Here is a 72089-nt window from a genome sequence, read left to right as displayed (position 1 = left end):
TGCTCCGCAGTCTCTGTGCCTCATAGATCTGATCCTGTGCTTGAGACCTTCTAGCTACTCACCATGCCTTATTTTTCACTGATATTCTAAATAAGTTAAAAGTATGTAAAGTACAAGTTTGTAAAGTGTTTTCTGTAGCTTCTGAAGAGCAGTACTAAACACACACGCACGCACGCACGCAAAATGCTATTTTTTTGAGATAGGAATTTTGGGTTTTCATGAGCTGTATGCCAAAATCATCAATATTAAAACAATAAAAGGCTTGAACTACTTCAGTTGTGTGTAATGAATCTAAAATATATGAAAGTCTAATGTTTATCAGTACATTACAGAAAATAATGAACTTTATCACAATATGCTAATTTTTTGAGAAGGACCTGTATGTCTGTGAGCTGCTGAATCTGTCATGTGTGAATGTTCAGGTCAGAGGTGAAAAATGTGGCCTATTCCAGCAATGCCTTGAGCACTATGTGTTTAGTTACAAGTAATGTTATTCCAGCTAGAATATATTGGTTTACATAATGTCATTTGTAATTGTGCTTGGCCAGGCATGACAGAGTGATTTTTACGAGGATATACATTCTTCATACCCGGCTGCAAATGGCTCTGTGTATTGGCCCCAGGGCCCCTGTACTGCTTAGGTAATAAAATGTAAAAGCCCCCATGATGCCTGGAAGGAACATTCATGTTCTGCCAACATTAGCGTAAGGGGATTGTCTTTTCCGCAGTGCAAACCAGCTATGAAACATGGCCAACATTGTAATTTCAGTAGCTAGCACCTTTCACCTGTTCTTGTGTTCTTCACTGTACAGTAAATGATTAATCAAGGTGCCTAAATTATGTGACCCTTTTTTCAGACATCAGCCTGCAACTGGCAATAGAGTGGGAATTAATAATTGAAGGATTCTTGCAGAAAGGGATTTGTGGTGGCATCTGACGTGGCCTCTTGTTCTCCAGGCACTGAGCCACTGAACTGATAGCTGCGCTGGGGTGAGCAAAGGTTAGAAAGACTGAAGGGTCATCCACAATATGATGTCTTTTTAGAACTGCATGAAACGGGGAGGAAATGAATACTTACAAAATAGTTAAAATACAACAATCAATTTTACATTTCTTTAAAGCAGTGATAGTTAGTGGTACCTGCTAAGGCACTAAGTATTTTACTTCTGTATGTATGTAATGTCTTAAATGTTTTTTTTGCTGTGGACATAAACAATATTTCATGTGCCTTGTTGAGGAGAAATGTTATTAGGGGCCAAGCACCACAGATGTGTAGGCACCTATTGTATCAGTTACTTTTTCTGTTAAGCCAATAGAACGTGAAAGTAATGAAATTTGGCGCACTGATAGAGGACAGTCTGAACATGAACCACAATTTTGAGTCTTTAATTCAAACCCTGTAATGCCACCGACAGCTTAAATTATAACAACCATAACCTGAGGGTGCCTGCACAGTGGTAGGAGATGAAAAAAAAATTTTTTGGCCAAAAATCACAAGACTAAGGGAAAAGACCTTACAGGTTTCAGTTTTACACACAGCATCAGAGGTGATCACCTTAAGGTTGTGACCACCAAACTGACATCAAAGAACTAGCAGTGAAAGCCAACTGCTGTTGCAAAACTACGCAAAAACTACATGGAGCCAACGAATAGCACAGATGTTTTGTGCCTGTGTGAGAGACTGCCTATTGAGAGGGTGGCAGAATTAGGCCTAGCTGATGATGACACCACTGTTTTCCCCAGACCTGCTTATAGATGAATTAAACTTGAAGCATAATTGATGAACTTTACTGAGCCAAACTAAATCAAGAATGAACTAATTTCAGCTGAATAAAGACTTCTGTTTGCATCACTGAAACATTATTTTCCTGTTTCTCACCGTTAAGCTACTTTTAAACAGTCTGTATTGTCTAAAGCACTATATAATTAAGGTGACTTGACTTGTCAAAATGGGGAACTATGAAACTATGTAACTGAAACTATGAATTTGAATATAAAAACAAAGCAGCATTTGCCAGCATGCTATCATTTTGAATATGAATCAGTGAGTAATTCACTTCATTCCAGATGGCCATGTTATTATATAAAATAAAAAAAATAAAAGAAAGTTGTAAGATTGTGCTCAACACTGGGTGTTCTCTCTAGATTATGTTGTTTGCTCACTTTTGTCACTTTGACTTTTGTTTACTAGACTAGGGCTGATGAGGCAGTCAGAGTGATCTGTTTCACTGACTGCTCGATGCCAATTCAACATGCTCTGTTGGCCAAAAAGCCACCGATCGGGTCTGACTATTGCAGAGGATGAGGATTTTTTCTTTGTAATAATTTACTCACACTCAAGTTGTTTTAAAGCTTTGTGAAGTGAATTCTTCTTACACAAAAGATTTTTTGAAAAATATGAGTAACCAAACTTTTTTTTTTTTGTTCCAATTGGATAAAGTATTTTTTTTAACGATATTAAAAAAGACCATTAATCCTTACCAATACAACACCAGAGGAAATTGAAAAAAGCAATAAAAGATGTAATAAATGGGAAACAATCTAAGGAGTGAACATGGCGCCATCTCGTGGTGAAAAAAAGAGACTCACATAAACATGACACAATCTTCTTTTCTTTTCTTTTCTTTATCCTCTATCAGTATGCCAAATTTCATTACTTTCACGCGAGCAGTTCTATTGAACAGTAGCTACTGTTAAATATTTTAGGCGTTTGTGTAAAAATGCTGTAAAATGAGGATGGTGTTAAAACTAATGTCATAAATAGATTTTCTTCAACAATTAACTTCTATTAACTAAATTAAATTAACATTTGGTGTGACCATCCTTTACATTTGAAGCATCTTTTGCCTATATGTGCACTTGTTCATAGTTTTTCAGGTAGTTTTGCAGGTAGGTCTCTTGAAGCATCTTGGAGACGTTGCCACAGTTCTTCTGGATTTAGTCTGTCCCAGTTTCCTCTGTTTCTTCATGTCATTCCAGACAGACCGAATGATGATGAGATCAGATCTCTGTGTGGAGCACTGGCTGTTGTCAGACTCCTTGTGCAAACAAAATCTCATGTGATTATTACAATTAATGGCAAAATGAATGTTTGGAAATGTAAACTGATATTTCCTACTGAAACACTACAGTAAAAGTTAGAAATAACTGATTAAAAACCATTTTTTTTAGCTGCTGAAAATACTAGTGTTCTAATCATTTTGGCCACCAATGTGTGTAATCATGTTATCCATAAAAAAGTACCTGTAGTCCGATTATGAGTATTTTATTAATATGTAAAAGGTATGAAAGGTTATTTTCATGGAAATTATGATCATTAGGCCTAATTGATGATGTGAATGTTTAAACAAATGTTTCAGCTACCCTTTTTTGTAAATGCAGGTTGGGTCTTAAAAAAAAAAAACATTCTGTTTGTTTCTACAGTGAAAAGAGTTGTACATTGGACGGTGAGCCACGCAGTTTGCTTTCTTGGATTTCCAATTTGACTGCAACTCAAAGCTCTAAGAAACACCATATGGTAGGATTGTTGCTTACAATGGATTTAACCAGACATCAGATGACTTTATTTACTTATTTATTTAAAAAGTCATATTTTGTGAATATGAATTGGGTAATAAATCTTCCAAATTGGTTAGCTTGTACACATACACATACACTGATAAATATTCACAACGACATTCATTTAAAAGAGGGTTTTATTTAATTTAAATTCTATTGTTTCTCTGTGCAATTTTATTGTTTTTAATATTATACTGAAAACTTGTCAAGGGAGGTCTGTCTTTTTAAAGTGTTGCATGGTCTTCTCTTAACCTCTTATGAACCTAATGATTGTAGATTACATTATTTTATAAGACAATTCACAGACAATTTTGCAGCAAGTAGGGTTCAGTTTACAGCACTTCTCACTCATTTCTATGGTATCCAGAGAAACTGACCGTTGTATTTAAAGGCGTCACATGATGCGATTTCAAGTTTTCCTTTCTCTTTGGAGCGCTACAAGCTGATTGTGCATAGACAATATCCCTGAAGTTGCGAAGACTAAAGTCTCAAAACCAAAGAGATATTCTTTATCAAAGTTAAGACTCTGACGCTGTGTGTTTCTGTGCGAAAGCAAAAGCACTTTATTTGGCCTTCCGAAAGTAGATGTATTTAGGAATCATTAAAGGTGCCATAGAATGCATTGATACAGCATTTTAAATTGTTCTCTGATATCTACATAGAATGTTTATGGCTTGGGTAAGGGCAAAAAATCTCCAGAAACGATTTTACATGTCCATTTACAACCCTAGGATTTCTCCCTAGAATGAAATCAGGGGTAGACAATAAGGGAAATTTGCCACTGGCCCTCTGGGCCAGTGTCTTTTGAAGTTCACTGGCCCAGGTCAACGCGTTGGGTATTGATCCCAATAATCACGAAAAAGAACAGTTTGCTTGAACAACATGAATAACATTTTTTTTTTTTTAAGGTAGGTTTAGTGCAAAGTGCAGCAAAACTGTGCAAAAACATGAAACAAGTGCAAATAAACCTATTGCATAGGATTCATTCTCCGTATTCACACAGCAATTCATTATATTATGTTCATACCATAGGTTTCATACACGTTAACTTTTCTCTAACTTACTTGTCTGCATATGTGGGCATTGATCTGCAGAGCTCACAGTAAACCTCTTTTTTTTCTTGATCGTAGCCCAGCTAGGGGTGGGCGATATGGGAAAAATATCATATCACAATTTTTTTTAGAAATATCACGATTCACGATTTTATCACGATTCTTTGTCATGTTGGTTTTACAAGTTGTCTGAGCATTACAGCCAAACTAGAAAGACAAAGCCTTTCAAGGTAACAAAAAAAAAAGACATGGCAGATATTTAGGCCAAAGTGGGCGAAGATAAAAATCTTTGTCATCATTCTATCTTTCTTATTAAAAAATAAGAACAAAGATACAAATTACAAATACACATAATATACAAATAAAACAAACAGTGCTTTATTTTCAGGTACAATAGGTGTATTTAGCAGAGCATTCAATGAAATTGAATGAACAAATATAAAAATAAAACACTACATAGACTGATTCCTAAAGCAACTGTATTAAAGTTTTTCAGTCAAGAATGAGTGATTTTTCTCTTTGCGTTTTGTTGTTTTGTTAACGTTAAATTAATAGTTCCCTCAAAAATAAATATTCTGTCATCTGTCAATTGTCATAATGTTTCATTTTTATACCATCATTTACTCAAAAGTTGTTTTAAACCTGAATGAGTTTCTTTCTTCTGCTGAACATAAATGCTATTTTGAAGAAGGTGGAAAACCAAACAGTTGCTGGTTCTCAGTGACTTCCATAGGATTTTTCTTTCCTGCTATCAAAGTCAATGTGGACCAGCAACTGTTTGGTTACCCTCATTCTTCAAAATATCTTATTTTGGGTTCAGCACAAGAAATTAATAGAGGTTTGGGACAACATGTGAGTGAGTAAATAATGACAGAAATGAAATTTTAGGGTGAACTATCCCTTTAATGACAGTCGACAGCATGTTTAGTGTCCTGTCCCTTTAAGAGCTGCACGCATCTAATATACAGGCACGCATCCGTTTCTCTCTTAACTATTTACTTTCATTTTAGAGATAACCAACTGAGTCTGTATGTAAACCTTGTGTGTTTTGACAGTATTAGCGCAAAAAATAAGTTAGTTGAGTAATCAGGCGCTCGCACTGTTAGACAGGCGTTTTAGTGCGCGTGCTTCAGGTGTATGCACTCAGAAAAAGCGCACGACAGACCAGCGCGCAAATTAAACATTTAACCAGCAAGGCTTGTGTGCAAATAATGTACTTTTGCGATCGCGAATAAGTGCAGTGTCCTGTCAGAGTAACTCTACTGCTGTATGTCGTGTTGTACAGTACATAGAGACGGAGGCGCCAGAACTGTATTTGACAATGTGTGCTGTAGCACGATACTACGATATTTCTTCAAAAGCAGATCGTGGAGACATTTTTATCGTCCACGATCAAAAATCGTCATATCGCACACCCCTAAGCCCAGCCAATTCCAGCGGTCTCGCCACTGGGGCTGAAACTTTCTCTGCCTTTTCTTTTTGTATTCCCTTTCGCTTTCCCTCAATTCCTCTGGTGATTTTCTCTTCCTTGCCTTCTCTTTTTTACCCGGCGTTTGGCCGGGTGATGTGGGTTTCAGAAACATGTAGCCTAGCTTAATAGTAGCTATAGGTAGGTGCTGAGCAGCAGTGTGCAGTTTGCGCGCGTAACCGCGGGAGCGAGCAAGGCGGTGGCGGTGCAGACGGAGCGTGAAAGGCTGTCGGGATCACGTAACGTGTTAGCGGTGGTTACCGAGACGATTTAACAGAAATCAAAACACAGAACCACAGGTAATTAATGTGAAATTAGACTTTTTTTAATCGAGGCATTATTTTTACTGGCCCCACCGGGCTAGTGGTTGGAGCGATCTGGTGGCCCTGACGGTTTTAAAAGGTTTTAAAAGTACGTCCGGGCCACCGGGCCAATTATATTGTCGACCCCAGGAAATGGTCTGTTATTGGCTTATTTGGCAGGGTCATGAATAATAATGAGCTCTGCTCTGATTGGCTGTTTCACAGTAAGGCTCATCAGCAAGAAGGAAACACAGGGAGGAAAATATATATTTAAATACTTTTGCAGTTATATCGTTGGGTAATTATACTGTATATAAAATGTGGGCATCAGGGAGCCGTTATTAATATGCGAGGCATTGAAACTGCTTTTGAACGATCAGTCGATCGTGTTAGTTTCACTTTCAAGATACGCGATCGCACAAACTATGTTTGTATTATGGAGCGACAGTACTTACCACACATTTCAAAAGAGCAGATGCTTGTCAGTGGTGCTCAGGATCTGTAAATCATTTGTCATCATCCTCAGTCATCTCTCCTTACTCTGTTTATGTGGTAAGGGAAATCTTATATACTGCCGTGTAACAGGCTACCGCTAGCAAGAAGCTAACCATGTCCCTTTAGTGGCTCACGTTAATTTAGTAGAAGACGTTATTTGCTTTCCAGGCCTTTCTGAATACAGACACCAACCCATCCCTGCACTTCACATCCCCTGCACAGCCTGGAACATAACATTTATTTCCATGGCCTGCCATTTTCGCTGTTGTCCTCGCTTGTTTCTTCACAATACCTGCAGAACTTCTGATGGTTTGGCTGGTGGCTGGCCTCGAACAAGGGCGGGTTTATGCAAATGTTGGGGGCGTAGTGATCCCGAATGTTACGTCACAGTCTGTGTTATGTTCTGATTCGCCTGTTTTTCAGTGGTCTTTTTTATTCACGGATTTACATATGAAGGAGGAAACTATGGTGTTTGAGGCTCACTGTATGTCATTTCCATGCACAGAACTGTTATTATTTAACTATGCCAAGGTAAAGACAGTTTTTCATTCTATGGCACCTTTAAGATTACTTACAACAGAACAGATGTTATCGCAACACATTTTATGGACGACCGTTTCATAAACCTTGGCATAAGAGGTAATTCCGACTTTGCTATGACCATCTGGCGCTTATGAATCAGTGACTTGTTATTAGTTTAAATATTTGCCATTGACTGCTCAAATGCGGAGTTTTGCACGTTGTGTGTGTGCTCGCATGTGTGAGAGAGGGAGACACGGTCACCCAACCGCAGCTTGTGTACATTATTAACGGTCTTTACATTTATTTTGAAAGCTAAAGCTTGCGATTATGGGAAGGGGCGTTACATTTCCGATAAGTGCTTGCGGTGTTCGGCCAATCACAATGCACTGTGTCAGCTGGCCAATCAGAGCAGACTGCGCTTGTCGGAAGGAGGGGCTTTGTAGAAAAAGAAGTGTTTAAGAGAGGCGGGGCATAGAGGACCTACAATAATGTACAGTATTTTAAAAATAATGTGTTTTTTGAACAATAAAGCATGTCAACATATTCTGTTACACCAAATGCACAAAATAATGATCTTTAAAAAAGCATCATATGACCCCTTTAAGAAAATCCTTGATTTTAAAGATTGACTGGGTTAAAACAATCTGATTGGCTTAAAACCCAGCAGGCACAGGACGGCAATATAACGTCAGGTTGATGTTGGACATGATGTCGGACAGACGTTGCATTTTGCTTGAAAATGAAAATCGGGTTGATGAATCGGTTGTAAATTGGTGCCTAGCAGGAAAGTCTCAAAATATGCCCAAACAAATCCATATACAATGATTTAAATGAAGATTCAACAATCAGTTCATACACAGAAATATTCATAAACATGCAAACATACAAACGTATTTATGTAATATTTACATAATTGTTTTGCATTTGTGAATTTTTCGTCAATGATAATTTGTTGGTGGTGTTGGTATTTTGTGAATATGAATTGGTAATACATTTGTGACTCTTATTTTGTAAATAAAACCATTTTGAAACTAATTTAGCTCCATATTTCTTCAGAATAGTAATAGTAAGTCCATATTAGTGCTTTTGTTTGCGGGTCTGGGCCCATTTTCGCCAGACCATTCCTGACTTACTATAAAGAGCCATTGGGATTCCTCAACCTGCACAACTTTATCAATAATCAGAACTGTTAATCAATGGCATTCTAAATAAGCATTGATTGGAGATGCAAGGCTAGCCAGGTTTACATGGTTTACATTGAGCAAAACAACATAATGGAAGAAGCTCCCTGACCTGTCTACACTGAGAGATCATCTCTAGCTTTTCATGCTCATACAATCTGCTTTACTAAGCAATACTACTAGATCTTTTTTTAAACATACATGCCTCACTCCTCTTGTAGACAGTAGACTAAACCTCACAGATATTCTGTCCTCTTTTGGGTTTTTCATTAGTATCCTATATACCAAGCTCTTACACACTCTTGCATGCAATGTAGTACCTGCTACATCTATTACATGAGCTTCTTTAATTTTGTCATCGGTTAGTGCTCCATCTAAACATGTTTCATAAAACAAAAAGGAAGTCAATGACCTGGCAAGTTATTTTTTACCTGTCAAGACCACAACAAGTTTTATGTCTTAAATAACCACAAATAAGTAGCAATTTGTCTGTATTGCTGGGCTTATGTTGTTAATGTGAACCAGCTAATTCTTAGAATGTAAAGAAACTTGTTCGGCCTAATAGTAAGTTTACCATTGTCAATACTAAAATCCAAGAAAATGCAATCCATTAGTTATTTCCCTTATGATAAGTCATCAAACAAGTCTGTCTGCAACATTGAAGGTTGTGGTACAGAAATAACTGGGAATCATAGCAGGAACCTGCAGAGGCACATTCAGAATAAACATCCAGTATGCTGAGACAGCCAGCAAGAAGAGAATCTGTACACAATCAGAAAAAGCCAAAGAATACAGGTATACGTTTCATTTGTCAATGTGTGACTTTTTAATGACTACTTGACAGAGAATAGGAAATGAATGGGAAAAACCTTAATGCAGAGCAATTTGTCAATGTGTTGAATACAATCTATATAGCACACACACACGCACAGAGAGAAATGAGTAATTTAGGCACTACTGCAAAAATTATGATTCAAAATGATCTAAAAAAATATAAGACATGTTTTACTAAATAAATATATACTATCGACAAATAATAGTTGGATAATGCCTAAACAATTATCCAAATGTATATTTTCTAAGTGTTCAATCTAGAATTCTTGCACAGTGGATGAATACATAGATCACTTCAGCCATCTGTTATCTTTCACCAGATGACAATCTGGTCCAAATACATGATAAATTACCATATTTTGTTTATGTTTCACATAACACATAAATAACATAATATCTAAATACTAAATTACCCTATAGAAAATGCATAATTTTGCAAAAATGACTGCAAACAGCCAGTGTGTGGCCCTTTACTTTATGCCATGAATGTCCACACCAGTACAGTGACTGAGAATTTTTTTTTTGGTGCACTTGGGCTATAAGGGAGCTAACTCAACGACATGCATCTAAGTGCATTATCAGCTTTGAAAGATGTCTTTCACAAATATAATTTTGAATTAAGGCAGTGCCTTTACTTACCAATATGCAAAATGACACCCAGTGTAATCGAGAGAATTAAACTGATCATGGTGTGGAAGGGTTGAGGATGAAGTAACTGAGGTCCAAGGCATATTTGGTAATTCACCTCTAAATTGGTGAGTGTCTCATATTGTCCATACCTTGCATTTAGCAGTTGACAATGCATTAATTAAATAAATAATACATTTACATTTATATAAAACTCACATTAATGTACTATTGTCACGGTGCACACACAAGGATGATACAATTATATACACATGCTTAAATAAATTATAAATTATAGTTTAGTAAATTATATTATTATTATATATTATTATTGTCAGGGTTCTGTCACTTCAGTCTAGTTTATTCATGGTTTTGTGACGGAGCCCTGACACTCCCTCCATGTCCTGTTTTGCACATGGCTAGTGATTTTGTTTTGCTGGCCATGTGCTTGTGTTTTTGTTTTTGTTTTGTGTGAGCACATGGCTTGTCTTTTTTGGTTCTATGTGCCATGTGCTCTCATGTCAATTGTCTTGACCCCAGCCACCTTGTTTCCTGATTATTGGTTAATTTGCCCCACCTGTGTTATCTCGTTACCCTCCTCATTTGCTCCCTTTATAATTTCCTTGTGTTTGCAGTCCTGTGCTGGTTCATCGTCGATGTTACCAGATTTGAAGTCCTGCGTTGCCTGTTTTCCCCTACGGGGTAGCTTTTGTTGTTTGTTTAATTTATTTGTATTAATAAAGCCCTTTTGCCTCCTGCAATTGAGTCCTCGCTCTATCCCTTCACCCACATCTGACAATTATATATTTATTTTCCGTTTCCTTTGAGAGTACGCAGTGTGCAATTTGGCAGCTGCTTCTCTTCGCTCTCGCTCTTTGCCTGTTTTGTCGTGAAATCGTCTACTTTTTGTTCGTCTACTTTTGTTTTTTGTAAACACCTCCATCTTCACTAATCGCTCTCCTGACTGGATTTATCAAAGTTTTTAACTGTTTTGAACTGTCCTCGGTTGGATGTCACACTCCTGCGAGCCCTCTCCCCGGATCGATGGTGTGTTTGTACTGCTGACAGTGTCGGTGAGTGAGTCTCCAAGACTATCTCATTGTTTCGTCATGCTTGGTATTGTCTATCATTTGTCTCGGGTTTGGCTAACGTGGTGCCACGCGGCCACATTTCACGGCGCTTCACGAGCCCTCGGCCCGGATCTAACTTTGTGGGTTCGTTCTGGGCACTACCGGTGAGTGGGTTCCCACCTTCTCGTCGTGCTGTGCTCTGTGTACCACTGTCTGGCCTGGCTAACGTGAACCAGTGTTGTGTGTTCTGTGTATCGTTGTGGTGAGTGTTGTTCTTTGAGTTATGTATGGAAAAAAAAAATTATTAAATCCGGTTTGGCCGTGAGACTGATGGCCTCTTTTTTTCTGCTATCTTTGCTGTTTTCCATTCAAATGAATGGAAAACAGACCAAGATGGCGGCGCGAACACATCGCGAGGCTCAGCGTCTCTCCAGTTTTTGCAATTTTGCAGTATTTTTCCTGCTCATCTCAGGTCTGTTCGCACTGAACAGCTTTGCCTTAACATCATACACCCGACAGGAGCTTTTGGATATCGGTCTGCACTTTTCCAACAGTTTTATAACCAATCATCGACTCATCCCTGAGATCTCCAGAACACCCGAGGCTACGCACTCTGCTCGGCCGGGGCGGAAGTGCTCACAGGCGGCGCCGAGATCGTAAACAAAGGCGGGGGAAGCGCGGAGGACTAAGAGCTAAGCTAAAGCTAACACCGCACCGGCTCTCTTTACCCAGCATTTTCCTCGCTAATGTGTGGTCATTGGTGAACAAAATGGATGAGATACGACTTAGCATCATCCATAGTAAGAAACTTTTGGACTGCAATGTCATGGTTTTCACTGAAACATGGCTACATAGCGACATACCCAATAATGCTATTGATCTAACCGGACGCAACACGCTCCGAGCAGATAGAACGGCAGATGACTCCGGCAAGACCAGAGGCGGAGGATTGTGCATTTATGTAAACAAAGCTTGGTGTACGAACTCTGACATTGTTGGAAAACACTGCTCACCTAACCTAGAGTTTCTCATGGTTAAGTGTAGACCTTTCTATCTGCCGTGGGAGTTCACTTCCACCATCATTACTGCAGCCTATATTCCCCCGGATGCTAATGCCAAGCTTGCTATGAACGAACTGCATGCGGCCATTAGTAAACAACAGACTGTACACCCGGAAGCTGCATTTATTGTTGTGGGTGATTTTAATCACTCCAACTTAAAGACAGTGCTCCCCAAATTCCATCAGCATGTCTCCTGCCACACTAGAGGAGAAAAAACTTTGGATCATGTTTACACAAACATCGCAGGAGCTTACATTGCGACTCCCCTCCCCCTCCTGGGACAGTCTGATCACCTTTCTTTGTTTCTCACCCCCAAGTATCCACCCCTCATCAACCGTGTGAAGCCATCAGTGAAGACCATCAAAGTGTGGCCAATGGGAGCAGAGTCTGTACTTCAGGACAAGTTTCAACACACGGACTGGAGTAGGTTTGCTTCTCAGGCTGCCAGTGGCTCTCACACGGACATTGATATCTATACCACCTCTGTACTGGATTACATCAATACATCCATTGACAGTGTTACAACAGAGAAACAGATCACAACGTACCCTAATCAGAAGCCATGGATGAACAAGGAAGTGCGGCTCTTGCTGAAAGCCCGCAACACTGCTTTCAGATCAGATGACGCTCAGGCCATACAGCATCAAGAAGGCCAAGCACTGCAACAAGCAAAAGGTAGAGGAGCATTTTTCCAAATCTGACCCCCGGCGCATGTGGCAGGGCATCCAGGTCATCAGTGACTAAAAGCCATGCAACTCCACTCCGACAGTCACAGACGTCTCCTTCCTTAACAAGCTAAATTACTTTTATGCTCGCTTTGATAACAACAACAACGAGACAGCCCCAAGATCACACTCTCAGGAGACCATCAGACCCTCAAACTCACCTCCACAGATGTCTGCACAGCATTGAGCCAGATCAATGCATGCAAGGCTGCTGGCTGGATTATGGACTTTCTGACCAACAGACCTCAGCATGTTCGGTCAGGCCACACCTGCTCCACCACCATCACACTCAACACCAGCGTACCACAGGGCTGTGTGCTGAGCCCATTTCTCTACTCCATCTACACCCATGACTGCAGGCCTGTGCATGGATCCAACTCCATCAAGTTTGCTGACGACACCACAGTGATTGCCCTCATCAGAGACAACGATGAGACTGCCTACAGGGAGGAGGTACAGCACCTGGCTGCATGGTATGCTGACAATAGCCTGCTCCTCAACACCAGCAAGACAAAGGAGCTTATTGTGGACTTCAGGAAGAAGAAAAGTGGAACGCATGACCCCATCCACATTAACAGGATGGTTGTTGAACGTGTCTCTAGCTTCAAGTTCCTGGGAACCCACATCTCGGAGGACCTGATCTGGACCACCAACACATCCAGCCTAGTCAAGAAGGCTTACCAACGCCTCTTCTTCCTTAGTACACTGAAGAATAACCACCTGTCTCCAGGCATCCTGGTGAACTTCTACCGGTGTGCGATTGAAAGCATCCTGACCAACTGTATCACAGTCTGGTATGGGAACTGCTCAGTTGCTGACCGCAAGGCACTGCAGAGGGTGGTGAAAACCGCCCAACGCATCACAGGGACACCACTTCCTGCCATTGAGGATGTCCAGAGAAAACGCTGTTTACGTCGAGCTCGCGGCATTCTTAAGGACTCCTCTCACCCTGACCATAGACTGTTTAACTTACTGCCCTCTGGGAGGCGCTTCAGGAGCCTCCGAACAAGGACAAGCAGACTCAGGAACAGCTTTTTCCCTACAGCTGTTTCCCTACTAAACTCTGCCCAATGATACCCCCCTCACACACCACTACAAACTCTTCCACACTCCCCATCATTAAATCGGTAAAAAAAAAAAAAAAAACTCTACACACTGAGTACTATGTACTGGAAATTTTTATTTCTATGCACTTTCAATGTTCATTGCACTAGTGTTTATATATCTTAATGTATAGCTTATTCATATCCATTTGTAATTATATTCATAGTTTTTGCTCAGTGTACATACATTTACTGCACAATCCATCTGTATAGTATGTTCATATCACCCATCTGTATATCATACTGATAGTATTTAAAAAAAATTGTAAATTATGTCCATAGTACTACTGCCTTATCTGTATATTCTGTACATATGTAACATATTGTAGGCACTGTATATCCTGTACCTCTGCTTATTGCACTTCTGGTTAATTGCTCTTCATCTGCTTCAATCTCCTCTATCTGGTCTCATAGATTAAGCACATGGACGTCGTCCTCTAGGTATATACATTGCGGAGTTTGTCTATCGTCACTTAGGCCACTAGAAAAGACCAGAGATGACACTGTGCTTAACAAGAATGTACAGCAATGTGGTAATTTTGCCTTACTCAACACTTTAACCGGGTCTTTAACCGGGAAAGGAACGTTTCTACGGGACTTCATCTCTGACAATAACTGTGATATGCTGATGCTCACAGAAACCTGGCAAGCATCTAATGACTTTGTTGAACTTAATCTGCTTTCTCCTCTTGGTTTCAGTGCTGTGACTAAGCCCCGAATTGGAGGCAGGGTGGGGGCCTGGCGGTGGTCTATCGCCAGAGTCTTCATATCGAGCTATCTCCCTTCCATGAGGTGACATCGTGTGAATATTTGGCATTTAAAATCACTAGTCACCCATCACTGCTCATAATACTGGTGTATCGTCCTCCTAAAACGAACATGCAATTTCTATCAGATTTGTGTGAATTGCTGACAATGGCTTCTGCCCAAGCTACAGCTATGCTAGGGGATTTCAATATTGATTGATACTATTGTTGATACTGATACTGATACTCAGAATCAGAATCAGAATGAGCTTTATTCGCCAAGTATGTTTACACATACGAGGAATTTGTTTTGAAGTGAGGAAATATACAGCATGACATGAGGAGAGGGGAGAGAAAAAAAATAATTCACAGACTATATTCTTATGAGAGTACAGTGTGAGAACAGAAAAAACACCCCAGCAACAAAAAGCACATAGTCAATCAACAACATAGTCACACGACTGCAACAGGGTAGTAATCCAGTTCTGACAAGCAGCCATCTGGGTCCTGCAGCCATTTGCGGCGCCGGTCGGACCTGCATTGTCAGGCTGGCGGAACAAAGCGGCGAGGGATCGGGGGTAGGAGGTGAATGCAGATCTGTGTATGTGTGTGAGTGTGTGCCTGTGGAGCTGCTACGCTGGCTTACTAATAAAATTGACTCAGTCCGCAGAATGTGATAGCGACACAGCACGTTGCTATGGAGACAACCTTGATCAGAACCCAGACAGAGTCAACAATCCGCAGGTGTCTGTGGAAGGAAGGAATGTGAGAGCGTCACAACTGCAGTGCTCTTCCCGGGTTGTTTCCTAACACGACCTTGTCTGAAGCCGTGCTGTTTTGAGAGCTGAAAGAAGATAAGATTTAGTCTTGGTGCGAGTGGCCGTATTCCATTTTTCACGGCACCTCTCTTTGTCCATTCTGGTCTCCAAATCCATCAATTTTTCTTTTCAAATCCGAAAGCTTCTCTGTGATAGACTCCATATTGCGGTTAATAATCTGTCTCAGAGCTGACCGCTCTGCCCACTGCTTCAATCATAACGGGCAGCCTAGTGAGGCTTTTGACAGCTGTACCCGTTTCCTGAATTTTACGTTAACCCAGGGCAAAGCCTAATCCAATCAGCAGAAGACCTGTTATCATGGTTCCGAATAGGTAGATCTCTTCAATGTCCTCCACCGAAAGAGCCGCCAGACACACGACCCGCCCCCTTTCCCATGCGTCCATCGTATATCCAGCTGCGAACGTCCCGCTGGGACAATGAGGTTCCCTCGAACCTAAACTTCTCGTAGAGAAAATTGTGTCAATTGCATTGAGAGACCACTTGATCAAATCCATGACTTTTCAGTTTGGAGAGCAGTGCAGAGAGAGTCTCTCAGGTATTAGACAATAGACTAGACGAGACGAGACGAGAGAGCAAAGCAGGGAAGGGAAGCGAAGGGAAGGGAGGGGAGGAGGGGAGAGAAAAAATGCGACCGCCTTCGCAGAGAGCCAAACGAGAAGCCTTCAAATGTAACTGCAGTACAGTTTAGTCAAAGTTCTCAGACCAACACAGACGTGCTATGCTGTCCTAGATGCGTGTTCCATCTACGCAACAATAACAGATAGCTAACAGTCAGAATTCAGAAAAGGGGCAGACGCAGGAGTAAAGTTGAACGTTTTACTGTTAGGTTCTTTCCTCTTCCGTTTCTTATTCTTTTATTTTTTGTAAAACTGAAACATATACAGATTACAAATGTCTTGTTACAGAGTTCACAAATAAATGTGATTGAATTTACATTATTTACAATGAACACACATAACAAGGGGCTACATTCGTACTCTGCTTAGTATTATCATCAAAGAGTAATAGTTATAAACTCTAACTTATGAATTTCACACTTATACGTGCATATACATTCTTCCAAACACTGAAGATAAGTAATAGACTTACAGGCAAAGCCTTTCCAACGCACACAATGCAAAGGAAACAGAGCAAAGAACCTCTTGGACAACCGCATGGAGAGAATCTGGAACACTGCGATTATTTCCTGGTTAACCTCTAACCCAAGAGTCACATGGTCTAAGTCAACCACTAAGAAAATAGCTCACAATTATCAATGTTATTTGTTGTTACACCAAACTGCCACAAGATGGTGCTAAAAATAACAAACAAATGCATGACAAGACACTCCCTGCCTGGTATGGTTCAGATACCACTATATAATCAGCTGAGATACAGGGAATGTCCATACAAAAATTCCATACAAAGTTTCAGTCCTCTGCTGGCATGAGGATAATTGTTTCTGATATACTGTAGGTCTAAGGAATGTCTTGATTGTCCGATTTCTTGCAACTCGTAGTTCAACTGTTCTCACCTTTTTGTCACTGCTGAAGAAAATCTTGGTTACAAGAGCCATAGGCCATTCATTACGCTTGGCTTGAGCGTCCTTAAGAAGGACTACATCATCCTCTTAAGTTTTGCCGTTCCTTTTGCCATTTGCTTTGACTTTGGAGTGTTGTGAGGTATTCACGCCTCCCTCTGTTCTAGAAAGTGTTGGCGAGATGTTGTACTCGTCTCCACTGCTGTCTGTGGAGATTGGTTTCCTTAAATTCACCAGGAGGCGAGAGGGGTGTATGACCCTTTTGAGTTAGAAGCATAGCTGGCGTCAACAAGAAAGGTGAGTCTGGTTCTGTAGAAATAGGAGCAAGAGGTCTTGAGTTAACAATTCCTGTAACTTCTGCCATCAGAGTAGACAATACTTCATGTGTCAAGCAGAAAGGACAAATCTGTTGAAGCATGGAATCCAGTATGCGCCTGGAGACTCCAATCATCCGCTCACAGGCGCCTCCCATGTGGGATGCGTGGGGAGGATTGAAGACCCATGTACAACCTTCTCCACTAAGGTACCTCTTCACATTAGGCTCTCAAGAGTCAGCTAGCACCATTTCCAGCTCCTTACAGGCTCCTACAAAATTGGTCCCACAGTCGGAACGGATTTGTTTTGCAGGTCCTCGCAAAGCAAAAAACCTTCTCATGGCGTTTATAAAGGTGGACGAATCCATGCAGTCAATCAGCTCGATGTGTATCATACAACGCACGAGTGGTAATACAAGTGAAAAGAACAGCCCATGTTTTGCTTTGAGCTTGTCCTCCTCGCGTGCGCCTTGCAACAACTGTCCACGGTCCAAAAACATCAAGACCAACGAACGTGAATGGTGGTTCAGTGCTCGGGCGATCGATGGGTAGATCAGCCATCTTCTGCTCAGTTACTTTCCCACAAAGCTTGTTCCATATGACACACTTGTGTAGGATGCTAAGCTTCCTGACAGCCACAATCTAATACCCTGCGGTGCGGATAGCGGATTCAGTAAACACACGACCCTGATGTTTGACTCGATCATGGTAATGCTCCACAAGTAATTTTGCGACATGACTGCGGCCTGGAATAATCAAAGGAAACTTATCATTAAGATCCAGTGTTGCATTTCTAAGCCAACCTCCTATCCCTCCATTATCCAGGTAAGGATCCAGCTTTTTCAGAGGACTGTTCCTTGGAATGTCATTTCTCTCAACAATGAAGTTAAGCTCTTCTTTGTAGGCTTCTCTCTGCACACTCTTTATTATGGCTGCTTCTGCTTGTAACAATTCTTCCACTGAGTGAGTAAGCCTGGAAGATGTGTATGAGGGAAGCTATGGCTTTGACTAGACCTCCAAGAAGAGAATCGCTCAAAGCGTTGACATCTGAGGTAAAAACCATCAGTGGACAGAGTGGAGACGAGAACGAACCTCTGTGTCCGAGTCTGGCTCGATGAGATCAAACCTCTCTTCCTCCGATGATGAACTTTGTTTTGCTTGTAACAGGAAAGCAGGGCCTGTAAGCCAAGTGGTGGTGCTCAACATATCTGCTGGTACAGAACGAGTGGCGTGATCTGTAGGTTTATGCTTCGTAGAGATATAATGCCACTGTGCTTGGCTTGACACCTTCCTGATACGATGCACTCTGTTGGCAACGTATACATAAAATGTCTTGTCTGGTTATAGATATATTCCAGGACAACTCTGCTATCCGTGTAAAACTCCACTGCATCTAAAGAGAAGTCCAGCTCATCCATTATTGTCTCTGCTAACTCTGCAGCTAAAACCGCAGCTCCCAATTCCAATCTGGGAATCGTATGAGCAGCTTGTGGAGCTAACTTCACCTTCCCTAGGACAAACCCAGTGTGACATGCACTTTCTTCACTGATGACACGAAGATATGCTACTGCTGCTATAGCTCTGACAGAAGCATCTGAGAAAACACGTAGTTCCTTTCTCAGGGCTGTAGAGAGGGTACTATCAACGTATGGTCTTGGAATCTCCAGCTCTTTGAGGCCTTGTAAAGATTTCCTCCATGCCTCCCATGCTGCTTCTTTATCTTCAGGGAGAGGAGAGTCCCAGTCAAGAGCTTCACTTGAGAGTTCTCTTAACAGGAATTTTCCTTCAATGATGATAGGGGCAAAGAACCCAAGAGGGTCGAAGAGACTGTTCACAGTAGCAAGTATCCCTCTGCGAGTAAACGGTTTCTTTTTTTTTTTTTTGATTCTTTATTTATTACAGATTTTTGATTTACAACTTTTTACAGCAGTGCCCTAGATCTGCCCATATATAAAAAATAAAAATAAAAAAAAGGTGATAAATAAAATTACATAAATATATGTCATCTCAGGATTTCGAGAGGTCTGATAAATTGTCAGTAAGGTCTAACCAAAATTGTATTGTCTTTCTGGTGGCACCATGTATTTTGGCCGTGGTACACTCCAACCGGGCAATGTCCAGCAAGTATGACATCCACGTCAATCTAACTGGGATAGATGGATCCAGCCACAGTTTTAAAATAACCTTTTTAGCAGCAGTAAGAGCAGCAGACAGAATCCTTTTTTGATTGACAGACAACGATAGTGATGAATCATCCAGCAAAAGAAAAAGCAGTGGGTCCTTTTGGATCTGAGTCTTCAGAAGATCCGACAATAAGTCCTGTACCAAGGCCCAGACCGAGGCAATTCGGGGACAGTCCCAGAACATATGTATATATGTACCTTGACTAGAGCTATTACACAGGTGACAGAAGGGGTCAGACTTTCTTTTCATTTTATATAATAAACAAGGAGTGGCATATGCCTTATAGATTAACTTATAATGGATCATTTGGTGAGCTGGGTTTTTAGAGGTAGCAAAACAATTTCCCCAGACGTTGTCCCAATCAATCACAGTGTCAAGTTCTCTTGCCCAGAAACCTTCAATCGGAATGTTTGAATACTGTCGTACTACAAGTGATGTATAAATTATATTCACAATACCTCTGGAAGCCATACTAGAATCTATCCAATTTACCATAGGATGAGGAGATATTTTAATCGACCAGGGTACTCCGTAAGCTTTCAGTGCAGATCTTAATCTTAAATACAGAAAAAAGGAAAATCCTGGGAGCGAGAACTCATCCTTTAGCATCTGAAAGGACTTAAGCCCATAATCGTTGTACAGGTCTTTTAAAGTGTAGATACCACATTCAGTCCAGCATTTGGAAACGAACGGTTTGTTGCCAGTACAAAGATTATTATTATGCCAAATGGGGGTAGAGTCACTGTAAGAATCTGAAGCTCCCATAATCTTCTCTGCTGCTTTCCAGGTTTTGATAGAATGGCATATAATTGGACCAAACTTTTCCAAAACTTTCTTCAATATTCCCGTAAAGGGTAAATCCTGTAGACGCAATGGGTAAATAATATTAGTTTCTAAAGCCCGCCATGGGACAGGGGAGTCAACATCTAGCCAAGTCCTAAGTGGTCTCATCTGGTAAGATAAATAATAGGACCAAAAATCTGGTAGGGATAAGCCACCATGAGGTTTTAGCCGGTGCATCGATTTAAAACGAATTCTAGGCCGTTTATTATTCCACAAGAATTTGGATACTACTTTATTGATCTCATTAAAATAGCCAATAGGTGGTGTCAGAGGTAACACTGAAAATAAAAAGCTTAGCCTCAGAAGTATATTCATCTTAACGGTGGCTATCCTTCCATGAAGAGCCAGACAGAGTGGAGACCAACACAGAAGATCGCTCTTAATCTTATCCAGAAGAGACTGATAGTTCCACTTGGAAATGCGAGATAATGAAGGAAAAACTCTGATTCCAAGATAATTAAATTGGTCGCTGACAGGAATTGTAGTGGGTAAATTCTGAATCTCTGATTTAGCAGCTAAATTAAGGGGCATAAGTATGGATTTGCTCCAATTAATCTTGTAACCAGACAGTTTACCGAATGTATCAAATAATTTTAAGCATTCCTTAACCGAGTCTGTGATGTTTGATATATACAACAAAACATCATCAGTGTAGAGTGATATTTTATGGGATGTATTCATACAACTTATTGGAACTATTGCAGAACATTGTCTGATTGCTTGGGCCAAAGGCTCTAATGACAAATTAAAAAGCAAGGGTGACAGGGGACAGCCTTGACGAGTGCCCCTGCCAAGATAAAAGGAAGGGGAGATAGAAGAACCAGTGATTACTCTGGCTGAGCATTTAGAATAAATAGTTTTGACTGCTTGTAGAAAAAAGGAGCCAAACTCAAAATATTCTAAGACAGACCACAAAAAGCTCCACTCGATTCTGTCGAATGCTTTCTCTGCATCCAGAGAAAGGATTGCAGAGGAAGCTGTATATGAGTCTGCTTGTTGAATAATATGCAGAAGCCTACGTATATTGTCTGCAGCAAATCTCCCCCTTAGAAAACCTGATTGATCATAGGTAATCAGGTCTCCTATACATCGATCCAATCTTAAAGCCAGGACCTTTGCCAACAGCTTTGAATCTGTGGATAGAAGGCTAATTGGCCTGTAGCTAGAGCATTCAAGTGGATCCTTACCTTTCTTCAGTAGCAAAGTTATTAAAGCTGTAGTTTGGTCCCTATGTAAAGCCCCTTTTTCTAACGCAAAGTTAAGAGAATTAAGAATCAAAGGCACTATTATGTCCCATAATATCTTCAGTAACTCTGGGGGAATCCCATCTAGCCCAGGTGCTTTATTACTATTCATGCAATCCAAGGCGGATTTTAATTCCTCGATTGTCAAAGGGCTATCCACTATGTTGCGCTGAGAGTCATTTAATTTGGGTAGATTTAACTGTTTAAGGAATAAATCAAAGTTTGTTGGGTCAGAGTTGGATTCTGAAGTGTACAAAAGTTGGTAGTAGTTTCCAAATACCCTATTTACATCCTTAGGTTGAGTGTATACTGAGCCCTCATGTCTAATAGGCAAGGCAAGGCAAGGCAAGTTTATTTATATAGCACATTTCATACACAGTGGTAATTCAAAGTGCTTTACATAAAAGAAAGTGAAAGACATTTAAAATCAATAAAAACATGGAAATAAAAATAATAAAAACAAAGAATTTTAAAATGATATAGAAAATGATTTAAAATAAATTTAAAGAAAATGATTATACATAAAATGTATTGCAGTCAGTTCGGACATATAGCACAGTGCTCATTCAACAAATGCACAGTTAAACAGATGAGTTTTGAGTCTTGATTTAAATGTGGCTAATGTTTTAGCACATCTGATCTCTTCTGGAAGCTGGTTCCAACTGCGGGCCGCATAATAGCTAAAAGCAGACTCCCCTTGTTTTGTGTGAACCCTTGGTATTTCTAACTGACTCGATCCTAATGATCTGAGTGGTCTGTTTGGTTTATATTCAGTGAGCATATCAGCAATATATTTAGGTCCTAGGCCATTGAGTGACTTATAAACGAGTAAAAGTACTTTAAAATCAATCCTAAATGTAACTGGAAGCCAGTGTAAGGACCTGAGGACTGGTGTGATATGCTCAGATTTTCTGGTTCTAGTCAGAATCCTGGCAGCAGCGTTCTGGATGAGCTGCAGTTGTCTAATGGTCTTCTTGGGAAGGCCGGTGAGGAGACCATTACAGTAATCCACCCTGCTGGTGATAAAGGCATGAACAAGTTTCTCCAAGTCTTGACTGGAAACAAAACATCTAATTCTTGCAATATTTTTGAGATGATAGTATGCTGATTTAGTTATTGCTTTGACATGACTACTGAAACTAAGGTCTGTCTCCAGAATCACCCCAAGATTTCTGACTTGATTTTTAGTTGTTTGACCCCTAGAGTCAAGGTATGCATTCACCTTGAGAACTTCATCTTTATTTCCAAATGCAATGACTTCAGTTTTCTCCTTGTTTAACTGAAGAAAGTTCTGGCACATCCAACTGTTAATTTCATCAATGCATTGGCAGAGGGAGTCAATGGGGCTGTAGTCATTTGGAGATAAGGCTACCCTTGTGAAAAAATAGTGCACTTAAGTGTACTTTTATGAAGTGCACTTATTACATAAATAATATACTTTAAATATATACACTTAAGTGTGAATTAAATGCAATCTTTTCGGCGCACTTAATGCACATTAAGTGTAATTAATTTCAAATATATCATATATTAAGTTGAAATTAAATGTAATGAGTTGCCATTAAGAGTGATTTTTTGGAACAACTTAATTGGTACTTTATTACAACTTTATATCTACTTTCTTAATTGCTTCTAGTGTTTTTAAAATATACTTAAAGTGCACTACACAATATAATGACACGCAATTAATGTGATTTAAATTATACTTTAATGTCAGTTTTCAATACACTTAAGTGTGAATTAAATGCAATCTTTTCGCCGCACTCAATGCACATTAACTGTAATTAATTTCAAATATATCATATATTAAGTTGAAATAAATGCAATAAGTTGACATTAAGAGTGATTTTTTGGAACAACTTAAATGGGACTTTAATACAACTTTATATCTAATTTCATAATTGTTTCTAGTGTATTTACAATATACTTGAAGTGTACTACACAATATAATGATGGGCAATTAATGTGATTTAAATTATACTTTGATGTCAGTCAACAATACACTTAAGTGTGAATTAAATGCAATCTTTTCGCCGCACTCAATGCACATTAACTGTAATTAATTTCAAATATATCACATATTAAGTTGAAATAAAAACCAATTGAACCAAGTTGACATTAAGAGTGTTTTTTTGCAACAACTAAAGTGGGTCTTTAATACAACTTTATATCTACTTTCATAATTGCTTCTAGTGTTTATAAAATATACTTAAAGTGCACTGTTCAATCTACTGACAAGCAATTAATATGAAATAAAATATAAGTTAATGTATATTAACTTAATTATTAATTAAATATAATGTTTCAAACACAAATACATATTTGCAAAATAAATTCAAATATATTAAATTAAATGCAATCAAAACCACAATGCTTACACTGACAATAAAACAGTTTGGTATTCAAATAATTATGATTCAAATGTTTTGTTTTTCAAAAGTACATTTAATGAATGAATAATGAGTTGTATATGTTGAAACAAACATAAATAAATTAGAAGAAAAACAATGATGAGAAAACTTTTAGTTTAATATTGTAAAATTAGAATCAAACAAGTATCAATATTGCATAATTAAATACCTTAGAAAAAAATAAACTCAAAAAAGTTATCATTTTTTAACATTTTAACAGACAACAAAAAAGAACTGCATGAACAAACCCTTTGGTAGATCAATTCAGTCTAATGGTAATTTAATTCTTATCGCCTTTAAAGACACCACTTTCCTGCATTTTTTTTGCATAACTCTCATTGTTGCACTTCTGTCGAAGTACAGCCCTGACTTGAGAAGGAGTGGTCCCTTCAAAACGAGCAATCACAGCATCTGTGAACACAAAAATAAAAACATAATCACTGTTATCAGAAAAAATATTGTGGGGGCCATGAAAGTTGGGTAAAAATCGTCAAATTCAGGTGGAGGTTTTAACTTTTAATTAAAAAGCTGGCGGTGAAGGAGTTAACATGCTGCATTCAAATAAAATCATTTAAATGCTACCATCACATGAAGCACAATTTTTTCAGGTACCATTTATTCTGTGTAGCTGCCATATGTTTAAATCAAGGAAACAACAAACATACAGAGGTGTCAATTAACGAAGTACACATTTTTCAACATTAACAGTTTAATATAACATTATAATCATTATGGCCTTTAGAAGAATGTTTTTTGAGGAGGTAGGGTAGTGCACTATAGGCCCCTGTGGCGCGGCCTAAGTTTTTGTCCTTAATGGCATTTTTTCCTTACATTACTTTTACACTAAGTATTTTTGAAACCAGTACTTTTACACTTTTACTTGAGTAAAAAGCTAAAAAGTTGATACTTCAACTTCTACAGAAGTCTTTTTAAACCCTAGTATCTATACTTCTACCTGAGTAATGAATGTGAACACTTTTGACACCTCTGCAAACATACCAATGAGCGCATTCACACTTTGATGGTGTCCAGTGCTGTTTTGGTGGTTTTTTTGCCAGTTAGACTTGATGTCGCCAGAACATCGTGTCCAAACATGACAACAGCCAGCTCCTGGGTAAATACTGACATTTTGGTCTTTGACAATCTCTCGAATGCCCTTTTTGGAATGATGATTCCTTCACCCAGGGACATCTATTTAGATAACAGTAAAAAACAAAACAATTGTATCAGAAGTGTGTGTGCGCGCATCGATGACATTAACAGTGGCTATATTATACTGTATATACATTCGCTAAAAAAGAAAAATGCCTTTTTAGGATACTGCAATAAATTAAGGATAATTTGCTAAAAATATTTTAAGTACATTTACATATCTCTTTTTGGTAAAAAAATTAAAGAATGTTTGGCTTTTTCAATGACTTAGAAACAATTAATAAACATGCAACTGTGGAACATTTAAGGGATAGTTCACCCAAAAATTTTAATTCTGTCATGATTTCCTTATTCTCATGTTATTCCAAACCACTCATATCTTCCTTTGTGTTTGGCAGAATTTAAGAAATTTATACAGGTTTGTAACAACTGAAGGCTGAGGAAATCATGAACGAACTTCCATTCTGGGGTGAACTATCCCTTGAAGACACTACCAGTTATAACTTAAAGGTATAGTTCAGCCAAAAATGAAAATGATCCCATGATTTAATCACCCTGAACCCATCCTAGGTATATATGACATTCTTCTTTCAGATTAATACAATCTGAGTTATATACTCTATTGCTGCAAGTCGACTTGTGTATGGCCGGAAGCTAGTTATTTTAGTTGATAAAGTTTTAAATATGGATATTTTTCTTAAACGAACGCATCACTTCACTTCAGAAGGCCTTAATTAACCCTCTGTGGTGCACTTTTATCATGGATAGATGCGCTTTGATGGACATCCAAAAAAATATACATATTGATTCTCACAATATACCTTTGAAGAGCCAGGAGATTTTTTTTTATATAACTGCGATTGTATTCATCTGAAAGAAGAATGCCATATACACCTAGGATGACTTAATCATGTCATCCTAGGTGAGTAAATCATGGGCTAAATTTCATTTTTGGGTGAACTATCCCTTGAAGACACTACCAGTTATAACTTAAAGGTATAGTTCAGCCAAAAATGAAAATGATCCCATGATTTAATCACCCTGAACCCATCCTAGGTATATATGACATTCTTCTTTCAGATTAATACAATCTGAGTTATATACTCTATTGCTGCAAGTCGACTTGTGTATGGCCGGAAGCTAGTTATTTTAGTTGATAAAGTTTTAAATATGGATATTTTTCTTAAACGAACGCATCACTTCACTTCAGAAGGCCTTAATTAACCCTCTGTGGTGCACTTTTATCATGGATAGATGCGCTTTGATGGACATCCAAAAAAATATACATATTGATTCTCACAATATACCTTTGAAGAGCCAGGAGATTTTTTTTTATATAACTGCGATTGTATTCATCTGAAAGAAGAATGCCATATACACCTAGGATGACTTAATCATGTCATCCTAGGTGAGTAAATCATGGGCTAAATTTCATTTTTGGGTGAACTATCCCTGTAAGACGGACCTTTGTACTAACATTTAAAAAGGTAATTTTCTTTTTTATGCTGAGTTTATATTCCTTGTTCATAACATTGTCGATGATGTATTTAACATTTAAGAATGAAGTATGTGTTAATGTTTAATATGTTAACATGAGAAACATATCTGTGCATGTATCCATACCATTTCTGCTGGTGGTGATACAACTTCTCCATGTTGCACTTCTCTCGATGCGGCTGGAGCCACCATCATGCCCACCACTATATCTTTTAGTGTTTTTACCACCTTTGGCAACTCTAGTGATACAAACATGGTTAACATTATATATAACTCCTGTGCTTCATCAACTATAAAACAAATTAAACTTCATCATAAATACCTTTCAATGCATGGAGAATTTCAGTGTCAAGCTTTGGTGTCTCTTTTGATGAGCTATCATCTTCACTTTCTGTTTCAAGCTGTAAGAGAAAAAGATTTCAAGATTGTGTTTAATATAAAATAATTATTTTTATATTATTTATTGCAACACTTACATTTCTGAGTGGTTCCTGCATCGGAGAGGATTCTGCATCAATGGCTGTTGCGTCAGAGTCTGTGTCAGACTCATAAAGTGGTGGGGCCGTGTTAGCATCAGGTACTTTTTGTTTTCTCAGGTCCTCCTTCAGGGCATCAACCATATGAGTGGCTGCCTGTTTTGTTAGGGTCTTAGCACAGGACAGTGTCAAGGTCAAGATTTCAAGACAATCTATCACTACAAAGTAAGAATTTTGTAACTACAATCAACATAAGAATGTCCTTCATCCAGAAATGCAAAAGCTGTCATACTTCTGTGTCCCTTTTTCAAGTTTTAAGTTAAAGCACTATCTACAGCCATTGTATGGAAATGGTTAATCTCTATCATTGTGACATAATCCTGTCATACAAGTCTCTTACATTCGGCTGGTTAAATTAAGTTTAATAATAATCAAAATAATAATAATTACAGCTCTTGTTAAATCTCTCTGTTGCGGTTGCTTTGGGGTTGAATCCGTCAGTTCAAGTGCCTGTAAAAAAGAATAATAATAACATTAAACAAAAAAAAATTATATACACTATAGTAAACAAACAAAAGATTTTAAAAGGATATTGTCTGTCTATTAATCAAAAGAGATGGATTTATTTATATTTTAGTTGACTAGAGAGGTAACAAGTAGCGGTATTAACATTAAGTGATGTGGCATCTGATGCACAGAAGCCAATGGCACATGTTGCTATGCTTAGTGACACCGGATTTCATTGGCATGTGCCACTGACATTTTCACGACACACTGACATGACACCTGAATGACACTGAGTCACAGAAAACCTTTATTTTTACATGATGCTGCATGTTAAATTAAAGTTTTACAGTAACGGATGTGGAACGGGTTACATGTTTAAAACAAATATTAATGACTTTAATGCATTTAATTTAAAATGTCACTAGATTTGGCTATTTATTTAGGATTTAGTGTCACAATTATGTCAGAAAAGCTGCTCATCTGTCAGTCACTAGTGGAGTTGTCACAACATACGGGACATGTTCTGCCACTCAGTGTCATTCAGGTGTCATGTCAGTGGCACATGCCAATGAATTCAGGATGTGTCACTAAGCACAGCAACATGTGCCACTGGCTTCTGTGCTTCAGATGCGATGTCACTTAATGTATCTACAATCAGCAATGCCAGATTGCTTTGAAATAATGTTTTTATTTCAAATTAACTTTATGCACAAATGCACATACCTTTGCTGATTTCTTTGGATTAGCTCGTAATACAGCGGTTTCCATGCGTGAGGTTTTAAAGAGAACCTTTACAATTAGAAGAAGTTAACAAGTTAGTTAATCAGTGTATTTGAATCACACAGTTGGAACACAGTATATGATTACTGAATTACTAGTGCACTTAACATTTATTTAATCACTTACTTCATGACATTTAACATCTGTATGTCTTCCTTGTAAATTGGGATAAAACAAAGTCTGTCTGCACAGTTAAAAATTGTATACTGATTTTTGTTTTATTAATTCATAAAAAAACATTTTGTTAAGCATTATTACAAATATATAGAGTTGTATTGATTTTTTTTCAATACAAAATATTACTACTATAACATCTAAATCCATAAAGGAATTTCTTTTAAGCCTCAGTCAAATTTATTTTATTTTCTACTCCTTTAAGGAAATTATAACGTTACACATTATAAAACAGAAACACAATATAAAGTTCAGCACTCATAAAAACGTTTTAAATTTAGTAATCAACTGTAACGTTACTTTAGTAGAATATGTTTTTAGCCAAATTCTGAAGTCTTTTCACATTAAATAGTTAACTTACACATAAATAATTAACGTTACACGGATAAATGGGGAGAAGGGGGGTGCATACATATAAACAAATATAATATTAAAGCATTTGACAAACCTTTCCTTTTCTCTGAGTTTTCATCTTCAGTCAATCCTTTAAAAGGGTCACACAATAAATGTCACAAGTTGCTGATCGAGTCGAAGTAACGTTAACGTTAGTTTAAGGAAAATATAGTGTAAATGATGTACAACTCAACAGAAATCGAATAACGGACGTTATTTTCTTTTGCATTCATCGTTTTATCAAAACGTATGTGAATATTTTAGTAATATTTACCTTAAAATGCGTCAGCCAGGATGCAAATGCACAAAAATTGACTCGTTAAAGTTAGCCTTTATGGTGACTCTCAACTGGACCAATTACGTGACATTCGCTCATGCGCCTTCACGTCATTGGCTGGTTTGTATTCAAAATTTGACCGGGAAATTTGGACCAATGTTGCAGAGATAATTAAAGGAGAATTTACAAATCGTTAAGTTAGAAGTCCATTATGAATCGTACAAAAAGGAAGTACAAAACATATATAAGCAACGATGACCCTGAACCAAGGGCAAACAAGTATAGAAAAAAAAAGGTAAGTAATTATTATTATTATTATTATTGTTGTTGATGAAGTTGTAATTTTTTTAGTTCTATTATTTTTACCTTTATAAGGCTAAATGCTTTTACTTAATATTTTAAGAGATAGGCTATAATGTAACTGACACATATCTCATTTAATATGTCAGGTTTCAAATAGAAGGACCTATAAAAATTTCTTAAAAAAAGAGAACATATGTCCAGACCTTTTCTGCGCACAGTCTAAGGTAAGAAATTGTTTCTTTTTTATATATGTATATGCCCACTTTTGCTGTTATTGTTGTTTCATAAACATTTTTATGCAATAGGTGCAATGCAAAAGTTACTTTAATTTATAAAATGCAATAAAATGAGTTTATACACACACATGTACATAAACACAAATAAGTTTTAAATTTAACTTACACATGCAATATTAGGTAATCAATGATGTACAATGTAATAATGCTATTTAATTTTTGTCTGAGGTCCTAAATCAGTCACTTCACAATGAGGCTACCCTTACCTCATGTAGAAAGCCAGTGCTACAGGTGAGTATGCTTCCAATTTAAAAAATCCCTGATGTACTTTAACAAAATTATTTTAAATATCCTCAGATGTCTCACCTTTTGATATGTAATACATGTAAGATTTTGGAATGAGCTTTTGCATTTATTGTCTTAAAAAGACTAAATGGATCCATATCTTTAGTTTAATTTTGTGAAGTTAGATGTGTTGACGTCAGAAGCAATTTAGTATAATCTTTTGGTTGGATTTTTACCCTAAGTGCAGAAGACCACAGGAGAGAAACACAAGCATATTATCAGAGTGGACACCATTATTGACATTTTATATACTATTCCATATATACGATCATACAGACAACCTTACTTGATGCAAGCTATGAGGAGAATTGCTCGCAGATTGATCCTATGCAGGAGCAACCCGAGCCGTTGGAAAGCAACACATCACAGGTAATGTTACACACATGTGATGGACCACATCAGTTTACAATGATATCAAAGCATGTTCAAAGTTGTGAAACATCAACAAAAATCAAATTGTATAAACTTTGCCAAATTTATACATTGCTAATTTTATATACTTTTCCATATATTCAATCATACAGACAACCTTACTTGATGCAAGCTATGAGGAGAATTGCTCGCAGATTGATCCTATGCAGGAGCAACCCGAGCCGTTGGAAAGCAACACATCACAGGTAATGTTACACACATGTGATGGACCACATCAGTTTACAATGATATCAAAGCATGTTCAAAGTTGTGAAACATCAACAAAAATCAAATTGTATAAACTTTGCCAAATTTATACATTGCTAATTTTATATACTTTTCCATATATACAATCATACAGACAACCTTACTTGATGCAAGCTATGAGGAGAATTGCTCGCAGATTGATCCTATGCAGGAGCAACCCGAGCCGTTGGAAAGCAACACATCACAGGTAATGTTACACACATGTGATGGACCACATCAGTTTACAGTGACACAAATACACATCAATGCATGTTTAAAGTTGTGAATTATTTACAAAACACACTAGAATAGTAACAGCAGCACATTGCAGATATTGTGACACGATTGTCATTTGTGTGTGTGTATTTGTGTCACTACACTTTTGAGGGACAAATGTCTTTACATATATAGAGAAGTATGATGATAAACAATATTGCAAGCGCATATTACTGGTCATAACCATTTAAAAAGGCTTCTAAATCAACCAAAACATGAATTTAATTAAATAGTGTTTTTCAAGTATCCATTATGGGTACGTTTACTGGTGGATGTTATATAGTGAAACCAACATGTGTGTGTGAGTTCGCATGCATATGTTTTCTTGAAACTGTAAATTCTGTAAATGTCTTCAGTGGCAACTCATGAGTAATTATTTTGGTTTAAAGTACTTTTGTAATGTTCCTTTAATGTACTGAAATACCAAAACAGTCATACGGTTTACTATAAATCAGCAGTGACCACCAGACTGCCATTATTGTCATTAAAAGCTGCTGTGATCTTGTAGATTATGCATAGTATTTCCTAGGTGTTTTTATGTTAATGCAAAAATATAACAGACATTTGTTTTATTTGTTTTTATCATACAGACAACCTTAACTGAGCTTCACTATGAGGAGACCCTGTCTGATGCCACCCAGAGACTACCAGATAGAGTTGTAGAGTTTCAAAGCAGCAAATCACAGGTAAATGCATTGATTATAGAGACACCGTCAAAAAAAAAAAAACACTAAACTATAAATCATATTCTGGATTTGTCTTATTGGCTATTTTAAGATATTGTTTGATCAAATCCATAATTTCTGTAACTATAAATCAAATCAACAAACCATTCTGCCCCACAGCAAAATCAAATTATTAAAATCTGTAAGCCAGAAAAAACAATAACACACACACACACACACATATATATATATATATATATATATATATATATATATATATATATATATATATATATATACATTGGTATTTTTTATATGAGATAATTTACCTAAAAATAATTGACTAATGTAATGTATGCTATTAAATATAAACATCACATAACATCTGTGCATGTCCTTTTTAGGAGCCGTATAACGGTGATGACTTGCTGTATCCTGGATCATCTCTTACCAAAGGCCAGAGTTTGCTGCTGTTGATGTCATATGTGTTACGACATAATCTAACAGGAGTAGCCTTAGAACATCTTCTAAAAATTTTTAATGAACATTTTCCAGGATTGGTACCGGAAACCGTATACCTGTTTAACAAATCATATGGTGAGTTTGGTCATTATGAACCTCATTTTTACTGTGTGTCATGTTGTAACTACTTAGGGACAAGAGAGAAAAGCCTGATGCATTGTGCTGTCTGTAAGGCAGCATTTGATGCAGATGCTAATCTGAAAAATGGCTCCTTTTTTCTAGTATTGAGCTTGTCATCACAGCTCAAAGACATTCTTGAAAATCCAAGTTTAACTTTGTCAAGGCACACTACAGCTGAGAAAGATGTAATAAATGACATACAGTGTGGAGCTGAATATAGAAAATTGAGAGAAAATGGGCAATTAGGTGATTGTGACATAAGCTTACTTTGGAATTGTGATGGAATTCCAATTTTCAGAAGCTCAAATTACCAGGTGTGGCCTATTCAGTGTCAGGTAATAGAACTAGGGCCAGCAGACAGAAAAAACAACATCTGTTTGCCATGTATTTGGTTTGGTGAAAAGAAACCTGTCATGTCTGTTCTGCTAACCCCTTTTGTGAATGAGCTGTGTTCTCTTGAGAGGGAAGGGTTAATTTGGAAAGACTCCAAAAATGTAGAGCATATTTCCAAGGTGTATGCACTAATATGTAGCTCTGACTCAGTTGCCCGCCCACTCCTAAGAAACACAAAACAATTCAATGGACAATATGGGTGTGATTTCTGTTATCATATAGGTGGAGGTCCTTATCCATATAGAAGACCAGAGCCTCTTCTCCGATCTGAAACAGAACATTATGACCATGCTATGGCAGCTACCGTACAACTGCCAGTCAAGGGTGTAAAAGGCCCAACGGAATTGATGAGATTAGAAAAGTTTCAGATAATTAATGGTTTTGTACCAGAATATCAGCACAGTGTTTGTCTTGGTGTCACTCGACAACTGGCAACTCTGTGGCTGGACTCCAACAATCACAACAAAGAGTGGTACATAGGCACGAAAGCAGACATAATTGACCAAGAACTGCTGGCTATAAAACCTCCGGTAGAGATAACAAGAACACCCAGGTCAATACAAGACAGGAAATACTGGAAAGCATCAGAATGGCGGTCATTTCTTCTTTTTTATTCTTTGCCTATTCTAAATGGTGTTCTAAAGAAGAAGTTTTGGAACCACCTGTTTCTTTTAGTTTTTGCTTTGCATATACTTCTTCAACAGCAGGTGAAACTCTGTGAAGTCAGTGTAGCAGAAATAGCACTGAAAAAATTTGTGATTCAGTTTGAGGTGCTGTATGGTATTAAGAATGTGTCATTCAATGTACACCTGTTGACACACCTTGCAGACAGTGTTAAGAACTGGGGTCCCTTGTGGGCAACATCAACGTTTTCATTTGAGTCTTTTAATGGTAATTTATTAAAGTACTTCAATGGGACTACTCATGTCCCTGGTCAAATAGTGAAGACATTCCTTAGATGGAAGAGTCTGCGAAAAAGGGTGGACAAATGTTTGGTCAACACAGACGATAAACTAAAAGACCTCTTCTCCCAACTGCAAAATAGTAATTCCATGAGTTGTAAAGTGAAAAATCTGACTGGAAATGTCACTGTGTTTGGTCCTCATTCTGACACTGTAAGTCCATCACACGTCTTTGCCATAGAAGAATTGAATGGTGGTATAGTTTGTAACTGTACATCCTACACTCGTTTCATAATCGGTGAGGCACTGTATCATGCAGAAGCTAACAGCAGATTAAAGAAAAGAAATAATTCTATTGCAGAATTAAGAGATGGGACATTGTGTAAAGTCTTGAGCTTAGTTTCTTATGAAACTGTCACCAGTGCTTCAGACAGTGATGGTGGAAAAAAATGCTGTGTAGTCGTGCAGAATCTTGTGAAGTCAAAAAGACCATTGTGTAGGGACATTCAATTGAATATCTCATCCAAGTTTGTGTATGAGGTGTCTGAAAACAGTTATGTGTATGCTGTGAACACTGACTCATTTAAAAGAAAATGTGTAATGGTAAAATTACAGGACTGCACATTTGTCATACCTCTCCCAAATAATGTAGAAAGGGACTGAGGGGTTTGTAGAGTACAGCTGAATTGGGTGAGAATACCATACAACTAGATTTAAATTACACAATCAGAAACATGTTTTTCGTGAAAAAGAAGACTTAAGCTAAATGGTTTCTTTGACTGAATAGAAATGTTATAACAATCCTTTGTAAAATTGTGCTGTATATACTCAATGTAACTAATAAAGGAATACGTGTATTATAACACATGTAAGTACTGAGATCATTAAAATAAATTACATATCAACCAGCTATGCCGTGTGCTTTATGATTTAGAAATGATTTTCTTTACAGATATACAACACATTGTGTTGTTAGACTCTGTGAGTTCACAAAACTTGACTCATTCACCTAACTAAAAGTCAATCATTTTTATAGTCTTGTCTAATTTAAATTAAATGTATTTTAACTGAATTTAATGTAAATTAATTTTGTTTGATTTGTTTAAATTTGCTCGCAATTAATGCAATTAAATGTGTGTTTAATTGACTAAGAACAAAATGCATATTAAAAGTATTCTGTACACAGATGTAAAGTACAATACATTAATATAAAGAACTCATAAATTACATTTTATTGTCAAATATTATGTAGAAAACTGACACTTTTAATTGAGTTCATAGAGCAGGAGCTGGTGATAAAAATGTCAACCATACATATATTGGAGTATACTGTATAAGCAAATGTATTGCAGTTTAGAGGGAAAATACATTTCAAATCCATTAATGCACACAGTACATTATAGACTAAACACAATTTAAATACAGTAACAAAATAATTTTGGACAACACACTTGAGTTGAAATAAAAATTAATAATTTTTCATGTTTTCAATTATGTTAAATTATTATTTTATTTAGTATATTTGTCAATACATAAACATAATTGTACATATTTAAAACACTATAAAATCATAATTATTTCAAATGTATGTTTAAGTAAAACCTAAGTAAACATTTTAAAAAAGTGCATTTAAATTTGTTTAGAAATATTGTGATGAAAGTGTACTTTCTTTAAGTAAAACTTAATTAGACATTATAACAAATTGCATTTCAAAAAGGGCATTTAAGTGTGTATAGATATATTGTCATGAAAGTGTACTTTTTTTAAGTAACATTTAATTTGACAGTATTAAAAAGTGCACTTAAGTGTGTTTATAAATATTATGATGAAAGTGCACTCTTTAAATAAAACTTAATTAGACATTAATACAAAGTGCACTATGTTAAGAAATATTGTGATGAAAGTGTACTTTCTTTAAGTTAAAATTAATTAGATATTATTACAAAGTGCATTTTCAAAATTGCACTTAAGTGTGTTTATAAATAGTATGATGAAAGTGTGTTTTCTTTAAGTTAAGCTTAATTAAACATTATTACAAAGTGCATTTTTAAAAGTGCACTTAAGTGTGTTTTTAAATATTGTTATGAAAGTGTACTTTCTTTAATTTAAGCTTAATTAGTCCTTATTACAAAGTGCATTTTTTTAAATGCACTTAAGTATGTTTATAATTATTGTGACGAAAGTGTACTTTCTTTAAGTTAAGCTTAATTAGTCATTATTACAAAGTGCATTTTTAAAAGTGCACTTAAGTGTGTTTATAAATAATGTTTTGAAAGCGTACTTACTATAAGTTCAAATTAATTACATATTATTACAAAGTGTATTTGTAAAAAGTACACTTAAGTATATGAATAAATAGTGTCATTAAAGTGTATTCCCTTTAAGTACACTTAAGTGGTCTTTAATTTTAATTATATTATATTATCTGCAAGCGCACTTTTGAAAAAGTATACTCTTATTATTTTAAGTACACAAAAAGTACACTTTCATTATAATTAAGCATACTTCTTTTTCACAAGGGTAGGTAAATCTGGGTATCATCAGCATAGCTGTGATAGGCAATTTGGTTCTTCCTCATTATCTGACTTAGTGGGAGCATATACAGATTAAACAAGAGCGGTGCAAGAATTGAGCCTTGTGGGACTCCACATGTCATGGCCGTCCACTTAGACTTATGTTCTCCTATACTCACATAATAACCTCTCCCTTCTAAGTATGATCTGAACCATTTGAGTGCCATCCCAGAAAGCCCGACCCAGTTTTCCAGTCTCTCTAAAAGTATGTTATGATCTACAGTGTCAAACGCAGCACTAAGATCTAGTAGTACCAGCACTGATATTTTGCCAGAATCAGAATTGACGCGAATATCATTTATTATCTTAACGAGTGCTGTCTCTGTGCTGTGATGTGCTCGGAAACCAGATTGAAAATTGTCCAGGTATCCATTTGACTTTAAGTAGTTGTTCAGCTGATTAGAAACTACCTTTTCAATTATCTTACCTATGAAAGGAAGATTTGATATGGGTCTATAGTTGCTCAACATGGTGTTATCAAGATTGCGCTTTTTCAGAAGGGGCTTAACAACTGCAGTTTTAAGGGAGTTTGGAAAAGTCCCAGAGAGAAGTGAGGCGTTCACCACTTCTAAGAGATCGGCTTCTAAACAGTTAAGCACATTTTTGAAAAAGGATGTGGGAAGTGTGTCAAGATAGCAGGTTGAAGATTTAAGGTGCTGTACTATTTCTTCCAAAATTTTGTTATCAATTTCTTTAAAAACACACAGTCACTTCTTTTTGAAATTGCGGTCGAATCTGTGTGACCTCTGCATAACTTGAGGATGTGCCAATCTCCTTTCTGATATTATTGATCTTCTCAGAAAAGAAGGAAGCAAACTCATTGCATTTGCTGTCGGAGAGCATTTCACTGGGAATCTGACTTGGGGGGTTTGTCAGTCTCTCAACAGTCGCAAAAAGAGTGCGGGTGTTGTTTAAGTTACTGTTTATAAGGTTTGAAAAGAAAGTCTGTCTAGCTGTGGCTAGTTCCACATTGAAAGCATGAAGGCTGTCTTTATAGATGCTATAGTGGATTTCGAGTTTCGTCTTCCGCCACATCCGCTCAGCTTTTCTGCATTGTCTTTTCATGCTCTGAACTGCTGTTGATTTTCTCCAAATTGATTTCTGTTTCCCCGTCTTCTTGCTGACCTTTATCGGGGCAATATCATCAATAACATTCTTAATTTTTGAGTTGAAAGACTCCAGGAGAAGATCAACAGAGTCTGCAGAAATGCTTGGTGTTAATGATATTGCCTCCATAAATAGCGCACTAGTGTTGTCGTTAATGCATCTCTTTCTGATAGAGACAGATCTAGATTCAGTGGTGACCGAGATCAATATATCAAAGAAAATACAGAAGTGATCAGATAGTGCTACATCCTTAATTACAATGGATGAGATGTTTAGACCTCTACTGATGAGTAAATCTAGAGTGTGTCCACGATTGTGTGTTGGTCCGTGCACATGCTGACTCAGGTCAAAAGTGTTTAAAACAGTTATAATTTCTTTTGTAGTTTTGATTTCTGCATTATCTATGTGAATATTAAAATCCCCTGCAATAGCAAAACAGTCAAACTCTGAGGAAATCATTGATAACAGTTCAGTGAAATCATCAACAAAGGCTGGAGAATATTTTGGAGGCCTGTAAATAATGATAAACAGGGTGTGTGGAGCACCTTTCAGCACAATACCTAGGTATTCAAAAGATGAATATTGACCAAATGACATTTGCTTGCACTGATAAACATCTTTAAACAGAGCAGCTACACCTCCACCTCTCCTAACAGTTCTGCAGACACTTATAAAATTAAAGTAATAGCTGATATACTAGTCTTAGATTCATTATCTTTCAACCTCAAAGCCAACAGCTTGGAAGACCGTTATCCATGGAAATAATATGATTGTCTAGTACGATGTATGATGAATTCAGCTCTATGTAAATATATGGATTTTAATTCCGATTTAAGGACATTTACTATTTTGGTTTTGGTCTCACAAAAGTTATTTTTTAATTCCTTTTCTAGTAGATCAATTTGTTTTTCTAATTCAAATTTACGGCTCTCCCTACGCTTTTTATTAAAGGACGAAAAACTTATACATTTACCTCTAATAAAACATTTAGTGGTTTCCCATAATACTTGGGGGTCAGAGGCTGAATCTCTGTTAATCTGTAAAAACTCCATCAAGGAGCTGCGTAACTCAGACACAAATGTACAGTCCTGTAACAAGGAGGTATTAAATCTCCATCGATTGCTTTTAGTGCCCAATGATGCGGGGGTTAAAGATGTAATTATCGGAGAATGATCAGATAAAAGAATCGGTAGAATATTAACTTTACTAATATAGGGAATCAGTGAAGGGGACATAAGTAGATAATCAATCCTTGAATAACTCTTATGACGAGCTGAAAAGAATGTATAATCCCTAGCCCCATCATTTTGTAACCGCCAAACGTCGCATATATTAGAGTGTCGCAAAAAGGAATTAAAACATCCAGAGATCACTGAATCAGACTTAGAGACATGAGATCTATCCAACTGGGGGTCCAACACCGCGTTAAAATCGCCCCCTAACACCACAAGACAGTCCTCTAAACTCACAACTAAACGTAGTAATTCTTGAAAAAATGAGTTATCACCCTCGGTGGGTGCATATATAGACATAAAAGCATAATTAGTATTATTTAAGGAAACAACAGCATAAGTGATTCGGCCTTCTGTATCTCCACCAGTTCTTATAATTGAAAAACCACTATTACGTTTAATCACTATCAGCACCCCTTTAGTTTTGTTAACAGCCGAAGAGGCAGATATCACTTTAAAATATCTATTTTGAAAGCGATGCACGTCCACTGATTTCAAATGTGACTCTTGTATAAGAGCAATAGAGACCTTTTTGCTTCTTAGGTAATCTAAGCATTTGGTTCGCTTAACAGGGCTGTTTAACCCATTGATGTTCCATGACAAAATATTTATAGCCATATATTAAAAAGAGAAAAGCAACTCACACCAACCACTAAGATGGGAGGACCAGAAAGTAATCGACCAGAAAGTAATCCACCAGAAAGATAACGGTGATCAGAGCATATGCATATGCATCTGGACATACAAATATTACGCAAACTAATACATAGGCATACATTAGACCAATTAAACTTACGTGGGCAGTCCGGGGCATAGAACAAAACAACAAAAATAAGAACAATGACAAAAACAAAAACAAAATGGGCAGTAAACAAAGAGTTAGAACACACTCTTCTATCTGCCCTCAAAGTAACAGCCTTTGGATACGCGGCCACCCTAGCCGTCCGGCTCGTCCGTCAACATCTGACTCGGTCATTTTTAGGATGGAGAGACTGTCAAATTTTCTCAGTAAAGTCCTCCATAGGAACTGCAGATTCATCCTCGTTCACCTCGGATTCTCGTGACGCAACCGCTACATCTTTCTTCAAAGAAGACTTTGTGGCGGGATCCAGATTGAGAACGAACTTTTCAACCTCTGCCGGTGTCTCGAGGTGAGAAATCTTCCCTCGGTGAGTAACTTTCACTACCGCGGGGTAAACCACAAAGGATGATATCCCCAGCTGAGTTAGTTTCTTCCTCGCCGATGCCATCGCTTTCCTTTTAGACGCCGTGTGAGTGCTATAGTCTGGGAAAAAAAGCAGCGGCGCTCCCATATGAAGAATTTGTCCAGCGCTTCGGGCTCCATTCAGGATTGCATTCCGGTCTCGATAACGCAGCATCTTGAAGATGAATGTACGAGGGGTTGATTTCGAACGTTCGCCGCTGTAAATACGGTGGGCTCTTTCAATCTCCATTTCTTTGCCAGCAAGAGAGGGAATCCATTTAGGAAGATGATTCTGTATAAATCCCAGAGGGTCATCTCCTTCTACTCCTTCTTTCAGCCCCACTAGACGGATATTGGACTGGCGACTTTTATCTTCGATTCTCGCCAACTTTTCCTGAAGAGAGTCCACTGCCAGCTTGACCTCCACGGTGTCTTTTTTTGCGTGACGAAGAGCTGTTTGCATGTTGTCAAAGTTGTTTCTTATCAGACGAACATCTTCTTCCAGAACTCCAAGTCTATCCGCAATTGGAGCGAATTCTTCCTTAAACAGTTCCCTGACGAGACTAAGGTGCATCTTTAACTCGTCGGCAACAATGGCCCGAAGTTCCCCTTCAGGAACATAATTAGGATCTTTAACTCGCTTTTTTTCTGGCGAAGCCAGTGTCAATTGACGTTTTGCCATCTTCATTCGTATCTCCTTTAAAACACTCAAAAGCTTACCGAATACTGATAGTTTTACTGAGAAAAAGAACAGATTAAGGGTACCGAGTCAGGGAGCTGTCGAACTACACTGCCATTGCCATCGGTGGGTCACGTGATCTTCCGAGTAAACGGTTTCTTGATGTCTGTTACCTGAAAGGTGAATGTGTCTCTCTTCACATCCCAGCTAAATCCGAGACTACGTTGGATGGGAGTAGGATCAACATCCAAGTTGAGATCTTTGAACCCTTTTGCATGATCTTCAACCGGGAATGAGTTCATTTTTTCCTTACTATTAGAGGCGAACTTGTGCAGTCTCAGATTCGAAGTAGCTAGCATCTCCTTAGTTTGTGTCAGCAGGTCAATGGCTCCTGCAGCTGTGGACGTTGACAGAAGTCCATCATCGACGTAGAACTCTCTCTCTACAAAGTGTTTGGCATCTGTACCGTACTCTTTTTCACCATATGCTGCTGCACGTCGGAGTCCATAAATCACTACAGCAGGAGATGGACTATTTCCAAATACATGCACCCTCATGCGGTATTCGATGATCTCTTTACTGGTGTCGTTATCCTTAAACCAGAAGAAATGAAGGAAGTCCCTATCTTCCTCTTTCACAATGAAGCTGTGAAACATCTGTTCGATGTCTGCAGTTACAGCTACCAGCTCCCTTCTGAAACACAGTAAGACACCTAAGAGACTATTATTTAATTATCGGACCTAAAAACCCCACATGTAGTAATCTTGACACTTGACGGCTGCTCTGTCATTTCTTCTTCATCAGTTAGGAACCCGGTGTGCTGTTTGATAGCAATCTTTCATTTGAAAGCCATGTTTATAGCATCTGTAAAACTGCGTTTTTCCATCTCAAAAACATATCTAAATTGCGACCTATGCTCTCAATGTCAAAAGCAGAAATGCTAATTCATGCGTTTATGACTTCAAGGTTAGACTATTGTAATGCTTTATTGGGTGGTTGTTCTGCACGCTTTATCAACTACAGCTGGTCCAAAATGCAGCAGCTAGAGTTCTTACTAGAACCAGGAAGTATGACCATATTAGCCTGGTTCTGTCAACACTGCACTGGCTCCCTATCAAACATTGTATAGATTTTAAAATCTTGTTAACTACTTATAAAGCCCTGAATGGCTTAGCTCCTCAGTACCCGAGCGAGCTCTTATCACATTATAGTCCTCCACGTCCGCTGCGTTCTCAAAACTCTGGCCATTTGATAATATCTAGAATATCAAAATCGACTGCGGGCGGCAGATCCTTTTCCTATTTAGCATCCAAGCTCTGGAACAATCTACCTAACACTGTTCGGGAGGCAGACACACTCTGTCAGTTTAAATCTAGATTAAAGACACATTTATTTAACCTGGTTTACACATAACACGCTACTACACTTCTATTATTCAAATCCATCAAAGGATTATTAGGCTGCATTAATTAGATCAACCGGAACCCGGGAACACTCCCCATAACACACAATGTACTTGTTACATCGTAAGAAGAATGGCATCTATGCTAATATTTGTCTGTTTCTTTCATATTCTGTTTCTCAGTCCGTGTCCGGATCAGATGGTGGATCAGCACCGGGAGATGATGTCTCCCTGATCGTCAGAGGAGGCCGGGACACCTGGATGAGCCCCGGGGACATATCCCCAGTGAAGACCTCGACTTAAATATAATAAAAATAAAAAGAAAAGAAAATAACTAAAAATATAATAAAATACCTAACTACATACTATTATTGTTAGAAATTTCAACAATATAAAATAGAAATATAATACATTTATACATTTAACATTTTAATTAAAACAATAAGTAAACAATAAATAAACTATTTTTTTTCCCCCTCCTTTCTGTCACAGAGAGAGTTTTGGTTCCTTGCCGCTGTCACCTCTGGCTTGCTCAATTGGGGACACTTAATTCCTAGTGATTATCGTCAATTTGATTTGCCCCGAGATACTATTTAAACAAAACTGAACTAGACAATGACATCCCTGAATTCAATAATGAAATGCCTTAACTGAAAATTGAGTGTTTAATCTTATTTTTATGCATTACTGACACTTTATCCTCCAATTTGATACTGTGAAGTGCTTTGACACAATCTGTTTTGTTAAAAGCACTATATAAATAAAGGTGACTGGACAAAAATGAAAATCCTGTTATTCATTCACCCTCATTTATTTTCTGATGCACAAGAACCAATGAGTTTTGTTCTAATGAGCTTTTGTTTATCATATGCAATGAGCTCTATGCATGCATGTTTATATGTAAATAAAAGAATAATAAAATAAAATAAAAAAAAAAAACAGAATATAATTTAATTTCAGTCACTAAGTGTTTCATAAACACATAATACTTTATAGATTACAATCCGCCATCAAAATGATAAATTTAATTATTCAAGCTTCAAGGCTATAAACGATCCTCCACTTGAAACATCCTCACATGCAATGTAGCCTACTAGCTGGGACTCCCTCTTTGTTTGCAGACACGATTCAATGACGCAGCGGAATGCTCAAGTTTCCTGCGATGTGAATAAGTCTGATCGGGTACTTACTCAAATATTGATTTTGGATCATTTTTAACCAAAAAGAGTTAAGGGCTGCCACTTAAATTTGTCATGGCCACAGCATATTGTAATGATCCAGCAGTCAGTGCTAGCAGCCGGGTGCATTATGGGTATTTTTTTTAAGCGTTGATTTATGCATTATTTAAGCAAGATGGTTGGGTTTTTGCGCTAGCAATGTTATGTGTGTTTATGTTCAAGTCAGTTCGGGTGGGTTTGGTTCATTTACTGCCCTGTTATGTAAAAAGTGTGGCTGTTACCGTCACGGAGAGAGACTTGGCGATATGGCCTTGCTTGTGTTAGTTCATGTGTTCAGAATAAAAGGGAAAGAAGATATCATTGCTTGTTGTTGGTTTGTTCTGTCTGTGCTCCTGCTCACAGAGTCACTTAGGGTTGTGCAGTGTATGGGATAGGAGTGCTTGTATTTTCTGCTATCCAAGTTAAAAGTTGTGATGCGTAGATGCTAGCGCCCTGCTAGCAGTTAGCTTAGTAATAGTTTAGTAGGCCAACTTAGCTCTGGTCAGCCCCCCGTTCTATAATATAACAGCCAGTTGTTACAATATGTTCCCATGAGTTGCCAAGAGTTGCGACATAACTTTAAATGAATTTAAATATATTCATATAATTCAATATTTTATGATTAATATGTTAAATAATATTAAAATAAATAAATAAAATAACAAAGCACGACCTCTCTCATATTCAGACAAAGGTTAAATATGTTGACTTAAAGAATTCTCTCTGTCTCTTTTTTGTTGTATGCCCTCTGTCCACCTCTGGTGGCAATGTGCAGAGATGCGGCCTAATGAAAAACGAGGATGTCACTGTATTGTTGCAAGGTTAGCACACAGTCTAATGAAGAAATGCTGTGCTGGCCTGCCCTGAGGCCTGACCTGGCTCACCAAGAGAATCCAGTAGCCCAAGATAAACTACTGTAGGGGGCAAACTCCTTCTGCTGATCCACAATACAGATGAGAAATGGGCTTTCATAGTATATACACAATGTCTTCTACTGAGAATGTTATATAATATGCATTATGTATTCATAGTTTTATTTATGGAGAGCTTCCTGATTGCGAAGTCATTGAATTACTTATCAGAATTTTCACAAGCTCATCACAATTCCAAATTATTTTTCAAAAAGTAAAGTGAATTTGCAGATTTAGAGTAGTCATAGAATGGAGCTACTCAACTTTTTGTTTGATGAATTAATCAAAGTAAAGAGGCCCAGATTCAGAATTTGCATGGATATGTATTTTGTTTGGTTGTTTTTCAAGAGACCAGATTATTTTAAAACAAATACTACAACTCCAAAGGGAGCCATTAAATGACACGGCGGGTCTTTTGAAACACAATAGAGAAAAACAAACGAAAAAAAATTTGTTTTTTTGAAAATTTGAAAAATGTGATTCAGATGGGCACTCTGTCTCTCATGTGAGCACGCAAGGGCCTCTTCTTGGCAAATGACAGCCATATTTATGATCATTTCAGCTCAATTTGCCCACAAGCTCTCAGAGCGAGGAGACAAAGAAAAAAAAAGTGCAAGGTAAATTCCTCCTTGCAGTACTTTAAGGCTAACCTCCTCAGAAAATGGATGACATGGTGACATGACATCTTCCTTTATGGTGATTGTTGTAGCATTTAGATATAATTTAGATATACTTTATACAAGAAAAGTATATGAAGAGGTTAATGTTTATAGACCATTTCAAGGATGTAAACAATAACAAAGGTGTTGGAACGCTACTGTGCATATCTGGTCCTGAAGCATTTCCAGTAGCGCCATTTTTAAATCTCAGATCTATCAAAACCTACAGCGCATCCTTTTTAAGTCTAGCGAAAATGCAAGTTAGGTGTTTAAAAAAATTTAAATATTTAATATGACTGAGGTGCAAACTTACAAAGAACATTAAAAGTAGTCTTCCAGACAGCTCTGATTGATGCTGCGTACATGTACACGAAAGAGTGCGGTAAACGCGTATCGCAATCTGGATGCTTACAATTAACTCCTTAGCGGAAAAGTTGGGATCATTTGTTTGTGCAATGGATGACATCAGTCTTATGTTTCGGTAAAACTGAAGCAAGACAATCAGTGTTACTTACGATCTTATCATGAGTTGTGCTAAGATGTCCAGGAGGTTTTTGGTGGACATTTCACTTACATTGCTGGGTCAGTCTGTATGTCTACGCATTCATTTTTATTTGTACAGCGCTTTTCACAATACATATTGTTTTGCTGCAGCTTTACAGAACATACACGTTTATTACAGCGCTACATGAATGCTATTAAGCTAATCACTTCATGCCATTATTACTGATTTTATTTGTTTTATAATGTGTGCTTAGTTTGGTCAAGTTTGTTGCTGTGGAACAGTGCTAGAAAGCATTTGAATGCTCTATATTTTCACAAATAAAGAAGATGAATGCAATTCAATGCTGGCTAACGTGTTTTGCATAAACCTTTATTAGTTTTTTTAAGATAAAAGTATAGCCTACATGCAGATTAATAAATGCACACACACACTACATACAGCATTTATGGGTATGCATGTTTTTTATGCACATTTACTGTAAACACACATACAGGTAAAAAGTGTGGCCACTATTAATGTTTTTGAAATAAGTCTTTTGAATGTTAGTCCAGCTCATCAAGCCTGCATTTAATTGATCAAAAATATAGACAACGGCACAGTAATATTTTGAAATATTACAATTTAAAATAAGGGTTTTCTATTTTAATATGCTTTAAAATATAATTTATTTCTGTCATCAAATCTGAATTTGCAACATAATTACTCCAGTCTTCAGTGTCATATGATCCTTCAGAAATCATTCTAATATGCTGATTTTATTATCAGTGATGGAAAAAGTCGTGCTTCTTAATATTTCTTTATAAACTGAGATTTTAATATTCTTTTAAATAAAAGAACAGCATTTATTTGTAATATAAATGTTTTTTAACAACATGCACTATTGTTCAAAAGTTTGGGGTCAGTATTTATTATTATGTTTTTAAAAGAATATGAATACATTTATTTAGCAATTTTTAAAATTGATATTAAAAAGTGATAGTTAACGCATACTGTTAGGAAAGATTTCTATAATTTTGAAAATTCCTGTTAGGATTCAATCAATCAATCCTGTATAAAGTATCACAGGTTCCAGAAAAAATATTAAGCAGCACAATTGTTTCCAAAACTGGCAATAACCAAATATCTCAAACACATCTGGGTGTTCATATGGTCACATGTGGTTTGGCAATGTCCTGTCTCCCTATAGCACTCACTGTCTTAGGTGTCTTACATTACAGATTATGTTTTTTTCTAAAGACAAAAGTAGAAAAACAATTATTTTATTTAACGCACAATATTTAAAAATAACACCATTATTGTTTAATACATCAGTACATGTTGGAATTAACATTAGACAAGCATAAGTGATGAAAAATGTTTACCGTTAGCTTTTGTAAACTGCAGTTAACTTTTTCACTATTCAACATTCAAGTTTAGAGAATACATTTCTATAACGTGTTACTCACTGCATTAATCTGCTGACAAGATAGCTAGACAACTAATGAGAACTCATATTTAATTATAGCCCACATAACGCTTGCAATAAAATGGAAATAAAAGCTTGACTTTTTTCACTAAAAAAGGATCAAAACGCTAGGCGCGTATGTAAACAATTATGAAAACACAATGCTGCATCATACTTGAAGAGTTAACGTAAATAAATACAAAGACTCAAATGGAAAAAAACAAGAACTTTTCCTTACCTGAATGGACATGTGCGCTGTATATACTAGAGCTGCTAGTGTCTACTCTGCTTCTCACTTCACTGCTGCAATCCAGGCACGTATCTCGGACATCTAACCCTTTAATTTCCGATTATTATTAATTAATGTTTGTTCAAGCCCAGAGGGATCACCCAACCACCGAGCAACAAGGATCTAATTTTAATTTCGACATTTTAAACAGCAGGATTAAATAAATGAATTGCAATCCCACTGTGCAGTAAGCGCCTGCCGCTATTGTTCTGAATGCACTCAAACTAACCGGAAACGTCTGAGGAACAAAGACGTCACTTCCTTATACCGCCTTATATCCGTTGAAATGGTCTATAATACTCACTTCGCTCTGGACTGGTTTGCAGAAGGTTTGAAGAAACGAATCACCTTTTTGGCTCTAATCAGGCAAATGAGGATTTGTGAACTGTTCTGACAGATCTGGAACAACTGTATACTCTGTCAAAATTAGCTGCTCCCAAAAATCTTAAAGTTTACTGACTAGTAATATTACAGGCATTTAGCAAACTTGTCGCAGTCAAAATTCACGCATGTAGTCAACATGTGACAGCATATAAGGGGCTTTCACACCGCATTGTTTTGCATGGTAGATCCTAGAGAACCAATTTCTCCCTCAGGCCATTTTCCTGGTGGTATTCGCACTGGCAGCAGGAAGTGGCCAACAGTGATGATCATTTACATAAATCAATGGAGGACTCCATGATTGGAGCTGTTTTTGTTGTGGGTTTCATGATTGTGGTGCGAACACACCAAAAAGTGGGTACGTCCATCAGTAGTTCCAGGAACTATGAAAAGGTTCCTCTGGTGCGAAAGCCCCTATACATTCTGTTTTGTCTGGCACTTCAGCTAAACATGTTTTTTGTTTTTGTTTGTTTTGTTTTTGGCTTATTGTATTGTCTTTAGTTAAATTAGGTGCTCAAAGGAAAGAGACAGGGAGATGGTTTGGCACATGGCACAGGCAGCACAGGATTTTCAGCCTACAACCTATTCAGTAAAAATCAGTGTGGTCCAAAATTGTTATACAAAAAAACCCCTAAAAAAATGGACATGAAACTAAGAGGGTTAATGAGTGCCACTGAACTTTTTCCATTTAATATTGCCAGCTCATCTCTAGCAATACCTTCCTATTGGCAGTGTAGTTGTAGATTCAAGCAAAGACCACAAAGGTTGAAATGTCCACCAGTGTTAATTTCGTTGACAAATAATTTGTCATAATTTGTCAACATTTTTTTCACTGACGACAATGACTAAAACTAGACTAAAACTAAAAACAATTCAGATGACTAAAATATGACTAAAACTAAATGGCATTTTAGTCAGAAGACTATGACTAAATCTAAATCAACATTTCCTGTCAAAATTAACACCGATGTCCACATTTGTATATCATGTGATACGACCTCAAAAAACAATACATATTAAGTTATTTCGACAAGTATTTGTTTTTATTATAAATTTCATAGTGATATTTTGTGGGAAGCTAGCTTGTTTTGTTTAGGTGGCTAATTATGTGCCTGTAAATTTGGAAAAATTGAAAATATCATGTGGTGCAACCAAAAATAATGTAGTGTGACCCCTGTAGAGTGTTCTCCATTATAGTTATGTCTCAGATTTCTGTTTTTGTGCTTATACATTTAATCAATGGTTTATATACATAAAATACTTTATTTTAGTATAATTTGAAATATTTTTTTATGCAATGTGTTTAATCTTTGTATAATTTGTACATTTTTTTTTTAAATAGAGCATGTAATTTTAGTTTAGTAATTATGCATTTATTTGTAATTTATTATTTATTTATTAACAACTATTTTAATCTATTTTACCAGATGCCACTGCCAAGCAAAGTAAAAAAAAACAAAAAAAACCTTTCCATAGGTAGCATGTTAATTCTGACCCTGCAATCAAGCACAAACTCCAGATGTCATTTTCTACTGTAAGAAGCATGCTCATGCTGTCATCTCAGAACCTGAGACAGCAACCTCCCGCTACTTTAAACTGACCCTTCGAAAAGACCAGGCCGCCTTAGTTACTGTCGCTATGTCCGACAAACCATGGCAGTTTCACGCCACATATCATGTTCTTATGCAGTGAAAAATACATTGTGGAGCAAAGCAGACACTGAAAATACACCGACAGACTAGACAGAGCAGGTTACTTTTGGTATGAAACAAAGTCTCAGATTTCAAATTTTGCAATTTTTTTTTAAAAGAAATTCAAACAATAAATACCGTTTTGTGGCTCTTTAATGTGTTGTGACAGATCACTATAGTACCTCTTTACTAGTTATAGCATGAAATAAATATGAATGAACATTAGAAGGAATTTTATTTCAACCACAAAAAGACATAAATATGCATAATTTTTCAAGTTCAAGTCCAGCAACATTAATCTACTCTCCTATCTGGTTTGTTTGTTGGACAAAATTGTGGATCCGGCGTTATGATTGGTCAGATCGCCTCTCAATCAAACTCCCGGCGAAGGGTCAATTAAGCAGCCAAGTTTGGACAAAGTTTAGAAATAACTGAGGCTAAAGAAATACCTGCAGTTAATGCCATGTGCTGCACATTTTACACAGCTCTTTAAATAGATTTTTAATGATATAAGGTTTTTGTGTCATTTGGAGCAACCACTCATCATGTGGTGCGACCAATAATAGCAATAACTATATTCAATTAAAAATAAAATATCTAATATCTGTGGCTAGAATATGAATCGCTGGTACAGTATACATATGTGAAGGGTATTTTTAAAACATTTTGTTACGTGTTGGTTTCTGTTTAGTTCCTGTCTGGCCTTATTTAGTATTTCCTGTTCTAGTTTAGTTAATCTTTGTTCATTTGTATCACCTGTGTTAATTAATCATCTTGTTTGTGCCTTTGTTCCCTGCCTTTATAAGTCCTCAGTTCTCCCCTAGTCTTTGTCTTGGTTTAATGTTCATAAGGGTAAATGTGTGTTGAAGCTATTGAAATTACTTCTTTTGTCTACACTGTCGTCTTTGTGTGATTCTACAACCACTAACTGTTACACATTTTTATTAGTTTTATGCAATTTACAGCAAGCATGAATCTGTTAACTACATTTAAGAAGGTAAGTCTAAAATCACAAAAAAATATATACAAGATCATTATTAAATAAAACTCAAAAGAAATGCAAATACTTTTTCTAAACACAATAATTACTAATATTTTTTTTTTTAATTTTAGTGTAGTAATTCAACTGCACCAATGCTTCATGACCACAGGGACGCATTATCAAAACTAGCACAGTCCTACCACCTCCCCACCTTTCACTCTGTCCCTCTCCACCCTGATGGAGAGGCAGTTTATCATCTTACCTCTGAGAGATGAGATAAGATTGAGCATGGCCATGCATCTGAATGTACTGAGTACAGGGTTCCAGAGAAGTGCATAGGGGTTAATAGCCCAGGGAGTATACCATGGCAAGTTACTGTAATATACTTGGCAGCCAGTCCTGTGTTAGCCCCCCCAGGGAGCTAAGGACAAGGCCTAATCTGTATTCAGCCATGACATTGTCTATATCTGCAATGGAACTCTCCCAACAGACTAGTGCCCTTTTTATTTTACATTTTATTTCTTTGTTGATAAAGAAACAATCACTTGAGCCATCGTTTTTCATTGTTAGCAGGGTTAAGACTGATTTATCCCATCCACTAACTGTAAATGTTTCCGAGGAGTTGCTTACTCTCTTAGTCTTTGCCCCCCTATAGTACTATATTGTTATTTTATACAAGGGGTGGCAAGTGTGGGGTAATAATATAATGAGTGAGAATTAACATTATTATAGTTTATTTGAAGCCAAAATTATTTAAAATCCATTGAATGGAGTCAGAATAGTGCCACCTGGAGGAAGAAAAAACTCAATTCCAGAAAAATTTATGTTTTGTGAAATGCCATAAAATCAAGAATGTTAATTGTTCATTCTTTTTTACCTTTACTTATTTGACTAAAGTACAAAGAAAAAAATGTCTTTTAAAAAATCCAATGTTTTTACTGGTCAGCAAATTTTATTTGAAATATTTATACACACTCCAAAAAAGTTGGGACAGAGGCATGTTTAACACTGTGTGATTTAAACTTCCTTTTAATTATAATGTTTAATTTCTTGCTTGATACAAGACTTCACACGCTTTTGACTAAGATGAGCTCTGGCCCAGAGAACCCTGAGGCATCACTGCATAAAATTGAGGTTTAGCTTTCTCCTAGAGCAGAGGTCTCCAACCCTGCTCATGGAGAGCTACCATCTTCTAAATTTCAGCTCCAACCCCAATCTAATACACCTGAACCAGCTAATCAAGGTGTTCAGGGCTACTTGATAATTACAGGCAGGTGTGTTGGAACTGACCCTTTAGCTTTAGTTACCTGGGACATCATTCACTACATAGACATAAAAAATACATAGACGCCTCATTGGCTGCTCGACCGCACGTCAATGGCGCCGCCATGTTGGTCCGGGCAACTCTCCATAAATCTCATATCGGGACAGAACTGACTCGGTGGCAGTTTGAGGATCTGCAGACCGTCGCACACTAATAAAAACAGATGTCGGGGTAGCATCTTTCACAGCTAAGACTGGACACTTGTTTCTGGATGTTTTTGTTCACTTTTAACATTGTTGACCGCTTAATTAGCCACCAGTGTCAGACTATTAATAGCTAACGTTAGCGATATTGCTAGTAAGCTGTGAAAGCTGAGACTTTATAAGAAATCAAAGTTTAAAATTAAGTTTTAACTTGTATTGTAGTTTATATCATAAACTAAATTGTGTTATGAGCAAAATTGTGTTATGAGCGAGCACTTTGAGTCATATTCTGGTCTGTGTTAAACATAACTATACTTTGACATTTTGTTGTACAACGTAAACTGCACACACTCACACCCCAAACATTTCTATGTAGTGACATATATTAAAAAACAAACTACTGCTTCAAAATGTGTTTTCTGCATGAGTGTGTGTAACTTGCATTGTAGAGCAAAATGTCAAGCACCGTCAAGTTGTTTACATTATTTTACTCATTAATTGAAAAACCCCATTATAAAATATAGGAAAATCTTGAGGGAAGAAGTAGAGAATTAGTCTTTAGTCCGGTTTTGACGTCATAACTAATATATATTACTCAAGGAGCTCATTTATTAAACACAATTTGGAATGCATGACCAAAATATTTGGTTTGTCATTGGTTGTCTTTGTTTAATAATTATTACACAAATACCATTATAAAATGGTACTTTTCACGATAATTTAATTTATAATTTACTATTAATTTATTCTTCATTATTGTCTATTCTGTATTATTCCACCCTTGATATTACATTCTACTTTCTATTATTCATCTATTGTTATTCATTTGTATATTTATTATGGTATTACACATTTGTGCTATTAAAAAATCGATTATATCACTTATGTTATTGTGCTCTTGTACTCGCTTTTTATATTATTCACTTTCCTACAACTTGTACTACATATACTTTTTAATATATTACATATCACTTTTACTATATTTTTGCCGTGCACTGTATCAGTGCATAATATTTTACCACTAAGTTTTACTGGATCCATAAAGGATTATCAGTTACATTTGTTATTGTTTGTTGTGGAGTTTATATCTGTATAGAGTGCTATGAAAATAAAAAGCAGACTACCAGTGTATCACTTTTTGATTTGTATTCTCAGTATTTCAAAAGGAACGAGCTGCGTTCTAACCTGAGGTACAAGAAAAGCTAAAATGTTGGGGTTGAAGACAGAGAAAGCAATGGAACAACTTAATTTAATTTAATGTACATTCAAATTGCATTACATGTATATGTCACAGTTATACTACATTGATATTAGAATTGTTAACGGAAAAAAATCAAAGCAACAAGAGTGTGAGCTTTCACAATTTCTTAAGAAAATTTATAATTTTCCAAGCCTAACTAAATAACTGGACGCAAAGTTATTTTTAACTCCATGTAGATCACAAACGACTGAAATCGGTTGATAAATGTAAACGTTATCGCGATTTTATTCTGAAAAAAACGCAACTCCCCCATTTACCTCCATTTGTTTTTAAGGCAGTCTTGCCCGGATAAACATGGCGGACGGTTGACGTATCGTAGCAACAGCTCAAAGCGGGCAGTGAGGCGTCTGGGTATTTTGTCTATGATTCACTACCGTCTTCATTTTTTTTTAATTTGGACATCAAATTTCTTAGTATTCCTCAATCTATTCATTATAAACAATATAACAAGAAAATTATATATATATATATATATATATATATATATATATATATATATATATATATAAAATAAATAAGAGTGCCTGTTTTCTGATTAATTTTTTGTAAAAAAGTGTATAGGGTCGCCGAGATATGTACATGTGTAAGTATATTTTTCCTGTGAAACTATATTTACATATCCGATGACTCAATACGTACATCTTTATTCCTCGAGGTGGCTCTGTTTGATACACAATGATGATGTGATATTTCCATCTACCTCAGACATAAAACAAAAGAATATCATCAGCAAAAATTTAACCGGTTTGAATGACTTTACTGCAGAGCAATTACTGTACGCAATGAAATCTAAATGTCACTGTCATTTGATGGTGGATGTGGTGAATAAGCTGTCAGTGATCAAAATATTGATTTTGAAGTCATATTGAAAACTATAGTTTTGAGAATATGGTTGAGATTGCAAATATGAGATGCTGAATGTATTGGGGAAGTGCTGACAGCGGTGGTAAAATCATCTGCTCAAATTGAACCCTTCTAACTTTCAAAAGGTAACAATGTTTTATTTTATTCTTCTGTAATTGTTCTTAAAATATTACAGAATTTTTTTTGTTTTTTTGCTATTGCAGCAGTTAGAAATATATCCGTGTTGGATATATTGCTAAAGACCTGAATATGTAATAATGATTGGCAAAACATTCATGTATTTAAGGGTTAATTATACTACATTTATAGACACAAGTTTATGTAGCAGCTAACACACACAATGGATAAACAATACTAACTCCCTATTTGTGCACTGATTTGGGCTATTGGTAAACTTGGAAACCATATAAACATTAACTGATAATGTTACTCATGTTTGTAGACTGTTTATTAACATGACTTACCACTAACAAAGTATTTACTAAGGGATTTTATGAACATTAAAAATTGTAAAGAACTATTGTAAAGTGTACACTAGTCTAACAGTAATGTATTTGGTCTTGTTGGAATAGATTTGCTATGCTGCTGCTCCTGCGGCAGAGCAAGTACCGAGACTTGCTACTGCCAATACATCCACAACATGCTGCTGTGTGCATGTAAGAAATACTGCTGCTGCATATATAAAATAAATGAAATAACCCCCATATAGCATAAATGATCACCCCATAGCAGACCTATACAGGTGGAGCTGGGGAAGGTGGAAGGTTTCTGAAGCACTCTGCAACTGCTACGGCAAGCGCTAGTCATACATTTGAATGTTAAGAAGCGAGCTCATTGGCTAAAGATACAGGAGAGAACCAGTCAGCTGTGCCTTGTGATAATGATGTCATTGTCAGATTGAGTTAGACCTATTGGACTGCGCTAGCTAGAGTTTCAAGCCAGAACTTTGTATTTCTGTCATAACTCTCTGAGTGATTTGCATGGTAATGTACATGACAATGTTAATGTATTTGGTCTTGGCAGAATAGATGTGCTGCGCTACTGCTGCTACTGCTGTGGTAGAGCAAGTACCAAGACTTGCTACTGCCAATACATCCACAAAACGCTGCAGTGAGCATGTAAGAAATACTGCTGCTGCACATATAGCACATGAAATAACCCCCCACAAAGCAGGAGATATGGAATGTAAAATACAAGACAAAACACCCCCTGACAAGCAGATCTATCGCAAAGACGTATGTACTGCTGCTGCTCCGAAGTAAGGTTGCTGCGATAGATGATGTTGATGATGTTTAGCGGTGTGAAGCCGCAACACTGGTTATTTCACTTGCCCACCGCCCCCACAGCCGTTTTGATTTTTTTATAGTAATAAAAATAATTTAGTTCAGTTAGAGAACAGACACTACAATTAAAAACTGATCGCGACTGCCCAATGCAGCATGCTAAACGACAGTTGCATCACAGATCAGATATGTAGTTATGCATTATCATGTGAGGAGAAGCAGACAAGAAAAGTGAGGTGAGACAGACAAGTGGTGATGGCAAAAGTTTTTTTTAAAGGGGTCATCGGATGCCCATTTTCCACAAATTTATGATTCTTTAGGGTCTTAATGAAAAGTCTATAACATACTTTGGTTAAATTTTTTCAATGATAGTGTAAAACAACACCCTTTTTACCTTTCAAAATCAGCTCTGTTTTCAGCAACCCGTTTTAGTGCATGTTCCTTTAAATGCTAATGAGCTCTCGAGTCCCCAATTTGAGGACTTGTGACGACTCGACATAATCAAAGACTTGCGACTCGACTTAGACTTTGACAACAATGACTCCAGACTTGACTTGGACTTGAGCCCTGTGACTCGGCAAGTCTTTAAACCGTGTCTGCACCGGACGTGAGTAGCGGCTGTATTGCATATTAGCAAGTTATTAAATGTTTGACTCAATTGATTCATTAAAACAGGGGTGCCAACCCTGTTCCCGGAGATCTACCTTCCTGCAGAGTTCAGCTCCAACCCTGATCAAACACAGCTGAACCCAGTAATTAGGATCTGAAGGAGCACTTGATAATTAAAGACAGGTATGTTTGATCAGGGTTGGAACTGAACTCTGCAGGAAGGTAGATCTCCAGTAACAAGGTTGGGCACCCCTGCATTAAAACCACTGAAGCATTAACATATGGAAGTGAAAGAAATTCATTCACTTAAGCCTATTTTTGTTTACAAACATTGATTCATTACTCAATGAAACACCACTATTTATATCTTTATAAATATACTTAGGCCTACTAGACTATAGTATTAATAATTTTAAATTTACTGTAGTAATTTATACATAGACACTCGTTTGGGCAAATAGCACTAATGACTTGGTTAAATTCACAACCCTACTCTGGGGAGCCGTGTGAACAACATGTATTGCTATCTATGTGTGCCTGGGCTACCACGCCAACCGATTTAACGCTTGTGGCCTATGGCTATGTGTGCCTGGGCTACCACGCCGACTGGCTTAACACTAGTGGTTTATGACTACATGAGCCTTGGCTACCGTGCCGACCGGTTTAACATATGACTATGTGAGCCTTGGCTATCATCATGTTTCTTTTTTCATCTATAACATTTGCAGCAGCAGAAAATAAACGTTCACTGTCTATGCTGGTGGAAGGGGCTGACAGGTATTTCTGTGCAAGTGAGGCAAGGTCTGGGAACCGGGATTTGTTGCTTCTCCAGTATTCCAAGGGGCTCTTGGATCTAGGAATCGAGGGCTCTGAGAGATACACATTTACCTAAAGTAGACCATAAACAAAGAAAAAAAAAAAACAATGTTAGGCTACGTTACTTTTTTTTGGTCTATTTTAAGAGACATTCAAGGCTTTATTTAAAAACATGATTTTAATTACCTGCCTTTCTGTTTGGCCTTTGGTCAGCTCTTTTGTGACATCGTAGTTTTCTTGAAGGATTTCTTCATACATTGCTAGCAAGGAAACATTGCTGCAATCTGCCTTGGTCAGCTCACCCTGGCCCGCAATTGTTCTGTTACTTCTCTTTTCGTTGCTTGGTCAAAGTAGCAGTCCTTATATCTAGGGTCCAAGATTGTGGCAAGATAAAACAGGGGCTCTCTGTAGGTATTACTGAATCGCTGTTCTATGGCTTGCAGTAGAGTGGTCTTTGAAGTTTTAACTCTATGATCTGTTGCAACAGTCTTGTTTAACAGACGTTTTAAGGCTTCAATGGAGGGGATCACATCAGCTACTGTGGCTGTAGATGAGCTAATGTATTTTGTAAGCTGTTCACATGGGTCAAGAATGGTCATCATGTTTTCAATTAATGTCCATTGGTGTATGCTCAGAAAAGCAGGTAATTGAAAATCTACTGCATATGCTGCAAGAGCTCGCCTCTGCTCCAACAAACTTCTCAGCATGTAGAACGTGCTGTTCCATCTCGTGGGCACGTCTTGTTGAAGCCTTGTGTCTTTCTTGCCCAGTTGTTTTTGTAAGTCTTTAAGACGGGAGGTGGCAAGTTGGGAGTGCTTGAAGTGGCCTACCATCTTCCTGCAGATCGAAACACAGTCTGTGATGCTTTTTTGGCTCAGCACAGCCTCGTTTACAGCGAGCTGTAAGGTGTGTGCCATACAGCCCAAGCTTGCAAGCCCACATTCCTCCATTGCCTTGATCATATTGCGTGCATTATCCCTGACAACAACATGCACTCTGTCTTTTGTTATTCTCCACTGTTCGAACATTGTTTCAAAAGCTTGGCATATCATTGCCCCTGTATGCGATCCGGGGCACTCCTGTGCGTGCAGCAAGACTTTTTGCATGTTAAAATCTTCATCCACCCACTGAGCTGTTAAGCTAAGCATACTGACCGGACTAACGTCAGATGTCCAAATGTCCGTGGTGAAACTTGTGTAGTCCATTCTTGTCGATCAAATTATGAATGTGTGTGGCGACCAAATCGTACAAGGCAGGGAGGGAAACATCAGAGAAGAAACGGCGGCTTGGAAGGGTGTAACGCGGCTCCAAATGCTCTACTAACCCGCGAAAACCCCGATCCTCTACCACGGAAAAAGGCTGGTCATCATAGACTATAAATTCCATAACTTTGTCGTTTATGGCTTTAGCCTTTTCGCTGTCTCTGGAAAACTTTTTACAGTTTTCAAATGCCTGCTGAATGGGGGCATTGGCGCTCCGTGTTTTGGGCTTAGCACTAGCAGCTGCTGCTGCCGCGGTTGCTTCATATTCTTTTAATACAGCTTCGCCGCGATGACGACCTTTCAAGTGAGAAGATTTGTTGTGTAAAAACTTGACGCCTTTTTTCCTCCTCTCAGAATCCTCACTGAACATGCGTTGCAAATAGCATTGTCTTCCTCTGGCACCGAGAAAAACTTCCAAACCGATGAAGTCATGTTCACAAATGATGACGTAATGAGCGCGACACAGGCTGAGAGTCACTGCAGTTTAAAGCTGCGGTCACTTGCACTCGGAAAGATGAATCTCTGATAAATCAGACTGATTGATTTACCAGCAAGCATACTTTATCGGATCTAGTTATCGGATTTAATTTATTTATCGGAGCATTAATAATGACGTCATTTTCACCCATATCGGTCGATAATTTATCTGTCCGATAAATATCGTGCATCCCTAGTTTATATAAATAAAATCTTATTTATATTGAAAAGAGAAGTATCTTGTGTTTTGTGCTCACAAGTTAATGTCTTAATCTGCCGATCTTGTTACTGTGCTATTAAATAGTGTTTTCACTATAGTTTGGATTTTAATATCCAGTACAGAGTTTGTCATACGGCTCGTTCAGTGAATCGCCGTAACAGTGATTCTGTTCAAATCCCTATAAAATCATAAATGATTCCCTTTGAGCTAAATTAAACAATTTCTTTAAATTACATATTAATATTACGTTTTTATTACATTACAGTCGGAACCAACATACCGCTAAGAAGAAATATGAAGTCAGGACTAGTCTGTATGGTAAGGTATCAAAGGTACTAAACAGATGTCAGTACTTCAATAGTTTGATATATTAATATTATATCAGTTAATAAAATATATATTTTAAATGCAAATAAACGTTAAATCCGTAAAATATTGCTACCTTATTTTTATGGTAAAAATTTGGCAACCACAGCTGCCAGATTTTTTTTTTTTTTTGTACAGTGTGGTCTTTTCACAAAATGATCAAATAACAATCCAATCAAAGAGATTTCCAACTGTAAATAGGCCCTACACGTCTGCTGGAACATTTAAGGGAGTGATGAGGGAACACGGAAAGAGAAAACATAACTATAAATAAAGGTTTACTGAACAAAACAAAAAAGGGCATATGTCTTCATGCTGTGTCTTGTTTCCCTCTGTCTTTTCTCGTTTACTTTCACTTTCTTAAGTTACCGCTCATTTGTCCTGTCACCTGTCAATCTTCATTAGCGCTGACGTCACCCATCCTGCTGTTACCAATCGGACAAGACCACCCCAGATAAAAGAGCAAGCCAGACCACCCGCAAGCCCCCCAGGTTGTTGCTGTTTTGTGCTCATTTTGTTGCCATCCTGTTTGATTCTTGTATCCCCTTTTGTTTGCGTTGTTTACCCTACGTGTATGTTTGCCTCTGATAGGTATTTTTGTTCCCTCTCCCCCCTGACTGTAACATATTTGATCAAACGTTATATTTTACGAGGACGGGAAGAAGCGGACAGGTAAAAATGTCACGTGACACACTGCAACACGTAGAATCTGACTCCGTATAGTACATTAGGTTAGTGGCGAGTGCCACCCTTTGTACTTTTGCTTTGTGGCTAGAGAGCGTAGCCTAGTTAGGGTGTCTGAGACACTGAAGACTTTTCTTTTTCACATTTTCTTTTTGTAGTTCGGATTAGGGGGTACCTATAAGCTAGACGGTGTTTGGTTTTGTTATTTTTTTATTTTTTTTTTATTTAGCACCGCCCACGTCCTTTATTCCCGTTCCCTCTGTCTTGTGAAAGATTGTTTCTGTAAATACTGTACACATACAGTTGGGCAAAAAGTATTTAGTCAGCCACCAATTGTGCAAGTTCTCCCACTTAAAAAGATGAGAGAGGCCTGTAATTTTCAGGTACACTTCAACTATGAGAGACAGAATGGGGGGAAAGAATCCAGGAAATCACATTGTAGGATTTTTAATGAATTAATTGGTAAATTCCTCTGTAAAATAAGTATTTGGTCACCCACAAACAAGCAAGATTTCTGGCTCTCACAGACCTGTAACTTCTTCTTTAAGAGGCTCCTCTGTCCTCCACTCGTTACCTGTATTAATGGCACCTGTTTGAACTCGTTATCAGTATAAAAGACACCTGTCCACAACCTCAAACAGTCACACTCCAAACTCCACTATGGCCAAGACCAAAGAGCTGTCGAACGACACCAGAAACAAAATTATAGACCTTCACCAGGCTGGAAAAACTGAATCTGCAATAGGCAAGCAGCTTGGTGTGAAGAAATCAACTGTGGGAGCAATTATTAGAAAATGGAAGACATACAAGACCACTGATAATCTCCCTCGATCTGGGGCTCCACGCAAGATATCACCCCGTGGGGTCAAAATGATCACAAGAACGGTGAGAAAAAATCCCAGAACCACATGGGGGGACCTAGTGAATGACCTGCAGAGTGCTGGGACCAAAGTAACAAAGGCTACCATCAGTAACACAGTACGCCGCCAGGGACTCAAATCCTACAGTGCCAGACGTGTCCCCCTGCTTAAGCCAGTACATGTCCGGGCCCGTCTGAAGTTTGCTAGAGAGCATTTGGATGATCCAGAAGAGGACATTGGGAGAATGTCATATGGTCCGATGAAACCAAAATATAACTTTTTGGTAAAAACTCAACTCGTCGTGTTTGGAGGAGAAAGAATGCTGAGTTGCATCCAAAGAACACCATACCTACTGTGAAGCATGGGGGTGGAAACATCATGCTTTGGGGCGGTTTTTCTGCAAAGGGACCAGGACGACTGATCCGTGTAAAGGAAAGAATGAATGGGGCCATGTATCGTGAGATTTTGAGTGAAAACCTCCTTCCATCAGCAAGGGCATTGAAGATGAAACGTGGCTGGGTCTTTCAGCATGACAATGATCCCAAACACACCGCCCGGGCAACGAAGGAGTGGCTTCGTCAGAAGCATTTCAAGGTCCTGGAGTGGCCTAGCCAGTCTCCAGATCTCAACCCCATAGAAAATTTTTGAAGTTGAGTTGAAAGTCCGTGTTGCCCAGCGACAGCCCCAAAACATCACTGCTCTAGAAGAGATCTGCATGGAGGAATGGGCCAAAATACCAGCAACAGTGTGTGAAAACCTTGTGAAGACTTAAAGAAAACATTTGACCTCTGTCATTGCCAACAAAGGGTATATAACAATGTATTGAGATTAACTTTTGTTATTGACCAAATACTTATTTTCCACCATAATTTGCAAATAAATTCTTTAAAAATCCTACAATGTGATTTCCTGGATTCTTTCCCCCCATTCTGTCTCTCATAGTTGAAGTGTACCTATGATGAAAATTACAGGCCTCTCTCATCTTTTTAAGTGGGAGAACTTGCACAATTGGTGGGTGACTAAATACTTTTTTGCCCAACTGTACAACACTTTTTTTTTTTTTTTTTTTTCTTCACCATTTTACCTAGTATTCACAATAAATAATTCATGTCTCTTGTCCAAAAACCTGCTTTTTTTTTTTTTTTTTTAATTCTTTTGTTCATTCATTCAGGTTTCACCTAATGATGACACTGTTTTTTTTTTTTTTTTTATTAAAAGTGGGTTTAATTAAAAGTGGGTTGTTGATTTTGAATCAGCTCAAACGGTATAGTTTATGAAGATGAATGATTGCTATGCAACAAAGCACACTACAGCAAACTGCGGGTTAATGGGTTACAATTTTATTTGGTTTAACAAAAATATTGTAAAATGAAATGTTGTTTTAATTAATATTTTATGGGAAATATCATCATTAGGTGAAACCTGAATGAATGAACAAACAAATGAAAGAAAGGAAGGAAGAAAGGATTTTGCTTCCACTTTTCACAACATCATGCACGCCACTGGTCCCAATCCACATTTCAGAGAAACAGGCGACAATAGAGCTCAAGCACCACAAAGTGTTCTACGCAGCATTAGGATGTTATGGACCAGCCTATTGGGAATTAGTTGCACTTCATGTAATATTCATTAAGTTAAAACCAAACTGTCCCTGGTCACGCATTGCTGCAGTGCAGTAGTCAATCCTCTGCTCCTGTTTTGCAATACAGAATGGAGTGAAATCTATGTAACCCTCTGTAACCCTTCCTACAATTCAGACTAATAAATGCAAGCCAGAGACTGCCCCGATATGTCATAATCTTCAACTTCTGGCCAAAGAGTCTGCTTGCATTGCCAAAATTATAAGAGCAAGCAAACAATTAAACAAACAAATAAAATGTATGCATGTGTGGAGATCCCATCAAATTTCATATTGGGGAACAGCTTCCAGCTCAGTTATAAGTGCATCTGTAATACAAATTCTGTTCCATCCAAAGTGTAGCATAAGATAACTTGACATCAGGGCAGACAAAAGTCTTGTTGACAGTTGTTATGACTAAACAAATGAGATGTTCTCTATAACAAATGCTAATCAAGCAAGATATGAAGACATCGTGATTACGGCATGATTTAATGTGCTATTGATTAAATCAGTATTACTACCAATAAAATGTGTACATTCATGTAAGGGATCGCATATAGTCAATCTGTCATTGTTGCAAAATTAACTCTGACAGGGTTATCAGAATAGTGATGCATAAAAATTACCCTCAAAGGGTTTATCCTGTGATAAGGATTTTCTGGTGACTTTATTCTTGTAATACATAACTACTTTTGAAATACAAATCAATTAAATGGAATGTTTATTTGTTGAAATTGTTTTACTATATGGCATAGAAAAGAAAAAAGCCAAAGAGTGATACAAAAGTCATAATACTGCCACAGCTATGTAAGAGACTAGCTGCTTGACACAATGGTCATTTATAAAGTTGAGCAGTCATAATACAAAAATATCTGACCACCGAATTTTGCAACTGATAAATCACAATCATATATTGCAGAGCTGTGCAAAGATAATGTATGTAATACCAAGGAAATAAATCAGCATCAGAATGTGATTACATACAACATTGATTTTGTGTAATATGTAATATTTGATTTTAGACAGTCGTTGGCTCTTGTTGCCTAAGATTATATACTGTAGCATGTCACTGTATGACATGTGTCCTGGCCCATTGTTTCTAAATTTGCCTACTGTGACTGCTGCATTTCCATACTGGTATGCCGTCTATATCGAACAACACACAAAATCTAGACTCCGACAAGCCTCGCTCTCAGAGTCGGCTGCTTAATATTTTCTCTGAAAGTGTTGTGTAAAGCACAGCTCTTTCCTGTGGAACTGTGTACAGTAACTCCCTTCGGAAGCAAGCCGGGAGACCTCAGTGATTAATGAGCCATTGTTGTTAGAAAGTGTATCATAGTCAGAAGTGCAGAGCTTATCAAGTCTTTAGGCCCAGGCCCCTGGTGGAGATCTCTGACCCCAATGCCCTAAATCTTGATGCCTTCACCTGGGTGCAGAGATAAGGCATGCCCTTGTTTGTTGGTACACAAGACGTGGACAGTGAGAGTTCATTCCTCCCTCCTGATAAATAATACTAGTTTTTCCTGTGGTGCACATAAGGCATGGTGTTGTGAGCTACCCTGAAGTGTCAGAGAAACAGAGCTTCTGAGGAATTACAGAGCTCTGATCTTGATGCATGGTATGTTTCATAAAAATTGTGGTTTTATCTGAGACAGAGAGACAAATTCCAGGACAAGAGGGAGGCAGATGGAAGCCGGCAGGTCCTAAAATAAAGTGGTTTGAGTTTCACTGGACCGCAACTGTTAAATCTGGGCTGCTTTCCCGCTCATTGCACAAGACGTCCTGGCTAACTGCAGAGAGAAAGTGGGGGGTGGGACAGGAAAAGACAGAATGATAGAGAAAGAGAAATTTTTCCAGGAGCTGCCCTGAACTATTGTAACTACAAAGCATGTCATGATTATTATCAAGCTCAAGATATGATTAAAACAGCACCATACATTTTTCAATTTCTCTGTCTCTTGGTGCCTGACTGCTTTTTCATTTGTGAATAAAGGTCAGAGGACAGCTTGACCCTGACAAAAGTTACAGTACCTGCTCTACAGTAATATGGCCATATTAAGCAATCTTATAAAATGGCTTTTGTGTGTGAGTTTGCGTAAGGAGTTTGTTATAAATATCAAAGCATATGGGAGTATAAACACATTGCACATTTTGTGAGTGACAACCGCATGTAAGGGCTGTTGTCCATGTCCTGCAAAATTTAGCTCTAACTCCAGCCTAAACCAGCTAAATCACAGTGGTGGATGAAGTATACAAATCAAGTACTTGAGTAAAAATACAGATACCAATAATGAAATATTACTCCAGTGAAATTACTCTTTTTCAGTTTTACTTGAGTGCTGCTCACATATTATTGTAGCCCAGTTTGGGATGATTAAAATTACAGTTTAAAGTTATTGTTTAAGTTACACACACGCAAAAAAAAAAAAAAAAGAGTCAGGGCATGTCAAAACTTCTCCAGGGCCCCCAAACGCCCTCAGGCCCCAGAGGGTTAAACTTAGTCTGTGGGCTAAAATGCCCCAGACCACTTGGAGTAAAATGCCCCTATAGAGGGCCTCACTTTCCACTATGATACTGTGGCAATAAGTGCTCAGTTAGGAGAAGTTACCAATAATAAGATAAATCCTATAGTCAACTACGCCACCTGGAATACACAGAGGACAGAACAGCCCTATACAAGGGCACACCGGTTCGTTGCAAAAGGAAGGGTGAGCATAAAATTAGACAGTGACATAAACAAGAATCACTTTATTCAAACACACAATTAATAAAAAAAAAAGTCAGTCAATACAATGTCACAATGTCTCAAAATCACATCACAAGCACAATACTAGTAACATACAAAATTATTAAAATAACACACACACACGGTAAAGAGGGAGGTGGCCAACAGAGACCCTCAAATTTCTACCCCACACTCAATACCAATGACACACAATCATGAAAAACAAAGCAAAATGTTAAGCACAGCACTCCATGTGGACACACCAGTACAGGCCAGGGTACCATGCCAACCCCTCCCACTTTAAAGGCCTAAATCCACAAACAAAACAATACAAAAATGCATACAAATCAATTTCAATAATATTTTACACACAAAACCACAAACAAACACAGCCACTGGCACGGAGGAGGAAAATAAAATGGCCAAGAAGAGCCAGATTACAGAAACTTACCCTCCCAGCTAACTTATGCGCAGACCAGCACAATCCTGTGCCAGTGCTTCAAACACAAATAAAACAAACAAAATAACAGAATGGACCCAAGGGAGTTCCAGACAAAACTTTTGAAACTATAACTATAACTGGAAACCCCTGGACATGCAATCAAACCTGCCGGACATTGAACAAAAAAACAAAATTGTTAAACACAAACAATAAACTCTCCATACATACCAAGGAAAATGTACAATGCTGCAATAAACATGGTCGATCACTACGCAGAATTACAGCTACTTGCAGGCCCATGACTAAAAACAAACAAGATTATAGACTTGTTCGACTTCATGCGGCGCCGCAAAGATCGGCTGCCGCCTGACAAAAGCAATGCATTCTGGTTAGAACATTTGTCTGACTTTGATCGGCGCTGCAGCCGTCTTACAATCACATGTGCCATCAAAGTACCGCGAGAGCAAAACGAGACCACCCACCGAGGTCAGGCACTGCAGTTGCCCAAAATCAGCTGTGAGAGCCTTGATGACAACACACTTTATTCTCATTGGTTAGATTTTGTGATGACAAGCATGAGGTGTGTTGCATGTTTATTCTAATTCAAATAATGCTCACAAATCTGTGACCGTTTCTCAATACCAAGTTCGCAGAGTCTGGACTTCCGTCCTTTCGAGTTTGGACTTGCCAAGTTCGACTCAGAAGAACGAACTCTCGAGGACGGGAGGATGAACTGAATTCTGGGTTATGGCCCGTATCAAGTCCGCACAAGTCACCTCTCGATGCATCCTCGGTAAAAGGGGCGGATCAAGAACACATCCGGGGATTTGAACTGTACTTCGCTAGATGTGAACTTTGAATTGGAACAGTACTTCGGCAGCGACTGATGACGTTTCACAAGTCCACAAGAACACAAGTACAGACAAGTACGCATATTGAGAAACGACCTGTGTTTTATAACAGTAAAGCTTCTTTTTGTGTAGTCACATTGTTATCTTGAGTAATTTTTTATCAAAAACACTGATAAAAGCATATATCCCCACTTTATTGGTATTTCAATAGTATATTCATATAGTTCATGTTTAACTTTATTCATGAAAAGATGGCAGGTTAAGCAGTATATATAAAAAAGTTTCTGTTGAATACAAACGTTTGTTTATTTGACAAATATTGCATTTAATTAACTTTTTCTGTGATAAGAGTATGGAAACACTGTGAGAGCGTAACTGCCAGGAGCAGAGAGTGTCCGACTTGACGTATCCGCTTTTAATTCCGCCCCAACTGAAAGCGGCTACTCTTGCCAGCCGGGGGCAGGCTAGTATAGTTCATCTCGAACAAGCCTAATAAGCCTCTCCATTGAACAGGCAAAAGGCAACTTTAAAACCGGGACTAACCTGAGAACTGGCCAACAACCAGCAAGCATTACAGACAGGAGGCTAACCCAACCGCTAACACTCATTCAACACACCACATGTCACAAAGGGGCTGTACCAAGGATGATGCAGACACAGCCAAACACTTCCCTCTTTTATATACAACACAGGCACTAATAGGCTCATGAAACTTACACAACTAACCAATCATAAGGAAGTACAAACACTGATTGGTTCACCTGTTTGGATGACGCCAACCAATCATACTGGGGCTATACCTCACTCTGCTACAATACCATGTTCTGAACATCACTTCCTTTGTTTTTCTATCTAGGTGGCTGGATAAAAATATTTGGACTTTATATTTGAAAAATAGCATCAGCTAACTAATTAGCTAGACAATTACCATCAGATAATATTTTCAGATTTTCAGTATGGTTCAAACTCTAATAAAATAAAAATTTTCCCCCTCTCCACCCATGAATTATTATGAATTGTCAGATAGCCAGCACAAGTCAGTAAAACCGATTAGTGGATCCAGACACACATGTAATGTGTGTTGACAAAAAAAAATATTAAAAAAACAGATGCCATGCCACATAAGGCTAAATGAATAACATTTTAATTAAACTGCTACTACAGCAGCGGGGAAGATGAACGTGCATGTTTAATTTGTGTTAATTTAATGTTTCACTTTTTGACCTTAAACCCACACAGACATTGACGTGTCTGCATTCATTTCAGTGGGCTTAAACAGATCACCCTTTACATCAAGACTAACAAACAACGGACTACTTGCATTGAGCCTTATGACATACTTGAAGAGATATTCTGATGATTACTGTGTGCAGAATTTTTCAAACTCGTGAAGTTTTAATCCAACGTAAACCGATCTGAGAAAGCAGTGGCTTGTAAAGTGAATATGTGATTATTTCAACACAGGGTGTCAGAGCTCTAAACTAATCGCGACGCAGTAATGTGTGTGAGATCTGATAAATAAGATCAGAATGAATGTTTATTTATCTGTATTTAAATATAGTCACTATTCTGTCATATTCTGTCATCATTTCACTGTATGTGATGCCAAAATATGAATATTCAAAGTAGTCGCACTGTCAACGAGTTACTGTTAAAAATGTGTAACATCGTTAGATTTCTTTATCGCAAATTCATTCAGCCATTTTAAACAGTGGAATAAGAGCATCAACGCACACAAGCAACGCACTCTTACGAAAATTAGCCATACTTTTTGTCATGAGCCAGATTTGATTCTTCCTCTCATTTCCCTCTCTCCCCTCATTAGTGCTACTTAGACTCAGCTGTCCGTTATTGCGATAGCTGTCCCCCCCACATGTTCTATTTTTACCTTTATTCTTTCTACTACTTTACTCTGCTGCTCCCTATCAAAAGCTACTCTCGATGCTGCGTATCAAACACTAATGAGAACATTCTTTGGTCGACCGGTTGCAAAGCAAACCGGTCAAACACGCCAATAATTGTCTTAAATAACCTTGGTGAGTGACATAATAGATTATGTGCACCTGCAGGTTATAAATAGACGTGAAACGGACATACCTTCAGGTTTCTTTGTCATCTTTGTGTGTGTGTGTGTGTTGACACTTCCTGTGTTGTTGTGAAAGAGAAAGAAAAAAAAAGTATCAGTTAGGAGATGCTTGCCATCGTGTGCAAATGTTATCCCTAACGATGATCCACATTATTATTGTTTGGAGTGCCTCAGGGAAGAGCACACTATTGCTGCTCTTGAGGATGCTGAGTGTGAGCACTGCAAGTTGTTTCCTATCGGAGTGCTCCACTCAAGGCTCGCTTTCTTTCAAGAGGAGGGGCAAGCCTCGGCGTCCTCATTGAGATTGTAGGGCGTGTCAAGCTGGCTGAGAGACTAGGAGCGCGCAAGCCTCCCCTCTCTCTCGCGCTCTCCCCAGATCGCAAAGTCCCCGCTCCCGCTGCTGGAGTACGCCCCGACACTTCTTCAGAGCGAGACGGGGATGCGGGTTCTCTCGCCTCCAGTGATATGGAGACCGAGAGAGCTGCTTCTGAGCGCTCCTCATGTGATGGCAAAGTATTTGGGAAGTTACTCGAGGTGGTGACTAACGCGGTGGCCAGGCTTAAGTTAGACTGGCCACAGGAGCAAGAGAACCCCAGGCACTCCAAGTTAGACAATAGATTTTTGTCAGGTGGCCATGGGAAGAGATCCCAACATCAATCTCTCCCCTTTTTCCCAGACCTCCATGACGAGTTGTCTTGTTCATGGAGTAAACCTTACTCCTCGCATATCTTTGTACCCACAACATCAATTTAATCGACTATCATGGGTGCTAAGGCACAGGGTTATGTGATGACGCCTCAGGTGGAGGAGATGTTCGTGGGCTATCTCTCCCCTGGGAGTTTGTCGTCACTTAAGAAGCCAACCCTCCCCACCAAGCCTTGCAGAATAACATCCTCAACTTCAACTTTCAACTTTTATTTATTTATATAGCACATTTTAACGCAATTTTATTGCCCAAAGTGCTTCACAATTTAAAAGAAAACATACAAAAAAAGTCAATCATAATTTAAAAAATAAACCACTTAAAAAAAAAAAAAAACCAACCCACAGAGAAAAGAGAAAAAGTAGTTCCTCTACAAAATGTCTCTACGAAAGTCTTTCCTCTCCGAAAGCTAATGTAAAAAGATGAGTTTTCAACTGAGACTTAAAAACTTCTAAGGATGGAGCCTGCCGAATATGAAGTGGAAGACTATTCCACAATTTGGGAGCCACGACCATAAATGCTCTATCACCTTTAGATTTTTTTTTGGAGCGAGGAACTGCCAGTAACAGTTTATTTGCTGATCTCAGTGTCCTAGCCGATGTATGGTACTCTAAAAGATTGGTGATATAACTTGGGGACATATTATGAAGTGCTTTAAAAACCATCAATAAAATCTTAAAATCGATCCTGTACTGAACTGGTAGCCAGTGAAGAGAGGATAGTACTGGAGTAATATGATCCCTTTTTTTCATGCCTGTCAGGAGCCTGGCTGCAGCGTTCTGCACAATTTGCAGACGAGATAGATGTCGCTGACAGATCCCAGCATAAAGAGAATTACAATAGTCCAATCTCGAAGTAATAAATGCATGAATAACGGTTTCTAAGTCTTTAAAACTAAGAATGGGTTTTAACCTGGAGATCATTCTAAGTTGGTAAAAACTACTTTTTACTACTGACTTTATCTGATTATCAAAACTGAGAGTTGAGTCGATTATAACACCCAGGTTTCTTACACTGTTTTTTACAGTTATTTCTAAAGGAGCAATATTACTAGAGATCATCTCTTTTAATTTTGGTGGACCAAAAAAATTATCTCCGATTTTTTGTCATTAAGCTGAAGAAAATTTTTAGACAACCAAATTTTAACCTCTTCCAGACAGAATAACAGGGGCTGTAGCGAGTGCTCGTTCCCAACTTTAAGTGGTAAATATATCTGAGTGTCATCAGCATACATATGATAGGAAATGTCATAGCGACGACATATAGATCCAAGTGGGCACATATACAATGAAAATAGTGTAGGGCCCAGAATAGAACCTTGAGGAAGACCATATTTTAAAGGAACCACAGAAGATGAGTTATTTGCGAAATTAACAAAGAATGTTCGATCATGCAGATATGAATGAAACCATTTTAAAGCTGTTCCTTTTATGCCTACATCACACTCCAAACGTTTTAAAAGGATCAAGTGATCAACAGTGTCGAATGCAGCACTGAGATCCAACATAATTAAAACAACCCCCAAACCTGAATCAACTGCCATCCGTAAGTCGTTCACAATTTTTACCAAAGCGGTCTCTGTACTGTGACCAGCTCTAAAACCAGATTGGAATTTATCCATAATATCATTTTCAGTTAAAAAAGGGGTAATTTGAGAAAGAACAACTTTTTCTAAAACTTTAGATAGACATGGTAATTTAGAAATAGGGCGGAAATTATTCAGCTCTGTGGGGTCAAGACCTGATTTTTTAAGTAAGGGAAAGACCACTGCTTGCTTAAGACAGGGTGGGACAACACCATTACTTAAGGAGCTGTTCACAATAGATAATATACTAGGGCCCATAATTTCAAACAGATTCTTTAAAAAGTAAGGAGGAATAGGATCTAAAGGAGTATATGACAGTTTCATATGTTTAACGATGCCCTCCAGAACTGAAAGAGAGACAAAATCAAAGCAATCAAAAATACAAGAACTTGACATAGAGGCTGCTTGAACACTGTAAGAAGACACAATAACTTCTCTGATTGACTCAATCTTTCTTATAAAAAAGTTCAGAAAATCCTCACAGGTATGTGAAATAGAGTCAATAGGAGACACTATAATTGGGTTTAGCACAGTATTTATTGTGCTAAACAGCTATTGTGCTCACTGGTGGGGAAGTCATTTCAACGGGTCAGGCTGGTGCTGCCCTGCAAACCATGGCGGTTCTGCAGGTATACCAGGCTGACCTGCTGAAAGACCTGAGCATGGGTGGGAGTATTAGTGAGGAGGTATTTTCAGAGCTGCTCCGAGCCACGGATCTGTCTCTTCGGAGAGACACCTGTGGCTTACAAGGATAGGGACAGAGTGCTCCTCCATGCTCAGGCGTCGGGGCTGTCGGCCACCCGACCCAATCCGGTTTCTTTGAGGCGAGAGTCGCAGAAGCAGAGTGTGGCAAGCCGTGCACCCCCTCGTAAGGACTGGGGAGCGGCTTGCCGATCTCAGCAGCCCAGCAAGAAGCCGGATCTGAGGACGATTATATCGTCCAAGAAGAAATCCTGAGGGTCGAGCGCCCGGGAAAGTGAAAAGTTCCAACAGAAAGTAGAGGCTCCTTCCTGGCACCCTCAGGAAGCTGCTGTAAGTCTCCGCCGCCACTGGTGTTTCAGGGACTAGCGGCCTCCAGCAAAATGTTAGGTGTTCAGTTGCCTCCTGCCACATTTCAGGACACCGGACATCTAACATCAAAGCGACGTGTCAAAACTAGTGCCCCTTTCAGAGAAGCTGGCAGCATGGAAGCTACTGCCAAATATCTCTCCGTGGGTAGAAAGGACTGTATGGAAAGGCTACAGGATTCAGTTTGCTTATTAGCCTCCGCGTTACAATGGCGTGGTCTCCACTCCATGAAACCAGAACGAGTGCATTTGTTGACATAGGAATTGCAAGCTCTGTTGGACAAAGGGGCCATAGAACGTGTTCCCCTGCCAGACAGAGAGTCAGGCTATTACAGCTGGTATTTTCTGATTCCCAAGAACGATGGGGGGTTGCGTCCAATTTCAGATCTTCGCAGGTTGAACCTCTACCTCAGAACATACAAGTTCAAAATGTTGACAATCGAGATGATTGTGTCTCAGATCCAATCGGGGGATTGGTTCATGACAAGTGATCTCAAAGACGCATATTTTCACGTAGAAATCTTGGCACAACACAGGAAGTTCCTGAGGTTCGCTTTCGGGGGTGAAGCTTACTAGTATTGGGTTCTTCCATTTGGCCTTGCTTTGTCACCCCGCAGTACACAAAATGCATGGATGCAGCACTGGCTCCTCTGCGACTCCAGGGCATCCACATTTTAAATTATATAGACGACTGACTGATTCTGGCCTCGGGATGTCGTCCTAGCTCATCTCGAATCTCTAGGGTTGAGACTCAACGCCAAGAAAAGCGTTCTTTCTCCTGCTCAGAGAAC

The 72089-nt window shown here is 37.9% G+C and overlaps 1 protein-coding gene across 2 annotated transcripts; it reads left to right on the top strand.

Annotated features, from left to right (window-relative positions):
- Positions 1-24173: 24173 nt before the first annotated feature.
- On the top strand, positions 24174-43377 carry LOC306842967 (uncharacterized protein). Of its 2 annotated transcripts, XM_079374203.1 has the most exons (8): positions 24174-29881; positions 30122-30184; positions 30515-30607; positions 30763-30855; positions 31011-31103; positions 31762-31857; positions 32241-32433; positions 42154-43377. In XM_079374203.1, the coding sequence occupies exons 3-8, from the start codon at positions 30566-30568 to the stop codon at positions 42192-42194; spliced, it is 558 nt and encodes a 185-aa protein (XP_079230329.1). In that variant the 5' UTR covers positions 24174-29881; positions 30122-30184; positions 30515-30565; the 3' UTR covers positions 42195-43377. The 2 variants fall into 2 exon arrangements, with proteins under 2 accessions (XP_079230329.1, XP_079230328.1); XM_079374202.1 differs by lacking the exon at positions 42154-43377 and having other exon boundaries at positions 32241-34683.
- The last annotated feature ends 28712 nt before the right edge of the window (positions 43378-72089 follow it).

The sequence above is a fragment of the Barbus barbus genome, assembly GCF_936440315.1.
Source record: "Barbus barbus genome assembly, chromosome: 23".
Lineage (NCBI taxonomy): Eukaryota > Metazoa > Chordata > Actinopteri > Cypriniformes > Cyprinidae > Barbus > Barbus barbus.
This window is presented reverse-complemented; position numbering and strand designations above follow the sequence as displayed.

Bases quoted from the DNA above. Each gene is read 5' to 3' on its own strand.
- LOC306842967 (XM_079374202.1), top strand. From the start codon at position 30,566: ATGCAGGAGCAACCCGAGCCGTTGGAAAGCAACACATCACAG. The intron at 31,104-31,761 runs GTAATGTTACAC...TTTATCATACAG, and splicing joins TGGAAAGCAACACATCACAG to ACAACCTTAACTGAGCTTCA. The intron at 31,858-32,240 runs GTAAATGCATTG...TGTCCTTTTTAG, and splicing joins TTCAAAGCAGCAAATCACAG to GAGCCGTATAACGGTGATGA.